The sequence below is a fragment of the Frieseomelitta varia genome, unplaced genomic scaffold (genome assembly GCF_011392965.1).
Source record: "Frieseomelitta varia isolate USP_RPSP 00005682 unplaced genomic scaffold, Fvar_1.2 scaffold_948, whole genome shotgun sequence".
NCBI classification, from domain to species: Eukaryota; Metazoa; Arthropoda; class Insecta; order Hymenoptera; family Apidae; genus Frieseomelitta; species Frieseomelitta varia.
The window spans coordinates 1-62,438 of NW_025110754.1; the positions used below are offsets into that span (position 1 = coordinate 1).

The 62,438-nt window shown below is 40.3% G+C and overlaps 1 protein-coding gene and 2 long non-coding RNA genes across 3 annotated transcripts; 1 reads left to right on the top strand and 2 right to left on the bottom strand.

Annotated features, from left to right (window-relative positions):
* Positions 1-197: 197 nt before the first annotated feature.
* Positions 198-20,614, bottom strand: LOC122538010 (ecdysone receptor-like). Its single transcript, XM_043671727.1, has 2 exons — positions 19,279-20,614; positions 198-688 (listed from the first exon to the last, which is right to left on the bottom strand). Exons 1-2 carry the CDS (start codon positions 19,595-19,597, stop codon positions 231-233), a joined length of 777 nt encoding a protein of 258 aa, XP_043527662.1. The 5' UTR covers positions 19,598-20,614; the 3' UTR covers positions 198-230.
* Positions 20,615-20,874: 260 nt separating this feature from the next.
* Positions 20,875-40,039, top strand: LOC122538011. Its single transcript, XR_006308762.1, has 3 exons — positions 20,875-21,004; positions 37,133-37,136; positions 40,029-40,039. It is a non-coding gene; the product is annotated as an uncharacterized LOC122538011 (long non-coding RNA).
* Positions 36,568-55,870, bottom strand: LOC122538012. Its single transcript, XR_006308763.1, has 2 exons — positions 55,573-55,870; positions 36,568-36,824 (listed from the first exon to the last, which is right to left on the bottom strand). It is a non-coding gene; the product is annotated as an uncharacterized LOC122538012 (long non-coding RNA).
* Positions 55,871-62,438: the final 6,568 nt, after the last annotated feature.

The window sequence follows — 62,438 nt, forward strand, 5'->3', positions numbered from 1 at the left end:
AAAAAATGAAGAAGAGACTTTTAACTTTAAATTTCTAAAATTAAAAAAAAAAAAAAAAAAATGAAATAAAAATGTCGAGCTAATGATACTTCGATCTAACTAACTAAATATGCGTGTGAAAGATCGTAGAATTTCTCAGAAGAGAAAGAAAAAAAAATCTCTAAAAATATACTTGTCAACACGAGATAATAGAAATATCTCCTTTATGGCCGTTTCATCAACGACGATTTTTAATGTAACGTTCGACGACAAACTGTCCAACAGCCTACCTTCTGCGCTTTCTTCTCCTTGCGCTTGACAGCACACTGGTACTCCGGCACGACGCACTCAGGCCTCATGCCCACTGTCAGACACTTCTTCAGCCTACATTCCTGGCACTTGCGCCGCATGTACATGTCAATCTCGCAATTGTTCCCGTATTTACACTGGTACACCGCGTTCTTCGTGATGCTGCGCCGGAAGAAGCCCTTGCAACCCTCGCAGGTCAACGCGTTGTAGTGGTACCCGGAGGCACGGTCACCGCAAACCAGGCACAGCTCCTCCTGCTGCCTCGGGGTCGGCCCTTTTTTCTTCCTGGCGTCACAGCCGTCGCTGCCACCACCGCCGCCGCCTCCTCCGCCTCCTCCACCTCCGCCTCCGCCGCTTCCATAGCCGTTCAAAGAGCCAGGCTGCGACAGCTCGTCCCTACCTGCACGCACAAATTTAAAGAAAAAAAAAAAAAAAAGAAACGTATTAGAAACGAGTCTTTAACTTTAATTAACGAAAATTTCGATTTCTCGGTGAGATTCTTTTCAGTTTTCTTTGTAAAATTTATTGCGAGGATTATCGTGACAATACTTTCGAGGTCTAAGAGCCCAATTGTCACGAGTTGCCACACGTGAAAATTCTGGTCCTATGGTTTCTATGCAAGTTGCACAGAGTCTGAGGTTTTATCTGAACGTGTGTTATATATTGGCTTAAACATATTTGGATACCGGGGGCGATATGATGCCCTAAATTCCATCAGTAACCCGATCCTCCTTCCGTTCCAGAAATAAGTGAGTTTCCCAGTTTCAATGAACTTGGACATTGTTTCTATTTCCTGGGAATCTTCTCATTTTTGATTCCCTCAGCAAACTTAGCGAAAAGAGAGAAGCACATAATTGCCAAATACTATTTTACCAATGCCTTTAAATTCCTGATCATTAAAAAAAGAATATCATTCATCATTCACAGAGAAGCAAACCCAAATCAATCTATCCAGATCCGTAGAATCCAAGAAGATTAGAAGTGATTAGAACATTTTCATCCCTCTAAGAAACATCACCTTTTCCCACTTATCGTTCCATCCCAAAAATTCCAAGAACCTTAGATCTGTAGGAAACAGAAATGATGAAGGTTCTGACCAAGTTGATGAAGACGTTTGCAGCGAAGCGATTCGACTCGACTCGTCGTCGACGAGTTGCTCGCGAGGTTTCCGGTGATTACTCGGCGCGTTACGCGTGTAACGCCTGCGACTCGCTGCGGCCGCGAGGCAAGCGGGCTCCAGTAACCTACGTGGCGACATCGCCTCTATTACCCCCTTTATCCGTGAAACTCGTCGAATGGAACGCCGCGCGGTAGAAGTCACGGTCGGTGAAAGTACGCGGCGCAGCTTTGCACGCGTGCGCCATCCTCCAGCGAGGCGGAATCGAGCGCCGCGTGGCTTCTGTTCTCAACGGGAACACGGGGCTCGCGGCAGTCCCTTTTATCAGAGTTATATTTTTACACTTAACGTAAATATAAATGTATCATCCACAGAATTACAGTGTAACGTTCAGCGGATGGATAAAATTATCATATAAAAATAATAATATTATTGTTAGTAATTTACATTATTATAAATAAATAATAGTATTACTTTTCATTTAAAAATGAAATAATAATAATAATATTAATAATAAATATATAAATAATAAAATTAATATATAATAATAATAAAAATAATAATATTGTTGTTAGTAATTTACATTATTATAAATAAAAAATAATATTACTTTTCATTTAAAAATGAAAGCTCCCTTTCGTTTAAAAATTAAAGTTCCCGTTTCGTTTATTCTCAGGTGAGCAAACATTTGAGCGGTTGGAAGATCGAGTAGATTCCTATTTTTGATCTGGATAATTTCGGTAAAAGTAACTCAATCCCGCTTTGAAATATTGCCTGCTACCGGACTTGATTATAGTTCATTCCATGTTGCAATTCTCCGTTAAGAAATTTACGTAAATTCTTTTATTAAGAAAGACTAATTCTTTTCTTAATTATTACGTTACATAAAATAGTATGATGTTTCAAGTAAATGTCTTTAAAGTATCTCATCGTTTGACAATTATTTGAGGACTTGAATTAATTTCTTGGATTTTCCATCGATCGAGAGGCCCGAGAAAGGAAATGATCGCGTCGATTTTCTCCTGCTGCGAGAAAAGCGAACGTGGTCTCTCTCCTTCCAGGCGATTCCGCGAAGAGATGCTCGGCGACGGATTCCTCGGATCACCCGGAAGTACTGATCACCGTGAAAACATCCGCCTGGAACACTGAGACACTGACCGGGCTAGGTGGTCACTCGGTTATTACCCCTTCTTCATCGTCCTCCTCTTCGCTCAACTCGCAATCTTTTCACCTCCTCGATACATTCTCCTCTTCCTTTCATCTTTTTTCTTTCCTCCAAACTTTCCTCCTCTTCTCGCCAATTTCCGTAGCCATCTGAACGAACCTCTGCCTCGACGAATTATTTTCTAGAGAATTTCCTCTAGAACGATGACATTTCTTGTCATCTGAAAGAGGTGCGTATCTTTCGAACAAAAAACGTTACCAGATCTCGTATCTACGCATCAATTACACTTTCCAAATATATTAGAATCCATTAAAAATCTGCTTTCGCTGGAATTTCATTGCAAACATTCGCCACAAATCGACGAACTTTGTCTTCATTTGTTCCATGCTGGGAACATACCGCTACGTCGTTTGTAACATTTCAGAAAACACGACTGAATGACGAAACTGATCATTGATCAAATGCAACAATGTTCGTCTTTTAAAGGTCTGCGTCTTTATCGTCAGGTTGAGATCCGTCTCCTGTAGTTTGTACAACGTCTGAGAGATGACTTGCCGGTAATAAATTGGCAAAACTTATGCGAGAGTACGAGATCGAGAGATCTTGGCGCACGGGTGAAACTGAAGGCTAATAAATTACTGGTATGACCTGACACTGGCACAAAACTTGATACCTGAACGTCTGGTTTTGCGCACACATTAGCAAGTAGCACATAGCGATTCTATGTAGAGCGAGCAGACTTCTCGTTTCAGTGCCTCAAACAGGTTTCTTCGCTGCTTAACGCCGTTGCTGGTATTCCCTGATAGTTTCTCCCTTCATAATGTTGTCGAAACACTTCTATACTTCAACGTTCGTTCAGTTTTCATCAATCATAACTTAAGATTTAGCGCGTAACCAGACGTTTCACCCCCAACTCTAGGGGAAATTCTTGTCGGCAAGATTTAATCCGATGCTTGATACACGATTAATCGAGAGTAGAAAATTATTGGAGAAGATTTGACGAGGAGTGAAGGAATTTAAAAAAACTCGAACGTTCAACTTTTCTAGACACTAGGACAAATTTTTGAGTGAGTCTTTTTAGTAAATTTTATCTGCAAGTTTCGTTCCTCCAGATTTTAGGGAGTTTCTCGAAATTAAAATTTTCGATTAATATACTTCTGAATCTCACCTCCAGGCCATTAATAAAAATCATCTAATAAAAAAACAAAAGGAAGAACTGTAGTTCAAAGTGAAAGATCCATCATTTCATTCGCGCTGCTTTTTAGGTTAGGATTACATAAAAACATCGGTCACCGAGCAATGAAATAGATCAAGACTGAGAAAAAATTCATTGTGTGTTCGACGAAAATCTCTCAACGAGTATCTTCATAGCAAGGCAGCTTTCTTGCTGCTGACCTTGACATTGACTTCTTTCCACCCAAGCCTGTGTATTTATAGAGTGCAAGATGGAGATTCACAGACTGAGCAAAAGTCTGGGATCTCTCAGTGCGACTAAACAGATTAAAAATCACGCGGCAATAGCTTCTTTTTCATCGTTTTCCACACAGACGCGAAGAATGGTCTCCTATTTAAAATTCTCCAGGCTTCCAAAATTTTCTAGCCTTCGGAATTTCGACGAACACGAAGGTACCGAATGCAAAGTAGCTGGAAGCTCGTTTAGAATTTGAATGACGAGCAAAATGTGATGAGATTCAAACGTTTCGTTTATTTGGCAATGCCAAACGTTCTAGATTCATCGCTGAAATTCTTAAACAGAGTTGCCGAGGACCCTAGATCTCAAACATGCCACGACGACTTGTTCACACACGACGATGGCACAGTGAACTCGCCGAGAAGTTTATTTCAAACTTGTAACACGAAATTGCTTTCCGGCATTCTTCCCGTTTACCAGACGAAGATTGGATCTCGTGTTTGCTGTATAAAATTCCCCTAGAATTTTGGGACAATAACCAGGACTACAATCGATGTAATATTGGGTTTGTTGTCACTGTTATATGAAACAAGTTGTAACAGCATTTATTTACGTATTATAAAATTATGAAAATTTTAGAAACTCTAACATTTATTGTTTCTCCATTAGTAACAATTTAGATAAAATTAAATTACTATCAGCTGATATTACGATGTGAATTGTAATTTTTATTTATTACTATTGTTAAACATTTCAGTGTTTCTTTCATCATTCGAATTAAAATTAAAATCAGATTATTTTTCGAAAATAGCTTTCAAGTAAAAGTTAAAAGATCTGAAGCATTGGAAATCGCTTTCATACGAAGCGTATGATGTACTAGAAATTACACAGTCTACAATGAAATAGGTTTCACCTTCATGTTCACGTTAGAACGCAAATATACCTTCTACGTGTTACATCAGCTTTGAGGACATCCTGGCTGACAGAAAGTTAGCTTGGAAGTTACAAAACAGGCAAGCAATTGAAAACATTACCAATCAATCTTAAAAAACTGAAGAAGATTCCAAGATCTTAATTGAACAGAGAGAGAGAGAGTACCAATGGGACTTTCATTGACAGTACCAGTAGTGTGTATCTCCTGATTTGGTCCAAGCAGGTCTAAAAATCTAAAAGATCAAAAAACCTCAAATCTCAACATTTGACTAGAGGTCCTCGTAAAGCCAAATCTACGTGAACAAATGAACCCTGTGATAAATCCTACAAATCCAAATCGCCACTAATCCCAATTCTATCGCCTGGTCTGCCTAGAACCCTATACGGACACGCAGAGATCCGGTGGAAATGGGAAACGGGAAAGGAAACACTGTGTTTTGGTCTGACCAGACTCGAGAAGCAGCCAAGAGTCCCAGGACGCTGTGGGTCGTTCTCGTTTCCTCGTGGCTGGCAGGCGGAGGAAGCGAGGCACAGCCGCGAGGAGCAGTGCTCACTGGCCCGTTTTAGCTTTCCTCTGTTGGCAAGAGCGACAGCGCGGATCGGCAGAGACGCGGACAGGCGAAAGGAGAGACGAGAGGGAAACGAGAAGGAGGAGTTGACAAGGAAGAGAGGGAAGAGCGAGCTGGCTGAGTGAACGAGAGGGAGAGAGAGGTAGAGACTCGCTGTCTATTAAAGGCAAGAGCCAGCAGGATCGAGAAGGACGCGTGCAAAGGAACGTGCGCGCGTGTAAAAGAGGTACCTGCGCGGCTACACAGCCAGGCATTCAGCCAGAGTCAAGGCCGCTCACTGCTCCGCCGTGAGAGAGCTACTAACCAGCACGGAAACCTTGCTGCGTAGAGTATAGGAGGCAGGCCACGTCGTATAGCGGCTAACATCGAAGCGCCTAGTACACTTGCTAGCTAGCTCCCCTAAATTCTGCAGAAACACAGCACGATCGGGTTTTCCTTCGTCAATTTACTTGCCTGGTGTTTGCTTGGGTTTGGGTTTTCCCCCTATGGTTTTCCGAAGACAGTTTTTTAAGCAGAGTCTTTCTTTTATTTGACCAGTTGTTGGTGTCCATTAGCTTTTCGAGACGTGATCGAGTTTGGGTTTAGGTTATTTCTAAGCAGATTTTATTTTCACGAGAGGCAAGCTTGATTTTGTTCTAGACGAATTGGTGCAATTTTTTATTCGCACAGATCCACGTGAAACAGAATTTAAGTTGGAAGTGATATTTTCTTCCTTCCACGTTTCAGAAACAAGTACATACAGCTCTCGGATGACGATAACCGTGTCAGAATATTCCTCTGTTCATTGGATCTCTCATGAATTATTGATCTTCGTCGAAGAAAGAAATTAACTTTTTCCACAACGCTTGAAGCTCAGTCTTCCGTTCGATTTAAATTACATTATCGCGTCTTAAAACGTTTCAAAGTTCCATCCTCCGAGCTAACCGAGCCAAACTAGCCAAATCAATTGCAGAATTACCAAGAACGGTATGCACACTCGTAATTTTATTGTAATTCTACAACCATTAACTCTTGGCCTGGTGATCGATCATCGCTAATCTTCATCAATTAGACATTGTAAACCTGGTAAGAAAATCGTCGTTGGGACGAGGAAGTTAATTAGAATAACTGTTTCGTAAAGTGAAATTTTTTGTCAGTTTGTCAAGTCGGTATGTAGCGAAGAGTTTTGCGTAGAGAAGTGTGTTGTACAGGAAGATCGGGGGGGGGGGGACGAAGTGGCTACGAGGCTGGGACAAGATGGACGACTAGCGGCACATCGCTCTAACGCCGCTGACTATCATTCAGGTCTCCGTGAAACCGACCGTAACACGCGAACGTAGGCTTCTCTTTCATTCTCGTCACATTTCACGGGGGCTGCGTGTCTTTTTCACGTTAAAATTCATCGCTCGCGCGCGCGCGCACTCAGGGGAACACGATTTCAACATCCTAGGGAATTTTATGGCTAATAATATCTGGAGAATTATGAAACTTACTTTAGAGCAAGAATTATTATATTCTCACTCTGTTAGGATTATTATATTTTCTTGAAATATTACACGGCCGAATTTTACTCACTTTGTAAACGTTCACTTTTATTTTATTTCTACGTTATAACTACGTTGGAGAGAAAGAACGTTCTATATCAATATAATTTTTAGCTTTTTTTTTCTTTTCTTCCATCTTTAAAGACAATCCATAGTACGAATTCATACATTTAATTTTAATTGTTCTTCTCGTTTTTCGTTATTTCGTTATACGAGAAGAGTATTCATATTACGTCATGTGCCATAATTTGTATTATTATATTATAGGTATTGAGAGAAAGAAAAAAAATTGTCTCGAGAGGGTTAGGAAGGACGGTACGAGCCACTCCTAACCTGACACGTTGCAAAACCAGCAGAAACAAGAGTGCACGCGACCTTGCCCTACCCTCATGTCCCTTTAAATGGCGGCACCCATCTCTGTTTCCATTCTGCACGACACACACACACGCGTACGTAACTAATGGATGTCATATCCGGTCACGGTATACAATCTGATAAGATCTGGGAACAAAAGGAAAAGATGAGGCCAACACGCGACGGCCATCCTTGCAATCATAAGATAAACATAGGTGCAGTAGCATGGAAAAATAAAAAAAAGAAAAAAAAAAACATAATCTACTCGTCGCTACGCTATCGTCAAAATCATTTCATCACGTGGCCCATTCATAACGCTGTCACTGATTAATTAAAAGGGACGAAGAAAGATTTACAAGTAAAAATAGTGGTCAAAAGTTACAAATTTGTAATTTGGAGTTCATAATTTTTGGTTGTCAAATATGGAGAGGCCGAAAGTTCGTTACGCTGATTTTGACTTTGACGAAAATAAAGTATAAATCTAGAAGGTCAAAGTATTTGGGTTAGAAGCCGCTGTTTGTTCTGCGTGGATAGAGAAAAAAGAAATCGGGAGGTGGAAGACCAGAGAGACAACAGCCGAGGGACGAAAACGCGGACAGGAAATCCATGAATCACTGACGACGAATTTATTTTCGTTGGAACGATCCTACGCAACCGCGGACGACTTCGAAAGACCTCGAAAACTCATTTCATATTCCCGGTGGGCCGCTCACCGTATGTTGAAACCTTCGGTTGCGGGATTTTAATCCGCCCCGTCTTTCCAAATTCTGTCGAAATTTCATCTGTTTTCCACGCAGGATTCACGATGATTCAAGCTAAATCTCTCGATACCGTTCGCTTAGCGACCTCGAATTAAATTTAAAGTTTACATAACATTTTTACGCGACGTGAGAAACGAACTCGAAAAGTGAGAAATGAGTTTCTCTCGCACGAGGTGCGGCTATCGAGGAAATCGAAATTTTAAAAGTGTCTGGTCTTACGATCTTCAGAACCGTCTTCCTCCGAAATGAGACACGCTAGAGAAAAATGTCATTCCACATTTCCTCGCCAGTTTTTCATCCCGAGTTTTTCATCTCCAATTGGTTTTATTCCGATTCATCGTGTTTGGAACAAACAACAGCGCGCAACTTAACGTTGAAATGAATCGAACCAATTTCGAGGCTGCGGCAAGAAACCACGATAAAAATATCCATTCGGCTCTCACCAGGAGAGTCAACGGATCCAGAAAACAACCGACGCTGACAAAAAGGATCGTTTTCTCAGCAGTATTCATCGACTGCGATGGAAGTTAATGGAACAGGATGATTCCCAACGTTTCCATTGCAACCACCGATCCAGCTGAGCGTGACATTGGCCGTCACAGTACCGGATAAGATTTATCCTTGAACCGGAGTAGCCACGGGTCTTCACCGGCTCTCGCAAGAAACTCGAGGAAGACTGAATGACATAACAGAGATTATCTAGCAATAAAAATTTTCATTTGGCTTACGAATAATTGCCGATTAGAAATTTCAAATTCTCAATATGTCTTTAGAACAGACCAGAAATCAGTTTTTACTTTGAAATTGATAATTTATTAAAATTTAAAGAACATTCTGGTTTGGGTTAGGTTCTAATGTCCATTTCAATGTATATTACTCGAATTAAGCGACAATTAGTTGAAAACCTAACCTAAATATCTCTTCTCGGCGCGGCGAAAAGTGAAAATTCTCGACGGGAACCGGCACGATCGTCGCGAGTCATCAGTTTCAATAGAAAAAAAAAAAAAAAAGAGCTCGACGGTTGGAAAGCTTCCACGTCAGTCACGCGTCTTGATTTTTGTTATCACGTTGGTCAAGGACAAGATGGCGAAGCCGCATAGAGTTAGGTTAGTCCGTTTACAATAGACACGGCCGAAAAATTATTGGTTATAGAGACTGTTATGCTGGCCGTTTACACCTATTCTGATTTACAGGTTGGATATCGTGGGGGCGCTCTGTTACGCGAAAGTCGCCACGCGGACGTACCGGATACGGTACTTTTACCGGAGGGAATACCACCTTCGTGCCAGCACAGAGAAAACGTGCATACCGTCCATCCATCGCGCCAGGGTTTCCCAACCTCGAGTCTCTCTGGGAGGTTTTTCTCCAGACTCCCCACGTTTTAGAAAGAAACAAATCAAAATTTTACTTCGTAGTAAATTCCTCTCTGCGTATAATGATCGTCAACTACACTGACGCCATCGTAATTCACAAACTTTTCTTCCCACGCTTTCCTTTCACACTCGATTAGAAATGTTTTCAGAAGTTTCCTTCGTACATTCTGATCTTATGCGTAGTAACATACCGAGAACAGGTTTCGGATTAGATTACTGTATCACCATACTTGGTATACAGTTGCACATAACCTAAAATCTGGATTTGATCTGCCAGCGCTCACTCTGGTGGCAAAATGTCAAAAGTCACCGAATTTTTGTCATCATCGCGTCGAACGAAGCGGAATGGTGGTATCCTATCGATTCTCGAGTTGAACAAACTGCACGAAACGTGCGTGGTACTACGTCGTTAACCGTGAAAGTAATAAATGTGACGAGGATCGTACGGATTAATCACTCCGGCTTCTATGCGCTTGCGAAACGTCTATTGGTAACTGGATCTGTTAAGTTGGTACGGCGCCAACATCGACTGACTCATTTTCCAGGTGAAACTGAAACTTTTTTTTTCTCCACACCGCGTAATCGTCACGACGAAACAATAAAAATCCTTTATCGTCTGTCGTACTCGATGACTAACAAGAAGTGTGTGTTTGTAATCGTCTAGACACGTGCTAGCATAGAATGTAATCACTCGACAGATTAGGCACGATGTCGGTGGAATAATTAAAATGACGTACTTCCCAAAATTTATTTGTTCAATAATAGTAGATAAACACAAAATAGCAATAACCAAGAATCCAGGGATTTTATTTTTGATCCGGTCTAAACTCTCAATTATCGCAACATTTAGGAAATGATAACTATTAATCGTTAACGAGCGGAAAATTCATTCAATTAATGTCGGAATAAATGGTGGAAATTGCAATTGCAAATAGACGCTCACAGAAGACGCACGTGTTGCATTGTGTTCGACGATGTCTGTTAAAGGAAACAATATGCAAATCCAATTGGCGCAGAATGGTATTTGAGAGATGCAACGAGAACGTTCTGAATATAGACCCGGTGTATTTTAACCCTAGCTACTCTAATTACTAGCCGCTTGATGGCCAGCCAATTCCGACTTATTTTCACCGTCATTTTGTTGCAAGTAGCTTTTAACGTCACTTTTTCTCCTCTTAACCTCAACTCGTCTATCGTTCCACTTGAAGCGTCGGATTAATCAAATCCCCCGTCCTCCAACGGATCAATTTATCCTTTAACGATCGCAATCCACCTCGCAGTCACCCAGACGCCATCAATTTCAAGTCCCTGCGTGTCTCTTTCGTCCAAAATTTCATCCAACATGTGACACCAACGAATTTAATTCGAACGAATTGCAATAAACTCGAATATCAAACAATTCCTCGATCTACCCCTGTCCAGAATTATTCAATGATGTTTCTCTCGAGGAAGAAAATAAAACCTGCACCAGCCAATAACTGATTCGTTTAAAGAGCAACACGACTGCTCTGAACGACGCTTCTGGGAATGTTCAAGGTTCCCGACAACACGATAGAGGCTACAAACGCCAACTGTTTCCCCGAAACAAACGAACAAACACACAACTATCATCCGAAACCCAAAGTTGTTCCCTCCGATAGCCAACGATGCTCGTAGATGCCCCCGAGAGATGCTTGTAAAACAAGATTGTTCAAGGTTGAGAGCCACTGTCCCGCGAGTTTCTGATATCGTTTCCCGTGTACGTGGCTCGTTACCATTCCACGCACGGCTCACCGACACACAGAGGCAGACAGTACTACACACGCTCCTCACACGATACACCACCACTCGACGATCACTGACGACCCACTTCTCCTGTCTGGCCGGTCGTTTTGTTGGTCGACGCTTAATCCTAAGTAGTTTTCCCGCATCGGGGAAAAGTTGCCACGAATTCAGCTCGGCTCGGGCTATCGAGGAAACGTTCCCTTCGTGGGAGACGACGAGTTTAAAGCTGCCTAGATTGTGCAAACCGGTGGAAACTGTGAATCTGGTTTCACGCGCGACGAAGATTTCAACGTTTCTACGCGGCTCGGCTTTAATAAACGCCAGAAACCCACCAAAAGTACGGGAGCCCGTTGTTTCAGCAAATATTTGTTTATTCAAATTTTCAAGAAGGGAAGTGGAACAAATGTCCCCACTGTGCGTTCTAAAGCTGTGGACTTTGAAGTTTCTCATGCGTTTTACGACTCGTGTGTTTCACCTTGTGTTTGAACATACCTTCCGTGATAAAAAAAGGTGAGATTACTAAAAAAAAAAAAGGTGATTTAAAATCAAAAGTTCCCTAGACAGAATCTCTTCGTCCTGCAGCTCAAGCACAGACCAGTGTGTCGATTCGATAAACGAAATTTCGTTCGCGGGACCCGGAAACAAATCGAGTTCGAATCACGCTGAGTTGTCGGAGTTAAACTCAACTTTGGACGATGAGAGAGGTCGTAGAAATTCAAATCGGAGATTAACCTGTTACGCCATGCTTAACCTGCGAGCGAGAGCTGCTGCACGTGGACGTTCATCAGGTGACAGGCCTCGATTTTAGAACAAACTGGCTCAGCCCGTTTGAAGAAACAACCTGATACACCGTCGGATTATCTAGATTGCCTAGACGTTTCCTTCCACACGATCGAGTCTCCTCCTCTCTTTCTCGAGTGAGAGTGACCTACTGACCTCTTCCTGCCTCTTTCTCTTTCCCTCTTTATCCCCACTCTTGATCAGTTTGGCCCTTTCTCATCCCCTAGCCTTTTAATAACATCACGTTCGAGCGTCGAATGGAGGATACACGTGGAACAAAACGGGCTGGTGACTCGATGGACAAATATTTCTGACGTGGAAACGATCTTTCGTGACGGTTAGGGATTACGCCGAGTCTCGTGAAACAGAGAATTGTTCTAACAAGAATATCAACGCTAGAACTACCGATTGGTCTTTAAAAATTTCGTAGTAATAGAATATTTTTATATTTATTGATTTATTACTCTCTTACAAAGGAATTCCATGTTATGCAGTACATTTTTTGGTATTGATTAATTTTTCTAATCTGGGACCATGATCCCTAAATGAGGGTCGACACATTTTATCACTCACGTATCAATAACAACAATAAGTATAATAAAGAATATATATACTTTGGTAACAAGAAAATTTCCATTTTAAAGTCAAGTTATTCTTGTAGCATAAAGCAAATTATTAGGTATGAAAAATTATAGTCACTACAGTTATGTTACAAACGTAACTTTTCTTCAGAGTGCACTTTCCGCATACATATTTTTTTACAGGAATTACAAATGGTGGTAGTCGTAGTATTATTGCAATACTTTATCTGACACCATTTGCGTGAATAAAGTGAGCTCTCTTTGAAGTTCTTTGGACATTAGCTTCTCGTGATTCCATCCCTGGTTTTACATTTTCAGTGGCAAGTTCATCTGCTGAAGTTGAAACATAAAATCTTTTCTGGATATCTTTTCAACTGTTATTTTCTTACATAAGATCCAGGCATTTATGCCAGCTAAATCTAAAACGTTGGTACATCTTCTTGATCCTGTTTTGACGTTATATTTCTTTGCCATTTTCTCTGCAATGTCTACGCCAAATTTGGTCGGTTATGCGTCATGCAGTTTACGAACCCTTTCGTACTTTGACAGGTACCGATCTCATTTTGACTGATGTGGCTTGTTCTAGTGTTAATAATGATTTGAACGCGAGTGTATCGATGAAAAAAAAATTAAAGAAAATTCTGATACAAGCGTCAGGATACGATGAAAAGGAAAGAACTAGAAAATCCCTAGACGAATGAAACCGATTCATCAAGTGGGAGAATATCGAGCACGAGATTGAGTCAAGTTGAGTCGTGCGCGATTAAAAAATCAATGAGAAGGAAAAAGGAAGAAAAAAAAAAAGGAAACAATGTGTTTGCACGTGTACAACTCCGTTTGCATTCTCGCGGATGAAGTCGTCTCGTTTTAAAAATTCACTTTCTAACAATTTGCGACGAACGACGGCCAGAAACGGCGCGAAACATGCAAATTAAATCTAAATATTTCCTTTCCAGCGTCTGGTAATTACAGTGGAAGAAGTGAAACGAATTTAGCGGGGAACGCGACGTCGCATTACGAGCCCGTGTAATTATGCATACTCGCGGGGTGCAATTTGCGTGTAATTAACATCATTGAAATCTTCGTTGATACCACTGATACCGGTTATTACGCGTTTTCATTCGAACCAGTATCATTGAGAGACGTTTGTTTCCTTCGCGAACATCCTATTGTTACGTAAATCATGTGGGAGGAAAAAAAAAGAAGAGAGGGAAAAATGCTTAAAGAAAATGATCCTACGAAGAAACCGTGTTACGAACGAAATTTCGCAGAAGAATTTAAAAGCGCGCGCTTTTTGTTAATTTTCAAATCGGAAATTACGCGGGGAAAAAGTGAAATATTAAAAATTCCTAAGAATACTCAAGTTCTCTTGTATATACATCGGAATTCATGTGACAACGAAGGCAAAATACTGATAATTTAATTTCGATTACTAAATCGAACAATTCGCCCTCGATAAAATTGAGTTAGTCGCGTGTAATGATTTTAAATTAATTGACTTCGTTTCGTATATATATATATCGGCGCGATAACGACCATAAAATGATACTTATAATCCTGGACCGCGACAACGTGGCTGAAATTGAGTGGATTAATAAGAAGAACTTGAAATGTGACGATTTAAATTCGACTTTAATTCGAATAATCTAATTAAAAATGTGAGAGACTCGTGGCGATTTAATAAAACCCCGAAAGGCACGAAAATTTAATTCAAGACACTATAATAACGTAATTAAATCCAAGAGTACACGAAAACTCAAACCGCAGGAAATTTATCCACGAAATACATTAAAAATTTAAAAGATTAATTTGAACGAGCTGGAAGGAACAAGAAAACTTAATTAAAAAAATTTATTTGCTCGCAAGACAATGAAACTTCAATTAAAATTCAACAGACAAGGAAATTGAAAGTTTGGCGATGTGATTGGTCGGTATAAAAATTATTTTTACCGGCCTTAAATGTTTTTTTTTTTTTCTTTTGTTGCAAAAATTAACGAACGAAGGGGGAAGGTGAAATCTGACGAAAAGGCGGAAGGTTAATCGATCAAGGTTTACCAAGGAATGTTTCGACGATATTTCCGAGATATATATATATATTGTCACGGTTCATTCCCCTCGAGTGTGGCAGACGTGCGAATTGACCGAGCAAAGCTTCAGAAATTAATGAGGCCTCCGCGTGGTGGATACGTGCGAAAAATTCGTAAAGGCGGCTGGCCTCGTCCTTTCACGTGCCTACCTAATATTCTCCGTAACTTTCGTCATCACTTGCAAAGTATTACGCGAATCTAAATCATTCGAAGTCTCCAACTTTTCAAATCTGGATTGTTAACTCTCAATTCTCGAAATTTAGATTTCCTTCATTCTTGAGTGTTGGTAACAATTGTTTTCTGATCAGTTGTGCGAAGCATGCGATTCGGTAAAAATAAAAAAAAAAAAATAAAAAAAATAAAACCAAACCAAAGGCAATTCAAAGATTATTATTTTGCGTTACAGTAAAATATAGATTATTTTTCTCTTTAATGTTATGTCGATATTTTAATTAAAGGCGTATTACAAACTTTTCATTGAACAATCATTCTCCACCACGCGCAAACACAACACCTCCAACATTGAGCCTAAAATCTTCCAAATTTCTCCTTTGAAAATCCTTCTCCGATCTTTAACATTTTTCAAACTTCGAATTTTCAATTTCCATCGATCACTGCCCACACACCCCCCTCTGGAAAAGTGACAAAGTCGCTCAAGTAGAAAAGAAAAGCGAAATAAAAGAAGAAAAAAAAATTCTCTCGGGCTACACCTCCATCGAGTTTCTTGTTGCGAGAGTTTACGAACGGTGTGAAATTTTACGAGGCGGTCAGGAACAAGTTTTTCGAGTAGTTTCTTTTCGGCCGGTGTCCGGCCAGAATTTCTACGCGGATACGCGTCTAACGGTGCCCGATCGCCGAAACTACAAGTGTGTCGGTCGCAGACGAATAATTACGAATACTGGCGCGTATCTACCACGTTCGAGGAGCTTCGGTGCCCCGCGTGGCGATATTTGGTATTTAACCGATCGTTTCCCTTGGAATTCGATGACCCATTTCGAGAAGAACGACCCATCACCACGTCCACTTCGCCCCCTGACTATTGCCATCTCAATTACACCGTCGTGAAACGATCCGCCACGTGCACTCCGATTGCATTCGAAGAACGTTTACGCTAGGGAGAAACCAAAGGGTAGAAACGCTCTCATCTCGATTATCGTCGATTAAACCAGGGGACAGAGGACGATACCTGGACACCTCTGCGCGCTGGTCGATATCCTCAAGATCATGCCAGAGTGGTTTATAATTCACGATTTTTTTCCACGGGGATAATTTTTTAAGTGGGGACAATGTCAGAACTACTGGTAAATCAGTAATCCAGGATTCAAATCACGGCCTTCCTCAAGTCTCTCAAGGGAAATTTCCCATTAGAATAATCCCAATGGAAAAACCATCCTCCATTTCCAGAGTCGAAGACGCTTTCTCTAATCAAAGAGCACAATAGAAGTTCTTTGTTAAAGAAGAAATAAAAGAAGAACATTCACTGGCAAATTTTCCAGTAATATCACCGAATAAAGATTACATCTTTGACAACCGCGAACTGTAATCGATCGTAGGTAAAAATTCCCTAGAATATCCAAAGATAGAACGAGGCGCACGCGTTTGATAAAAGCGTCCCGCAGAGAGGCGTGTGCGTGATATAAAAGAAGAAAAATACATCGCGGAGATAAGAGGAGAGCAACCTGTCTACAAAGCAGTGAATCATTGGCGGGGAGAGGAAAAAAGGCCGGGGGACCGTGACCTAGTTTCCGGGTCATCGGTACCGCGGCTGCAAACGAAAACACAATGGTTCACCGCGTACATCGCACCGACATATACGTGACGCATCGTGTTATTTAAAGCCGATGTACGTACCTGTGTTGGACAGACGTCACACGATGCAATAAACTCGTGGAGAGAGTGCAAGGATGAAAATAACGCGGCCGTGTGAAACAACGAGGAGGGGTGGAGGAAAGATAGAGGAACACCGATCGAACTTTCTTCGTCGGCGGAGGATATTTCTCCAAATTCCTAATTTTCGAAGAATTTTCGTTTTTCAAATAGAACTCCAACTTGTTTCAATGACATTTCTTTGAACAGAATTTGCCGACGTCGTTGTACTCGAAGAGTGTATGTTGCGCTTATTGAAACAAAATTCGCAAACTGTGAAATTTGTGAAAAAAACAATGTGTGAATAGTCAACGTTGAGAATTAACACACGTATATATATATATATATATATATATACTTTGATGTGTAGTTGAAGAATCATCACATCGTTTCTTCACGATATTTCTCGTAGGATTCGCGTTGTAAGAAATTCAAGGAGGCAAGTATATAATTAACATTCTAAATCAATCGAAGTTTAACAACAGCAAGACAAGCTCAATTGGAATTGTTCCGATGGAAAGATGTCTGGTCCGCCATAAAGAGCTTTACGACGGAGGATCACGCAATAAAGATAGTTTCGAATAACACAGACGTCACTGTGCACGTCATGCCTCAAATGCAATGATCCGCGGTAATTAAATAACGAGGTCACGGGGGTCGACAATTAAACAACCCGGGAATAACTCGCTACGCCGTAATTGCATGTTTCGTGCGGATCTGATTTCATGCGTGCACGGAGCGAACAAGAGGAACCTTCACCGTGGCACGTTCCCTCGCTCAAGGATAGGCCATTATCCGGGGAGTACACTTCTCAATTATCGAGGAACAGCGTTGCATGTGTACATTGTTAACAAGATTCTTCTCCAGTTACAAAATTCGCTCGATTTCTTTACTTTATTTCGCTGGTTTCAGTCACTAAGCAGTGATTAACATTCGGTCATACACTATGTTCTTACGTAACCACGTGAAGTTTCATTAAAAAATGTTTCTTTTCATCGAAGAAATACTCTGTGACAATTCTTTTCTAACACACTACTGCTTTCCACATGCTAAACGCAATGCAAAATGAAATTCAAATCAATTGGTGAAATTGAAGTTAGTTCCCGAAAATTAATAACAATAAAAAAAAAAAAAAAAAACAATCGTCGACTGGGAACCCCAACCGAGAGAACTGAATCGTCGAAAGAGAAGCTGACTGCAGAAAGTCCCAGGAGATTCGCATCGAGGCCACCGGTTGCAACAAGTCGCGGAACGCGAGTTGATAACGCGTCGAAACAGGAAAAAAAAAAACGATAAAGCCACCGAGTAGATTGAAAACGCTACGGGGCAACGGCAAACGATAAATAAAAATCACGAGCAGGAGAGAAACTGGCATAAAACAAGCGCGTGAAAAATAGTGAAATTGCGCAATGGGCACCAGGTATGGTGCAACGTGTCGCAATCGATGACGAACCGAACGGGGTCCTATGAGGTCGTCGATTCTCACTGTTGGTCCGGCTCGGTCGGCCTCGACCCGATTTCACAGAGAAGAAAAAAAAAAAAAAAAAAAAAAAGATAGGTACGCGCCTGGTATTTCGAAGAAGAAAGAAAAAACACTCGCTTTCTAACGAAATGGATTTGCTACGCGTGGGTCGATTACCTTAAGGTCGTTTATTGGCTTCTCTCCACTTTCGAAGGATCAAGAAATCTTTTCAGCTCTCTCGAGGAATTTTTTATCCCCGTGTGAAATGCATTTCAATTTTTAAATTCGATCATATTTTACTCCATTAGGGAGGATCGACATTGTTCATTAAGGGCTAACACCTTGGATAGTACACCAATCCAGAAATATACTTTTTGTCTTCTAAATAATTTTCTCGGTAAAATATGCAAGTCTCTTTTATGAAACATCTCTCTTTGTAAATATTCAATAATTATACACGTAAAAACCAGCTTGGTTCATTGGTCCAAAATGAAGCAGAAATTGAAAATTTTTCCAAGTTAATTCGAATTACCAAATTCTGTTCTTTTTTTTTTTTTTTTTTAAACACAGTGACATGTGCAAATTCAATATATTATGCGAACATAAAGATAATAGAATAATTATTATATTTTCTGAATGTTACATTTGAAAAAAAAAGTTCTTTTTAAATTGAGACAATGTGAGAATAGTTAATTATAATACACAATCATTTGCAAGGCGGAGAGAAAAGTTCGAAGAAAGTTAAAGTCAAAGCTTTTGACAGAGATTTCCCAACTTTTTCCTTCCTCCTCCTCTTTCTCTTTCTTTCTCCAGTTTTGCACGCAGGAATAATTTCAACTAATTAGTAGTTTGTCAACTAGAAGACGGGGCAAATGAATATTTTCGGGGGCTCGACAAAACAAAGTAGCTTCCCATCGCTATTAAAAAGAACGGTAACCGTTTGGAAAAGCGCTTACCGCTTTAACTTTTCAAAATTGTTCCGATATAATATGATAAAATAACAATACTCGCAAACATTGGTGGTTTCGTGAAAAAATTACCAAGTTTGTAAAACCCCCGCTGCGCTTAAGAAACGAATCAAATCCCGAGCCAGAAAGCACGCGTGACTCTCTCCCTCTTGAAGAAGAAACTCTCCTCTGGCGCCACCTGGAACGGTCCTGGCACGCGGTAAACGGCGTGCAACTGGTACTCGGTGTGCGCTTACGTAACGCGACAGATAAGAAAAGTACGTGTCGGGCACAAACCTTCGACGGGGGTGGTGAACGGTGAGGCAGGATCGGTGACGATTGTTGGCAGCACTGTGGTGGTCGTGGTGGCGGTGATGGTGGCCCGATAATGATCACCGTTGGCCTGCAGACCCCGATGAAGGTCCAGATCCCACAGCTGAAGCTCCTCGTTCTTCACAGCTGCGCTCTCCGGCGTGGAGGGTTGGAAACTTGGCGACGGTGACAGCACACCGCTGCTCGACACTTCCGGGCTCGACTCCTGCAGACTTCCGGTGTGCCTGTTGCCCCATCGTCGCCTGACGCCGGCGACAGGCACACGCGGTACAGCCTGCAGCATCTCGCCAGCCTGCTCCACCTTCTGTACCACCACCGTTTGCTGTTCCTTCGGCTCCACCGTCTCAATTTTCCTCGTCACTTCCGCTGAAGAAATAATCCCGGCCACCTTTCACGTTTCTCCTCGCAAACACCGACACTCCTAACGTAATGTAATGGGCCCCTAACGGGCCTAACGACGATTCGTGTCTCTTCACTGGAATGGAGGAAAGTAGCGTAGTTTTTCCTTCGCGCGCGTCTCGCGGTGGGCACACACACACACCACACTGTTTACAAGAGGTACCGAGGCTAGGCACGCTAGTCGTTGACCTCGATAATTCGTTCGTCGACCGAAATTGCGGCAGCAAGGAATACGAGGTCAGGGCAGCGCGAGCGAATCGATTCACTGTCAAGAGTCCATGGTCCCCGACAGCTCTCACGCATCGTCCGTCTCGCTTGGCCGCCTTGCTTTTCCTCGTGCCCCTCTCTTCCTCTCTCTACGCGGCAGTGCCACTGAACGTATATAGAATGGGTCTGTACCAAGCGAGCCTGCGTGTATGCCCGCCTGGCTGCCTGCCTGTGTGTACGGAGAAGTAGACGGCAGACCTACCACGATCGTCTTCGTTTCGCCTCGGTTGCTCTCGTTTCTCTTTCTCTCTCCCCTGCTCTCGGCTCCTCTAATGGCGGCCAAGCAGCCGCGGAGTGTCGGTCATCGAAGAAACGGGGTCACGATCGCGCAAAAGGGAACGCAGCAGGCGCGTGAGTGGGGGAGTTGGACGAAGGGGCGGGAGGGAGAGAGAGAAAGAGAGGACGCACAGAGTCAGTCAGCCAGCCAGCTAGCCAGCCAGCCAGCCAGCTAGCTATCTCTCTCCCTGTGTGTGTCTGTGTTGTGTGCGTGTGCGTGTGTGTGTGTGTGTATGTACCTCGCCAGACACACCGCGGACCAAGTTTACTTTGGTGAACGTCAACCAGCCGAGTAGCCGTGGTAGAAATGCATGATTTTCACTGGCGAAATTTCTCGTTTGTCTGAGGCTGCGCGCAAACGATCGACAACGAGACACCGACACACAGCCAGATGAGTGTACACAGTCGCGTTGTATCGAGGTCACCAGAGGAACGTGTACACGTTCGTTCGAGCGAGTCTCTTTCTTGTTCGCTCCACTTTTCCGTCACGCTGATATGCCGCGGCCGACTCTCCTCTCTCTCTCTCTCTCTCTCTTTTGCTCTTTCTTTCTCTTTCTTCTCGTTTTCCTCCCGGTCGATCGTCCTGCTCGCTCTTATCGGCGGCGACCGAGTTTCTCGCCGTGTCCTTTTCTCTTTCTACTTTCTCGTTTTCTCTTCGGCACGCGGAGGATACGGCCTCGGCATCGGTCGTTCCGGAGCAGATGAAGAGAACTGGCGACGTGTTCGCGGGCCTTCACACGGCTGCTCCGTGCCGCGCAATCATCGTCCTCCCGATGCGCACGTGTGCATCGCCGGACAAACGTACGAGAGCCGCGGCCACGCACAAACAAAACACTACGGCTGCAGCATTACGTCACACTCCGGGGCAACACACGCAACAAACATACACACGCGTGCACATGAATTTCAATTTGCCAGTCCTCGGCTATCTGCAACACGAACCGATCGGATCTGCACACATTAACCACACGTACGCACGGTGCACCGAAACGTATTTCTCTCTTTTGAAGACGCGTTGTTTCTCTCTCTCTCTCACACTCTCTCTCTGTTTGATCGTGTGTGTGATCCCGCGTCGAGGTGATTAAGTCTAAGGAGAATACGTGCGGATAACAGGCTGCGTGTTAACGCACGCGCGTACGCGACACCGAACAATGTTGTCGCGTCTACGATCCGCCAGTAACTGAAGGCGTACGAGCTGACCGTGCAGGCACGAGGGTGTCTGCCAGGCTCCGACGTACCTCGGCCGAACGTCCGCCAATCAGCGCTCGACTTCTCGCTACTTTCACTGTCGCGGGTACCCTGCACCGTAGGGTGCCCCGTACCTGCGCTGCGCAAACGCATTCCGAACGCTGCGCTACGCGCGGCCCCGACGTTTTCCACCTACTATGCATTTCCATTTTCCCTCCCCCACGCGACGTGTATCCCTCTCTCGGTTTACACTGTGGCCGCTCTCGGCGTTTACTTTTCCTACAGGGCAGAATACTTGCGATATACTATGTAATTTCTCGTAACGCGTGTGATTTCCAGCCTCGGGAAGACGAATTCAAGCGTGACAGGGACAAGGCTTTTTTACTCGGCGAGGGAGAGGGGGGGGGAGGGGGGAAGGTTTCCTGTTCTTGGAAAAATGGAGGCTGTCAGGTTTTCGAAATACGTGTGAGCTCTCGCAAAGGTAAAGACTCAGATCGACGAATTTTATTATATATATATTTATATTTCTGACTCGCCTCTAGAGTTTCATCAAGAGTTTGTTTCAAGTTCAACTTTTTTTTCTCTTCGGCTCGTTTCAACCCTCTTGGGAAAACTGAGATTGACAAGTTTTTGAAATACGCGTTCTCGAAAACAAAAATTCAGATGGAACGAATTTTGTTCTATGCTTTTCACTCGTCTCTAGAATTTTGTTAGTTATCAGTTCGTTTCTCTCTTCGTTTTAACAATTATCCATGCAGAACATGGTCTTATCTACATTTTCAATCCCCCCTTCCTCCCAAACATTCTATCAACAAAGAATCGTGGTTTTCACAAATTTACATTGAATATCGAATTAAACAACTTTCGATATCTTTCTCTCCTTTCAAATCAGAATATCTATGAGACAATTTTGAGATTTTGAGATGATTCATTATTTACAAGCTCCAAGTTGAGAAGTACATGCACGACAGATAGTGCTGTAGTTTTCCCAACAACGTATCGAAATCTAATGACATAACGAGTTTTTAATGTCTCTCGCGGGAGCAGCAATCTCCGTTCCGCGGAGACGTAATTAATTCGGAAGTTTCTCGAATATTTATTGCTCGCTTCTTTCGAGAAAAGACAGAAACGTTCTTCGCAAGCGAAAACACGAGAGACCACTCGTGTGACAGTGCGTTTCGCCGAGTAGAATGTACGGGAGATTTTCTGAAAAGCGAACGCCTACGAAATCCATTTGATGCAGATCCTGACCTTTGCGATCCAAGAAAATAGATGTCTCTGCAGTTAGAATTTCAATCTACTCGACCTCGAGTTGTTTTCCAGTGGATTTTAATTAAAAAAAGACAAATCTGACGAAAAATAATCTCTTGGCACTGACCTTAGAGACCAAGATCTAAGGATTAAAACAATTAATTAAAGTAATTTTGCTATTTCTTAAAATAACACTTCTGGACGCTAGGATGATTTCAGAAAGAGCCAAGAAATGTCGTCACTTTTGAAACGACACTACAATCTAAAATGTCACGACGACAATTGTTTTTACTCCAAAAAATAATTCTTCACTCCTCGAACGCTGGAATAATTTCGAGAAGTAAGAGAATCTCTTGGGATCTTGAGAAAAATTCGACCTCCGAATGCTTCTCGTTTTCCGCCGAGTTATCTTCCAACGATTCTTAGTCACCGACCTGACCTTTGACCACCACCTCCCGCCTTTTGTTATTCTCATTTTTATCGCGAACTTGGCCGTGTGTTCGTGAGATCGAGCCTCGGTTCAAGTGGCTCAGTTATCCCCCTCCTGCCGCACGATAATCCGGAAAAACAGAATAATCGAGCGGAGGCACGGGCGGAGCTCGCCGAGTCGGAAAATCGGAGCCCTCGAAAATCGATAACGAGACAGGAGGATTCTCTTCTCTTAATTGGCTACAATTTTTGCTACGCTCGTTTCAGCGTAATCGAACTTGATGCGTTGTTCTTGGAATCCGATTGGACGCGCCATTGAGACGAGGAGAATGAAAAAGAAAAAAAAAAAAAACGAAGCGAATCGCCCGTTTTCCTACGGCTAATCGATCGGACTAATTACAAATTGAATTGACGAACGGTGAATGACGATCAACTCGAACTCCGCAATTCTTCTTTTATACTCTTGGCAGAGAATTTTCGATGGGATGCTTTTTCTTAGAATAAAATTAACAATTTTAGAATATACTCTAACTAGGATCGCGAAATTTCTGTCAAAAGCCAACAGCAAATTATGATCCCAGATGATGATGATGATGATGATTCTTTTACACTTCTCTTGGACTTGCGAAATTTTTTGTTTTTATTACAAATATACCGTAAGTTTAAATATATCGGCACGCATTGGCAGTTTCCCTCGGGTTGAAACAATCTGATCATCGAGGTGAAGCTTCACGGTTTGCTTTTAATGAGCTCAAAGTAGACGTCGGCGCCCAGTGAAATTGATTATTTTTGAGGAAGCCAGCTCAACCTTCAGGGTTAAGCAAAGAATCGACTTCCAGGAAGGATTCTCTGATTTACCACGATGAAACACAGCGTCGTGTTTTCGACCGATGGCTACCGAAAACAAACGAAAACGCGAATTTAAACACGTCGCGTTTAACGTTTCATTAACTATCCAGCGTGGCTCATTAGAGACTGTCAGAGTCAGTCGTTTTTACAACTTTTAATTTGATCTCACTCTATGATCGTGAATGCAATGTGAAACACAAAATAAAATTAACATCTCAATTTGGATTATAGTACCAGAAGTTACTAATACTATATCACGCATAATAATTAATCATATAGAACTAAATTAAGAATTCTAGAATTAAATATTTCAATTTGAAATTCTTACGGTCCCAGCGGTAACACGTGACTGTGAATTATTGACAATTATTAATTTACTATTAATTAAGAACTGAATATCTCTCTTACTCCAGAATTCAGAAACTCACACCCCTCCGTCAAGGTCTAACTGGCACACAACAACGTCAAGAATATTAAATGTCACGGGCATAAAAATGCCACGGATAAAACGTAAGAAGGCGTGTATACTGAACTGCAGGGCCTGTGCCTGTCCCTGCGAACTGTATAAATAGGAACCAAGTCCTAAGTCGTGGAACGAGAGGTCGACGGAGGGAGGCACCCTTTTACCAGTTTGGTGGAAAGGGGTGCTCTCTGCCACCCTGGCCCGTGACGTCATCCACCTGTTACACCCTGAATAAATACACACTGACGCATGCGCTCGTACACCTACACGCCTGGAACTACACACAGACAAACGCCCGCTAGACATCACCCAGGGCCAGTTCACAACACCAGGTATATAGGTAGGGATCTCGCCGGGAAACACGGTGAATGCCGCGGATCAGTGATGCACAACCTGTGGCCCGTGATCCGTTTTTCAATGGAGCTTACCCACCAGCCACCTCCGCCGCCGCCAGTCTTTCGTCTTTTCATTAATTCACAAATTCGCGAACGCCGTACTACAACGAGAAGATGATCTTCCCTTTGACCTTTTTTCTCTCTCTCCCTCTTCCCTCCCTCGGGGAATTCTTGTGAACTTCAAGGGGCGATGGTTTCGGTGCTGTCTGCACACAATATGTATCGGTTCGGGCTTTGAAATGAAGAAAATGAATTTACAGAAACGAAGTCTCATGAATATCTACAAGTTAATCACACTACACGCTCATATAATTGAAAAAAAAAAAGAAAAAACAGATCACGAATATTTGTCTAAATTTGAAATAATCTAGAAAATGCTTTAAATTTAAAAAATATTAAAAATTAAATAAATAAATGAAATGAGTATTTTAAATAAATTAAAAATACTTCAAATTTCTAGTATTAAAAAGATATACATATATATCACAGGATACTAATCACACTATGTATTATAACCTCTTGCGCACGTCGAGAACTCTTTGTCCCAAAAATTGCAATATTCCCTCAGTTTTAAGTATATTTCTGTGTTTTTAAATATAACCCAGGCAAAACAAATAATAAATCTGTTACTTCTCAATAATTTCTATCCAGTGATATTATACCGACGAGTTCAAAAAAAAAAAAAAAAAAAAAAAAAAAAGAAAGCGACGAGTTATTGCGTACAGTTTGGTCACTCGTTACGGTCCGCAATCCAGTTGCCAGCGGCCATTGGTTCCAAAAATTCCAAAAAATGAATGCATTGTTAAAATTGTTAAAAAATTCCAGAAGAACGTGTGCAATTAAACATTATCACTGTATCGCGTGTCAAATTCCGTTTGAAATTCCCTCCCCCCCAAAAGATTTGATAAATATATTGTTACGTCCACGCATCGGTGTTTGAAAAAGAACATTGTGAGCCACTGGCACAGTTTCCACAGGATGGACGAAGGATCCGAAGGTTGCACGCGTGTGGGTGTCGCTTCATTCCGCCAGGGCTGTCGGGGGTGGGTCACGGCCAGAGAGAAATAAGGGCAGCCCTCGGCGCAAGCCAACGAGTCTCAAAGGCTAGCTGAATTCCTAAATCAACCGAAACCGTTCCCTGAAAATATCCATCCCGGGTCAGCTGTACGGGGCTATTATGTTCAAGAATTTCTCCCTTTAAAAATAGCGATTTAAGAAGGGAAGGTTGGAGCCTGGACGGCGCAGGGTTCAACGACAGAAAAATATTCCTTTCGCAGAGAGAAACCGAAATTCCGACAAACGTGTTGTCTGCCTATCGTCCATGGACATTTCTTTTTCTCGATAAATCGAACATTTACGACTGCTTTTAAATTTCACCGATCCTTTTCTCTTTTCCGAGCCGACCGTTTGACTTGAACACATGGAATTCTGATTGTATCATTAAGATATAGCTATCAAACGTAATTCTTTACTTTGTTATATAATTGTTACACCGTAAAGAGTAACTATATTTTGAATTTTGTGAATTAAATAAAGAAATCGGAACAACGATCAGTGCAACGATATATTTCATATAAATACATATATATTTCATAATAATATATTTCATATATATGTGAATATTTCACATATATATTCACATATATATTTCATATAAATTTACATAACCATTGCTACTACCACAGACACACAGACGTAGTAATGTACCCATGCTATTTTGTTCTATTTATTAAAGAAACAAAAAAAATAAATAAATAAATAAATAAATAAAAGCAAAAACGAACACACGAGACTGACAGCGTTATTAGAACGCGATTTATCACAGCGAACCGCAGCCACTCCACCGCAACGGAAAAATCGGCGCGAAACGCGAGTTATATACGGGGTATTTGTACCTCGCAGGAACGGAAGAAGCCGAGAAGCGAACGCCTATTATAGGTAGTACGCGATGCGTGACTAATGGGCAGTAGCCGTAAGAAAGAATCATGCGAGATGCTAGGAATTCATTCAGAGAAGTCGAACGCGTCTAACGTTTGCGATATAGCACTCTATAACAACAGTGAGGCATATGTCCAAGGTCGAGATTCAATCCGTCAATTTTTATTTGATTTTTCCATTGGCTTTCATCGCTTCTGTTCATTCATAATTGTATTTGTTATATTTTATTTTTTTTTTTTTTTTTTTACCTAGAATACTGCTATATTAATTACAACGCGACCGTTAATTAATTATTTGCTACGATTTACGTGTAACACGAAGGAACCGATCGATAACTACGAAATCCCGAAACGAAGTCTCACAAACAAACTAAAGTCGTTGCAGCACAGTTTTCGACTGAAAATCGACATCGCCATGACGTCACAACAACGCCATCGATTATCAGCGATGATGACGTTACTGTTACGGTAACGTCACCGTCACGACGATCGTTACAGCGTCGATAATATAACGATATTATACGTATTAAATATAACGAAATTATATTATTATAATTTTACCGATATTTCTGAATATTTATACGTTTGTACATTTATACTGATATGTTTGATTTATACATTCTCTTCGTCTTTCTTCTTCAAAGTCGGAATCGAATTCAGAAGTTGCGTCTGACGAGGTCCGCGTGTGCGACAAAGAATGTCGTGGCAAAGACAGAGAAGTCTATCCTTCGAAAATTACGAACAACGAAACATTGATTATCTATGTACACAACGGAGTTATCTACATTGAATTTCTACTAAATCCACATCTGCAGCAAAAAAAGAAAAAAAAAAAGAAAAAAATCTGTGTGTCTATTATCTAATCTATATACGTGTCTGTAATCTGGAAAAAGGAAAAGAAACGGTACGAATCTAAAGTACACAGAAAAAATTCAGAATACCGGTGGTCTTATCGTTGAATTTAGATTATAATAGACAATTTAATATACAATTATAATAATATAATATACAATTAATAAATATAAATATAAAATTATAATAAATATAATATAGAATTTAAATTATAATTCTTGGATTTTAAATTATAATAGATATCTCTGTGGTATTTCAAGCAAGGAAATTTTAATCTATGAACTCCGATCTGTCCGAGAAGTTCCATTTTCTCAATTTTTCAATCTCTGAAAATTTTAAATTCCTCAAAGATTCGACCAACTTTTAAAAATTTTGAAAGTCTCTGAATAGCTGAATGTTCCGAGAGCTCACCAGTTTCTCAAAACTTTTATATCCGAGTATTTAATTTCGAGCGATTCTGATCTCTGAAAAATCCTTGAGAGTTATTCAGCTGGTGAATTTTAAGTCGACCGTAATTGAAGCTAATCGAGCAGATCGCGCGATCGATGTTTGGACAAGTTTTATTGCAAAATGACAGATTGTATATCAGAATGAATCATGGATCAAAATCGATATCAAGTTCGTCTAACTGAGAACGCTTTCCTTACGAGTTTAAACCGGTGAGGCCAGTGGCATTAACGCAGCTTTCAGAGAAACATAATAAATGAAAGCTGCTAGTGTGAAAAGCTTGGACCAGTAAATTCGAACGACTAGAAACGAGCCACATGGCTGATCGAGAAAAGTTATCAGCAGTGTTTGATCGAAGACTTCAAATCGAGTCTAATGCATCACGCCACAGCGTACGAGACGAATTAGGTGTGCATTATGCAATCCAACGTTTCTCGTCGTCTGTAATAATACAAGCTACAGAAAATATTAACCCTTTGATAAACATTTTTTTGTATCATCCATCAGTAATTTATTTGCGAAGCGTCGTTTCAAATAGCAATAATTAACGTAGCAATAATTAATTATAATAATTATTCATTTAATGCAAAATATTTGTTAATCATATCTTTCTAACATGTGATATCGTTTAAATTTAAAGCAATCGTCAACGTGCATCGCACGTTTGCTAAAGTAAGTATAATATGCAAGAGTTAACGACACAATAGTTTCAATCTCTGGAAAAAATGATATCCCTCGCCATTTTCTAAACTTTCGTAAAAAGCGGTAAGTTTGAGTCTAGTTTGCGTGAATTATTCCGAATTATGTGAACTGTCGAGTGTCAATTGACTCAGAAGTTTCTTCTTCTGAAATTCATTTGTTCTTCTTACGTTATTATTATAGGTTTTACTCTAGAATCTGTATTATACATCGTATCACGCAACACTAAATGTACACGTTCATTATAATTATTGGCAAATTATAAAAAGAGGAAGTCCAATATCCTTTCAAAAGGGACAGTCGAGTGCAAAGGGTAAAAAGCTCGGATAAATGGGTTGTTCATGATCTATCGGATAGTTGGAGATGGAAAACAGAATAATTTCGTTCAAAATTGAAATTTCAATCTCTCTCGAAATTCGAATTTTTTTTTCCCCCCCTCGAAACAGTAGTTTCCCGATTTCCATCGCTCAACGACATTTCAATTTTGTCGAAATTTCAACTCCCCTCCGAGCCTCAGTTTCCGGGGATTTCAATTTCTGGAAATTTCAATCTCCACGGATATTTCAATTTTTCGAAATTACAGCCCTTCGACTCTAATCCGGGGGGGGGGAGTTCGATTTTCAAAAGCGAAATTTTAATCTCCCCGAAATTTCAATCCTCGTGGAACATTCAATCTCGCGAAACTTCCAAATTTTCACGCTCCCCCCCCCCCCGATCAAAATTTCGATCTTTGGAAATTTCTATTTTTTTCAGATCCCAATTTCTCGAAATGTCAATTTTTCTCGAAGCTACAACCTTCCCATTTCACTGTCTCGAATCTGTTCTCATCTCCGGAACTTTAATCTCTCATATCGAGAGAGTGCACCGACCTACGAACTTCACATACGTTCGATCTAACAAAACTCGAGCTAACTCGACAGACCGACGGATGCACGAGATTAATAAAGAAAAAAAAAAAAGAAAAATTGAAAAAAAATGAAAAAAAGATCGAGTTGACAGAGCGATGTGTTCCAATGATTAAAGATAAAATCGATGACGTCGAATCGGCAGTGTGACGACTCGCGGCGGCTCGTAAACAGAGGCACGAGGTCACCGTGATTAAACCTCGCTCGTGAACGATGCTAAACGATCCAACGAGGTCGGGCACAGGCGTTGCGGCTTGTTCGTTTCCTCGTCGCTCGGCACGAGCAGAGATCTTTGACCAGCCGTTTGCACGTATCACCGACCTCTGGTCTTGTTTCTGGGCCAGACGCCTCGGACTTCCTCGTTTCGTCTTGAAAATATTAATTCACCTTATGCAACAGCGCCGGCAGATTTTGATCCACGAACTTTCCAAATTTTTCTTTCTCCTTTTTCTCTCTTTCTTGTAATTTCACCAGTCCCTGGACCTTCAAGAATTCTTTTTCTTCGACGAAGGGAAGATTCGTTTTAATCTCTAAATTTTGGAACTTTATGTATCTGAATATTCCAAATTTTGGAATTTCTAATTTTAGAGAGGTGAGGATTTCTTGCTAAATTTTGAAACTTTACATCTAACCATTCCAAACTTTGGAATTTCTAACTTTAGGAAGGTAAGAAATTTTGTAACTCTATATCTAACTATTCCAAATTTTTAAATTTCTAACTTTAGAGAGGTAAGAATCTCTTGCTAAATTTTGAAACTTTATATTTAACTATTCCAAATTTTGAAATTTCTAACTTTAGAGAGGTAAAAATCTCTTGCCAATTTTGGAACTATATCTAACTATTCTAAACTTTGGAATTTCTAAATTTAGAGAGGTAAGAATCTCTTGCTAATTTTGGAACTATATACATAACTATTCCAAATTTTGGAATTTCTAACTTTAGAGAGGTAAAAATCTTTTTAGAGAGTAAGAATCTCTTCCTAATTTTTGGAACTTTATATCTAACTATTCCAAACTTTGGAATTTCTAACTTTAGAAAGGTAAGACTCACTTGCTAATTTTGGAACTATATATATAACTATTCCAAATTTTGGAATTTCTAACTTTAGAGAAGTAAGAATCTCTTGCTAAATTTTGTAACTCTATATTTAACTATTCCAAATTTTGGAATTTCTAACTTTAGAGAGGTAAAAATCTCTTGCTAATTTTGGAACTATATCTAACTATTCTAATCTTTGGAATTTCTAAATTTAGAGAGGCAAGAATCTCTTGCTAATTTTGGAACTATATACATAACCATTCCAAATTTTGGAATTTCTAAATTTAGAGAGGTAAAAATCTTTTTAGAGAGTAAGAATCTCTTCCTAATTTTTGGAACTTTATATCTAACTATTCCAAACTTTGGAATTTCTAACTTTAGAAAGGTAAGACTCACTTGCTAATTTTGGAACTATATATATAACTATTCCAAATTTTGAAATTTCTAACTTTAGAGAAGTAAGAATCTCTTGCTAAATTTTGTAACTCTATATTTAACTATTCCAAATTTTGGAATTTCTAACTTTAGAGAGGTAAGAAACTCTTGCTAAATTTTGGAATTCTATATTTAACTATTCCAAATTTTGGAATTTCTAACTTTAGAGAGGTAAGAAATTCTTGCTAAATTTTGGAATTCTATATCTAACTATTCCAAATTTTGGAATTTCTAGCTTTAGAGGGGTAAGGACCTCTTGCTAAATTTGGAAACTTTTTTAACGACAGAATTGAATGAAAATTTGAAACTTAACTCGACGAAATAAAAAAAATTTCGCTCTTTCGGATTTTTCAAACTTTCAAGTCTCGAATGTATAAATTCGTCGGTCAATTTTTCAAGTTGTACGAACTTGAAGATCGCGTACAGAAGACCAGAGAAGATTCTCCTCCGTCTGGCGTGCATGTGCCCGTTGCTCGTAGGGTTACAAATAAACAACAGGCGTGAAAGTGGTGAAAGTGGTTTAAATAATTCGAGACAAGGGACGAGCCAGAATACTCACGGTTTAAACTTTTGCTTCATAGACCCATATTACGATCCCATTGCCCTGCCGATCGTGGATCCGCGAATGCAAACGCGATTGAATCGTTCGTTCGAACGTAATTAGCGGGGACAGAATGCGAAATAATGCGACGTTCTCACGCTCGGGAAGCTAGAACGACAGGATAAAGCAAGGTGAAAACGCGCGGCCGCGAAACGAGGCGAATTGTGCAATAATTGCGGAGAGGTGACCGGGTGTCAAGAGCAACGGAGACGTTCTTCTTTTTTCTTTTTTTTTTTTTTTTCTCTTCTTTTTCCTCGTCACGACGCATGTACATATAAATGTACAGACACCCAGAGGTCTCGTTAGCGACATTATCGGTGACTAACGATCGCGATCGCCAAGGTCTCTCGTTCTGCTCGGCTGATGCATCGCTCCGCTCCGCTGTCGCAGACTGTTGTCTCTTTTTGCGTCGAGGCTTTCGATCCAGCTTCGATTATGTCATCGTCCACGCTCTGCCTCCGCACCCAGCAATAAAAAGCTATCCGGTTCTCTGTGACGAATCGACGTCACGATATTTCTCATTTTTTTTTTTTTTTTTTTTTTTTTTTCGGGAGATACGAAAAGTATGTACATGGCAAAAATTAACTTGTTACTAAAGTAAATATCCTTTATATAATATAACTAAATAATTTTTAAAACACAGTGAGAAAGAATCACGTTTGAACGATTAAATTTAACTTAAAATTGATAGAATTAATTTTTTTCTATCTTGTATTTCGTAATTTCTCCATTCTATGTTTTTTTTTAAAAAGAAAAAAAAAATACGTGGGAAGAAACTTTTGATCCATTCTGTTGTTTGCGATACATAATTCATGCGAACTGAATAACACGTAGATACAATACGTAGCATGATCAAATTTTGCTCACAAATGAGAAATATACAAAGGAAACGGACGCATTGTAAATATTCAAAGCGCAATATGAAAATTAATAATGCAGTGTGTGAGTTTAAAATTATTATATGTTACTGTAGAAAATACTGGATTTACGATCGGCTGAATTGCTCGAGTTTACCGTACTGCTAACGATGGAATATTCCCGAGTCGAAGAACGTAGAGACACGCATATTATACACGTGGAATTTTTTTTTTCTTTTTTTGTCAAACGGACGAAGCCTTCAATGTTACCTGGATTCATTTACAATTACACAATCTAGCGTTTCAACCTACTCGATTGACTTTCATTTTGTGCTCGTTGGGGATTAGATGCTGGATTATTGATCGCATCGAGAGTGAATTGTCGTTATTTGATGTAAATGCATAATGATGCGTGATGCTGAATATATTTGAGGAAATTGACGAGATTGAACGTAACCAAGCGTGTATAACGAAAGACTGGATGAATACGAGAATCGATTGAACTGGATATATTTGACGATCGTTCGAATTGAAACGTATAATCGATGAGAATATGTGGGAATGCCGATTGCATTTGAGAACTGATGAAATTGAACACAACGGAGGATGTATAACAACGAATAGGTTCAAGAATATATAAAGAATGAAAGACTATAAGAGTAATGCTATATTCTATACGATAATTCTGTAATAAAAGGAAAAGAAAACGAGATTATATAAAATTAATCAATAGGTATCAATTATAATAAAAAAAAGAAAAAGAAACAGACAACTCCATTTCTCCTCCTACCAGGTCCATTTCGTGTTCAAACTTCGACCTACTCGAATCCCACGGGCATAGCTAAAAATTCGCACGAAGGAAAAAAAAAAAAAAAAAAGAACCACAGTGAGTTCTGGGCCATCGAGTCACAACTTTGTGGACAGTCGCAACTTTCGATTGAACGTCGAGCCTCGAGTAGGATGCACATCACCGAGAGAAAACAAGCCAGCTATTCCAGCGTTCCGTGCCCCAGTGTCAGAGCCTTGAACTTGAACCTGAACCGGTGGGCAGATCGTCCCCAGCTCGGTTTCTAGGTTGATCCGGGTCAGGTGTGCCTCGCCACGGGCCTTCGGATCGAGGTTAGGGCTGGATTTCTCTCTGACCGACCCGGTCTCTCTACCTGTGAACCTTCGACGAATCGCCACTTGGGATGACCCCCCCGCGAGCTACCGCGCACGCGCCCCATCGCTATTCTGAAAACGGGACAGCTGCCGTACCGCTTCCTTTCCCGCTCCCCTCATCGTCCCTTCTCGTCGTTGTAACCCCGTATCGACCTTGGCCCGTCTTCAGGTAGCTCGCAGAGCCTGGAGGAACGTAGCCACGCTTTTGCCCCCCCCCCCCTCACCTCCTCACCTCCCCCCACGCTCCACGGTGTCCTAACGACACTCTTTTCTTTCTTTTCTCTATTCATTTTGGGGAAAAAAAAGTTTGAAGGTGTTACAGCTCAGTGAGAATGAGTTTCGTGACGATATTATCGGAAGCTAGGACCAGAGGCTGTGGCTTGGCGCTGGTCTTGACGATGGTTCACTTGATTACTTCTACTACCGTGGAATATCAATTTTAATTTCGAGGTTCGAGCAGCTTCAGAACTTTTTTTTAGGTTAGGTTTAACCTCTTGCGCTGTCGTGAACTTTTTGCCCCAAAATTGCAATATTTCCGCAGTTCTAAGTATATTTAAGTGTAACTCGAGGCAAAACAAACGATAAATTTATCATTACATCTCGACAATTTCTATATAGGTGATATCGTACCGACGAGTATCGAAAAGAAAGCGACGAATTATTGTATTATACGGGGTTTGGTCACTCGTTACGGTTCGCAATCCAGTTGCCAGCGCCAGTGGTTAATGGATTTTTCGAATTTGTTTGTTTGGAGAATTCGGTGAATCTCTTCGCAGAGATTCTGATACTTGAACTTGGATGGCTTAAGTTCAAATTGTGCTCGAGTGTTTTCTATTTCGAGCCTATATAAGCGACAGAGAGGCAAAAGGCCAACGAACACGAGATATCTCTCTCTCTCTCTCTCTCTCTCTCTCTCTCTCAAGCAAAGAGCGGCGTTCCGGGAAAAGGAAATCCAGGAAGAACGACATCTGTTCCGGAGTCCCTGACCGCTGGGACACACCACATCCTCGCAATTACGCAGCAGTGTGCCTCTCGCAGTGTGTTGAGGTTTCCAAGCTGACAGTCTCATTTCTACCATCCTTTGTTCGTCGATCCTTCGAAGACGCGGCCGAAGAAATTTTTATTTCGCTCGAAGCTCCGTTTCGATAAATCGATAAAAAGAAAACGACAAATTCTTTTCAACAGGTATCTGTAGGTATCTGTAAGTTTCTTTGAACTCGAAGAGTCAGACTGTATGCATTACTTTTACGTATACCAAAATTTCTCATTCTTTCATATTATTTCTTGGTTTTGTAATATTTCATTTTACGGTTTAGCCGCACATTACCGTTTTATCAAGAGCAAATTAATTTTTACCAAGAGCAAAACTCACAAATGGAACGGATCGTCCTACGTAAAAAAAGAAAAAAGAAAACGTAACTCGACGACCGATGGCTGCGACGACGAAACTAATTGCGTGTGTCCACGCGTGCACGTACAGCGAGTATCTTCGCGTGCGCGAGCGTAATCTGTTTCCGCTTCTCTCTCCGGAGGGAGAGGCGATCCGAATCGCAAAACACGCGAGAACGACGTCGAGCCACGAGTCGCGATGACTGGTAAAAATACCGGTCGAGTGAGTAATTCCGTGGAAGAGCTTGCCGGCAGCGGCACTGCGAAAGAAGAGGGGTACACAAACGGTGACAAAAGAAAACGTGAGTCGATCGGTTGCACATGCACCGAACGGCCTTGAACAATCGCTTCGCCACGAAACCGACCGCTCCTCTTCTTGCGTGCCGCTCTCCCGCCACTTCCACTTCTTTGTCCCGTGCTCTCTCTCTCTCTCTCTCTCTCTCTTTCTCTCTCTGTGTCCTTTCTATGGTCGCACGACTCACGAATCCTGAATTTTGCGCGCGCGCGCCTTGTCCAGGTGCAAAATTTCCTTTCGAGTGTAATTCTATTCGTCCTTTAGACACGATGCAAGTTGACAAATTGTTAACTGGTTTAGTCGAAACGTTGTCATTTCATTGGCACGATTTTTCATGCAAGAATAAGGAGATTTCGCGGGACAGAATTCTTTCTTTTTTCCCCCGGGAAAGTTTAAAAGTTGGCGGGGCGCGCGGCGAACTTTAAATGTCAGCGCGCGGCTAACTTCAAACGTCGATAATTTCGAGGTGAAGTATATTTCTTTTATCCGATGCGTGTGGCTTCTTTTTTTCTTCAATTGAACTATCTTTTTGTAAGTAACTTGTACTTTAGAAATGATAGATCTGTTTTAAAGAATTCCGAGAGTCTCTTAGTTTCACAGACACCTCGAGGAGAAGCGAGGAAAAAAAGTCTAAAGAGAGAAAAATTAAAATCAAAGTTAAAAGGAATTCTTTTTAATCTCATCTCTCTCTCTCTCTCTCTTTCGTTACAAATCCCAACGTCCCATAGCCAACTTTCTTTTCAATTTAAAGTTTTAACAAACGAATCTTTTCCCATGTCTCTCGAAAAAAGTTTCAAAAAACGCAGAACTGGCAGCAGCCTGTACTTTTTTTACTAATTATTCCTTTTCTTATCGAATTAGTGCGTAAAATAGCGCTGCCTCGCTGTTACCATTATTATTTCCTACAATCGGCGCTTCTAATCGCGAGTTGTCGGTGTCTCTGATGTTAACCAGCAACGCAGAGGAAACCGGACATGATTACGGAGTCGCTTGAAGCTTCGTTGAGCATCGCGAGGTCTCCGCCACGCATCAGAGCCTCTCTTTCGCTATTCCCCTCGCGCTTTATCGCCACCCTTGCTCTAATGTGCCTCGGTTTTTTTTTTTTTTTTTGTTTTTTTCTCCATTGTTTCTTGCGTTAAACCCACACTCGCATCTCCCCTCCCTCCCCGCCATTTAATTCGTATGTTTACTCTTTTAACGAGCTACAACAACGGATTCGCAAGTCACTCAATTGCGAGAAACGAGAAAAATTTTAGGACCAGAATTTTTCAACCACGAACAGAGAAAAATATGTATTCAATGGTAGAACTCACCGAGCTCGTGTTCTTTAAACTAGTGGAATTGGTAATTTCCATTTGAACGAGAATGGTACTCACCTGAAACAGAAGAAAATAAAGTTAATAATTAAATTAGTAATTAATTGTTAGAGCAAGTCTTACACGTACGTGATATTTTTTTAACATCTTCTGTGAAAGGAATTTTGTAACTGTTAAACATTCGTAACGATTAAACGTTCGAATATATTAATTACTAAAAAATTATTAAACATCAAATGGAGGGGTCACTTTTGTTCTTAAATTGTTAAAAGTATATCCCATCACCTGAAATAAAAATTTTGAGAATATTCTTCTACGTGTCATCGAAGAACATCTCGTTAATAAAAAAATTCAACAAAAAAAAAAAGGATCGTATCAAAATACTGCCCCTCGAGCATCAAGGGAAATTTCCTGAGTTAAAAATTTGGTTTCGATGTCAAATTTGGAGATTTTCTTGGTAATTTCGAGAACGCGATTACTAATTAAACCACCGTGAGAGGGGTGGTATGAATTTTCTGAAATTTATTTCCATGGCTACATCGAGGGTGACGCGTTCAGCCACCTGTTGTTCCTCTTCCAACCCCTTGACCACCTAATTGCCACGGTTACACTGGCTTTGAAGCTCTTTGATCTCGATCCACCGGCCAATTCTGCCCGTGGAAATCTCTGTACACACGACACCACGTGTAAACACGTCTCCCACTTTTCCACGAGCTATAAATCTCGAAAATTTATGCAATAACGTTGACACGTACGTAATTATCGGCGTATTAACGAACTTGAAAGTGACGCGGAGTTTATTATTAAAAAAAAAAAAAAAAAAACCGTCTAACGACGAGCGAGAGTGCAAGTGAAAACTTTAAATTTAGAACGCAGGTGTGAAGTAATTGTTCTCTAATAAAAATCCATCGCTCTGGACGAGAAAAACGCGTGAAAACGCGACGAACAATTTTATTATCGTCAATATTTCTATTTAATTCCAAACGTCAAAATATATACTCCAGAAACAGGATGTTGAAAATGAATTTCCAGAACAATCCTCTGAAAATAAACTGCCAAGACGAATCCTAATAACAAAATGTAACTCTAAATGAGAAATGTGAGCTGAAAATTCCATTTCTATCTAAAAAAAAAAAAAAGAAACGATACAATTTTCAAAACACCCATCTTCCAAACGTCAAACGGAGTTCGAAGCGAACTGAAAATTCGACCTTTGCAACTTAAAACAAAGTCATCGATTTTATCGTGGAAACATGCGAGCAAACAGATTCAACGCCGCCCTTCGAAAAATTTCCACCCCGAAAGAGAGAAAGAGAAAAAGTGGCGACTGTTGCCAAACGAAAACAAAGATCCCGAGCGGGCTCGTGCAAAAAAGCAGCCCGGTTGGCTGATCGATTATTTCTTTTTTTTTTTTTTTTCTTTTTTTGTCCCCTGGGCTGTCGGCGATTCGATTCGTCGAATCTGGTGTACCTGTTCGCGTGCAGCTGGCTTTCCTTCCGCGCGAAATGCTCGCGCGGAGCAGAGAGGAGACACGTTTTGTCGACCACGTGAAGCCAAGTACAGAAGAGAGCAGCTTCTCGATCGTCGTCGTCGTCATCATCGTCTCAGCGTTCTCCGAGTCGTTGCAGGCAATCAGAACATTTTGTTATGGTAATTTCCGAGACGAACACGGCCGGACGCCGGCAGAGAGAAAGAGAGAGAGAGAGACTGTTTCACAAAGGACGCAACGCCGCGTTATTTGCATTTTTCGCGAGCCGGGCCGAGTCCGTGAGAAGTTTTTCGTTTGCCGCTCGGCGTGAATTGTCCGGCTCAATTCACACGTGCAATTCACACCGAGAGGAGCCGCCGCGATCGTCCGTTCGATCTTCTGAATAGGCTGCTCTTTCTTCTTTTCTCTCTCTGTGTGTGTGTGTGTGTGTGTTTTGTTAATTGGCGTGCTTCGACGTAAATGATAACAATATACCGCGCGTTCCTCCGTTCAGTTTATTTAAATAATTGCTACAGATTGGCAATTGAAATTAAAAAGCGACGAAGTTTTATCGTGCAACTGTCTGCATTATTATCTTAAACAGCCGTTTGCTTGAATAATTCAACTTCACGGAGCTGCTATATCGTTGAAATTATTACTTACAAGTTTTTATTATTTGTTAGTTAGCGATAGGTTGATAGGTGGTAGATAACAGCTCAAGTAATTTATTTGGCATTTAATTCACTGGTCGTTGCTTGAAATTGTTCATTTACCACAATGTAATAATAATTCAATTCGTTTCAACTGCAATTTACAAAGTTATAGGAAAGAAAATAAAGAGAAAATAAATTCGAAAAGTTGCCACGCTCTGCTTACTGTAACTCTATAAAACCTAACCCAATCAAATTTCGATTATCTGCCGAGGCAACGATACTTCAACGAGTTGAGTTTTACTTCAACATCGAAATGTATCCGACTTGAACAACAACCATCGCTCAACGAAAGATTGGTATTTCTGGTCGAAAGGATACGGAATTTCAACGATCACCGTTCTATAAACAGAATTCATCGTGCCTCAGAATCAGCATTCGCCGCGGTTCTGCGCATTATTCCCGAGCGTGAAACTCGCCAGTTACTCGCAGCAACGAATCATCCTCATTCATGAATTTCCAAGAGGCAAACGAACCGCGCCTCTTTTCCCTCTCGCGGGTATACAGTGTACAGAAGAAACAGAAGCAGCTTTAATTGGCCGTCACGGAAGGTTAATTGGTAATTTCTCTCACGCTCGCGAACCGTCTCACGCGGATTTCTGCTTTGTCAGTCATCCCCCTTTCTACGTCTGCCCGCTTTGGTCAGAAAAGAATCTTTCTCTCTCTGTCGCCTTTTCCACGTGACCGAGAAACAGAGAGAGAGAGAAAGAACTTCTACGTATGTACATCTCCCCTCGGTCGAGAGCTTAAATTTAAAATAATCTCGTTTGGACGAGAATTTTTCCAGAGACGAAAGCATTTTTGGGGAGGGAGGGTTTGGTGATGGAAATTTAAATCTTGAACATATATTTTATAGAATGAGAATAATTGCGTTGCATTGAGTTTAGAATTATTATGTTTATTATTTCGGAATGATAAACAATAAATTTCTTAAAATCATAAAATTAAATAAATAAATTACACATATTAATTTATAATTATATATATATATATATAAAATTAAATGACGAATTTAAAAATTTTATCTTCCGATGACCAAATTCATAATTTATTCTAATTGTTAAGTGTTTTAACAGTGATACAGAGTGAAGAGCACAGCTGTACCAATGAAAAATTGTCGATAATTTAAACTAATATGAAAGAACGATTTTTTGTACCGACAAAATTAAATGACGACAAAAGTTCGTCATTTAATCCTAGTAGGATTTTATCTTTAATTGTAATTCTCCTGTCAAAAACATACGGCATAATGTAATTAAATTAAACGAGAATTGTTAACAATATCTTCACATTGAAAAAGACAATTTCTTTTTCAACATAGTTCTGTACTGAGTTGTACAGAATTCGTGCACGTGAAGTTACGATTATATACGATTGTATACCTGAGGAAAGATGGACAACCGTGACATTCCAGCAGAGATTAGATTAACTCGCACCCTTCCACGGGATCGAAGCGGTTCTACAAAAAAAAGCTGAATCGAGCCACACAAAGTCTACACTGTTCACCGACAAAGAGTTCTTTCTTCGCTGCAAATTTTCCACTACACCGTACGTTCCAGATTCCTCTATCTTCCAACTTTCCCTCCCTTTGCTGCGACAATAGCTGCGAAACTCAAACTCTAAAATATCGTGTAGCTGTTACGAAAATTCGTCGCGAGATTTTATTTAAAAAAAATCGTCGGACATTCATCAGGATAGTTTTGACAAAAATTCTCAGCGAATAGTTTTATTCTTTGGAGAATTGTATTCTCGTAGAGCTAACGGCCAAGTATCACGATAAACTGAAATATATTTCTCTAAATTTACGATTTCAGGGAGATATATTTTTGTTATGGAGAAACTCTCTCTTTCTCTCTCTCTACCTGCATCTCCCCGGTAACAGTTTCCAATATCCACAAATGAAGAATGACACGGACGCCCCTCGAAAATGGAACTGAAATGGAACCCTCCCCTAAACTGAACCGTAATAACCGTCCCTCTATTCACCATGAAATGAGAAATAAAAGACGAATTGTATTATTCTGCCTTCGGTTTTTTTATTCTACCCACATAGTTCGGACCTGTGTTATCGCCGTGATAACCGATAAAAATCTCTGAATAACCTCACTGAATCGATCAAGACGGCACTAGGCCCTGGAAATGGTGGAAAAAAAAAATGCCACCGGTGAAATCGAAGAAAGGGAAGATGCAGCGAGGTAACGGTACGACCGGTAGAGATATATATCGGTGGAAAGCCGGTTTTAACATCGACCAGTTTCCTTCATAAATACCAGGAAAGCCTTAGGAAACGATCTTCCCGTGAATTTACCTACTTCGCCGCGTTTACTTTCAACCCTTTACACCCGCGCACCTGTTGACACACATCGCCTACCGTGCAAACAGGACACTTTATGTGCAGCGTAGATCCTAAACGGATCTACCACAAATAGAAGAACGTGCAATTACCGTAATTATTCGTGACGACGAATTACTGCTGAAGAAAGTGCTCGGAGGTTTGTCTTGAGAATTAATTGTCAGACGGCATGAATCAGATTTGATCGGTTTTCTTCTTTTCATCTCGATTTAGTCTTGGTCCTTATTAAATTTATTCAAATTTGTTCTAACAAATTCGTAGTTAGTGCTTGGACGAAAAACTGACGTAAATTGATTTATGAGTGCAAAAAAAAAGGTCAATAAATAACTATTCTACGATACGCATCTGTCAAGTATATTGATTTATTCACAACGATATGTCGATAAATCAGCACTAAAAAAGATTAAGATCATTCTACGACGTATAGAAATTTATTCCACTAAGCAACTCTCTATTTCGTCTGCTACATATTAAAAAAAAAAAAGAACACACCACTTTGAATATTTTTTGTATTTTTACATATTCATGAGCCTTTCCCAAAAAAATTTTCCCAACCGAGTGAAATCCTACAAATTTCAGTCGTTTCAATTTCGAGACGTTCTCGACTGTTACGTATATATGTGCTAACTGGCTACTCCAATAAAATGGCGCACCTCCTTCCAGCGGAATTCCAAATCCTACGTAACAGAGATCTCATGAAAATATCATGAGTGGATATTAATCTGCCCGATTCGAATCGTCACGGACGTAGATAGATGGTGGAGGCTGGATGAACGATGAGATTCGACGTTTCCCCGGGGGTTTTCGCGATCGAACCAGCGAACGAGATAGCAGCGCGAAGAGGGGCACGTGTCCCTCTGTGGAGCGAGGATTCACGCTGCCACGACCTGCATTCCGCGTTTAGCATTCCTTCCTTGACATCTCGTCGCTACCTCCTCATCCCTCCGTTTCTCACAGAGAGCGCTTCAAGGCCGGGAGTGGGCGCGGAAGGCACACCCGAGCATGCTAATACACGACCCTGATCGTCGATCGACGGCGATGACGTTGCTCGTTAAGCTGGTTAATACGGGGTGTGCGGGAAGTTACCGAGCGATTATGAAGAAAATGCTAATGGGACGGCGAGAAGGAGGAACGCCGGAACAAACGTAGAAAATGATAAAATTGCAGACAGTACAAGTAATAAATAGGACAGTACGATGATAATAAATGAACATTACGACAAAGTTTAGTCGTTAATGATAATCAATAATAAATGACTAATATAGAGAGTAGTACATATGATATTTCCTTGCGTTTCATATCATTTTATTATTAGTCATCATTATATAATATTTTTAGACTCGGAATAAAAAGAAAGAACAAATTCTATCCATTTTTTTTTTTTTTTTTTTATTCCATTTTAATAACTTACAATTTTTACGCCACTAATTTTTTTCTGTTCTTCGTTTATTTTCAGCACATCTTAACAGGATTTTCTTTTTTCTTCTGTTCTTTAATATTCTAGTTTCTCACGGTCCCCCCCGACTGTCACGTTACACTGTTAATAAAATTATATTCGACGCGAAACTGCAATTAGATTAGAACGCTCTGTGCGTAAAATAACAATTAAACGGTTCATCGTGGCAATCCCCGTTTAAGCTACTCAAATTGTTATTCAAAATGGTGAATGCTTTCAGGCAAGAGTTTTATATATATATATATATACGTGCAGCAATTTCGGGTTTCGCTTTATTAATTGCGCGGAGCCTGTTCATTAAGCGGCAGTAATTAGAAAAACCGCCTTCACGTCGACGCCAATGGTCGACAGAATGAATTCTGCACCGTTGCATTGCCTCGAAGGTCGAATGTGGGCGCTCAAGATGACGGATGCCACAGGCACATAGGATGATGAATTCAGCTTGTACAATTTTTACATTACACAGGCCTCCAAAAATACTTGGAAAGTCTCACTCGTTTCTTCTCGATCGAGTGAATCTTTTTCTGTTAAATTCCCTCTTTCTCTTCCTCAGTCAATCATTTCATCCTCTTGCTATCTTAAATCAAGAATTAATTTAACCAAGATTTAATTTAATTTAATATCGCTGTTCGTTTCTCCAAGATTTCGGACAACTGTCAATTATTCATTTTACGATCACTTCAAATTTTGTACAATTCCTATATAGCGTGTGCTTCGATAACCTCAAATTTTTGTGGCGAGGAGACCTTCCAATTAGAACCTTGAATCGTCAGAAGCAATTCCCAATTTCCAGTGATAATCGACGCGAAAAAATTCAAGGCTGATCGCGTGGACACGCACTTTGGTTGACCACTTTCAATGTTCGACCGATGAAATTTTTATCGTGTCCCAACTGCGTTTTATTTTTAACGTGGCCGTTTCTTCGCGATTGTTGTATCACGAACGATAAATAATTATCGCGCAACCGAACACGCTGTTCTCATGCAGAGAAATGTTGCAAGAAATTGCAGTCAAACTTCGAAATTCAAGATCTTCAGGGACTGTACATAAATATCTCACATACCCATAAACTTTTAAAAAAAGAGACGCTATTTTTATGAAAAAAAAAAAAAAATACTTTTTGTCAGTTTCAAATTTTGATAAAAGAAAAACTATTTTTCTACTTTATAGAAAAAGTAAATTGCATTCGTTCTATATTTTTGAAGTAGTCTATATATAAAGCGCAGCCATGACAACAGTCAGCGCCACCACAAAGCTCTCACAATCTCGAATGAACTAACGATATCAATCGCAAGTGGTTACACGAGCACGGTAATAAAGAAGTAATAGTTACGGCAGTTGCTTCCTGAAGAGAGTGTCTTTCTTCTTCATTCTGTTTACTATTCTTCTTTCTTCTTTCTTCGAGAGGAAAAACCACAATCTGTTTTCTAACGAAACCACTCGATGACAATTTCGGTGTTTCTCGCTAATTGTTTCCTTATGAGGCTCGTTTTATTAGTATGACTGGTTCGAGGAAGATTACACGGATAATTTCCATGGAGTTGCTTCGTTCTCATCATTGTTGAATTTTTATAGAATTATCAAGGGAAATTTGACAGGCGAAAAGAGAAAAAGATCCTTCATATTCAAGAAGAGAATGCGAATTTTCGCGAAAATTCTCCTTGCTGTTAAATTTAATTTAGTTTAAATTTTTTTCCCTTCTGATACAATTTTTTACCTTTTATCTTCTTTTCTACGTTTAAATACTGTTGGCGAATTTTTCTCACAAAGGTGCTTTAACCGAAGAGACAAATACAGAAGAAAAGAGGCACTGACCTGTGCTACGAAGATAAGACAGCTAGAACAGCTGTCAAAAGTGATCAAGTCGGGCTAGGTCATTGGCCCTACAAATATTACCTCAAGCTCAAAGAAAGAGTTAGTTAAATATCAATCTGATTTCTCCAATAAATGTTACTTCTTTCTCAATATTTTCTACCAATGCCAAAATTAAATCGACTCATATACTTCTTTTATCCAAACATTCGAATCCCAATGAAAAATTAAAAAAAGAAGAAAAAAAAAAGAGGTTTCGATTCCACTACCTCAATCTCCAAGGTTACAATTCAATCCGTCTCAAAGAGATTGCGAACGGATTAATGGTTTCTCGCTGGAAAGATAGGCAAAAACGAAGCAAAGAGATCGAGAGAGAGAAAGAATGAAGTTAGAAGGAGAAAGGGGAAAGAGAAGCTGGGGCGTTAGAAGCATCACTGACCTAACACGTCACGCGTAAAGGCCAGCCGTGACGCGTGCAGATCGCGCGCGCCAGATCGGGTCAAGGTTGCATACTTTACAACAGCGAGGCAGTTTCCACCGGAGGAAAATAGGGCACCGGTGACGAAAGCAACACGTTAATACTCCGGCCGTGATGATAGCGAAAGGACGACGTGTCTGTCGGGTCACTTGCAACCCGACCTAACCTCAACGCTTCGGGCCAAACTTCCTGAACCCTGGAACTTTCTAACTACGCCCCTTCCAACATCCAGCCGGACATCTTCGCCGTTTTATCGATGGTCAACCCGGGATAATTCTGACACAAAGACGGAATAAACGGGCACTCGGAGCCTTGAATGTTTAATTTTGCTATTTGACGAGTTATGTTTCGATACATCGTTATAGATGATAGTTAACGTAGCAGGCTAAAGATGACCAAGATATTCTGGTCACGACCTTTTAATTCAAGAAACAACGTAGCCAGTTAACTAGGCTAAAAAGAAAAAAAAAGGATCGACTTTAACCACTTGCGCTGGCAACTGATTGCGGACCATAACGAGCGACCAAATCGTACACGATAATTCGTCTGGATAGAAATTATTGAGAAGTAATAAATTTATTATTTGCTCGCCCTACTTTGTTTTACTTAAGTATACTTAAAACTCAGAAAATATCGCAATTTTGGAACAAAAAAAAAAAAATTCTCGACGTGCGCGGCAAAGAGGTTAAAGGTCAGTTATTATTTGTCTACCTAGATTAAAAACCTAGGTATCCATAGGGAATTCTAGTTAGAAAACGACAATAGTGATATCAAACTCTGAGAAACTGATTAAAGGAAATTTTAACATTTTTTAAAAATCGTATCATCTCTGTTGATAACTAGGGATTGAATAGCTAGAGAATTGCAGTTCCAAAGTGGAGCAACGCTGAATGACGACAATAATTAAACAATAATAAGTTGCGCAACAACGGCGAGAAGTATCGAGTTAAGGGTTGAAAACAAAGAGAGGTGGCCATGAGCAATTAATCACGGCATGAAAATGCAAGGGACGATGTCAATCGAGCCACTGTCCTAACCGGTCACGTGTAAAGGCCACTCGTGACGCGTGTCGGTGATCCCAGACACACGTCTCTTCTATAAAGGTTGTACATTTTACAACATTCGTGTGTACGTCGAACAGAAAAAAAAAAGAGAGAGAGAGAAAGACACGAACTACGTCAGAGGGGAGCATCTCTGACGAAAGCAGTTATTGAAATGCCAGCGGAATGCGAAGTGACGAGAAAGAAACAATGAACCACTATATGCTTCCTCTGTAATTTTAGCAATACTTTACGAGATTAAAAAAAAAAAAAAAAGAACCTTGACCGTGAGAAACATGAAATAAAAAATTAATCTTTACTGCGCTTATTAATAACCAATATTTTCTGACAAATTCTTTAAATAATCATTTTCTCAAGAATCTCAACGAAGCGACCAAAGTAATTAAAAATTTGCAGAATAATTCTACGGTATTTTATATAACCTTTAACAATAATAAATAACAAATTTTGCGGGCAACGATACAACAATTCACATATGTATCTGGATCGTTTCGTCAATCTTTTCCCAAGAAATCACCAGGAAACTCGACACTTTGGATACACTTCTAGATCCAATTACACGTTACAACAGACGGATAAAGCCGATCGATGAAGGAGAAAACAAATTCCTCTGGTGAAAATTCACGTCAGGTGATCCGGGCCATTCTCGTTATCGAAAGGAGATCCATCGTCGATAAATTTCGTGGCCTTCGACAAAGCGAAGGATACGTACGAATCGAATTCTCAAGGGAGTAGTGGACCAGGATAGGAGGGTCGAGAATAACCACAGGCGTGGTGGGAAGCTGAAAGGCGCGGGGCAGGGAAATATGTCGATATCTGGCTACGACCTAGATATCCCAGTTTCCCGGGAAAGTGGCGGCGCGACGCCCAGACGTACCAAAGAAACAACGTTCCATGGTGATTTCGAGAGCTGTGTCAACAACCTTCTCACGACATTATTTTCGTCCGAATCTCCTCCCCTCGTTGAGAAAATTTTCACAATTTAATGATCACTTTAATGGTCATTAATTGTCAAGAATTTCCTAGATATCCCTAGATAGACATTTAGCTTAGTTGTTACCAGAATTTTCTAGAAATCCACAGTCCAATTTACTGTCGCTTGTTAAAAGAATTTATTCATGAAGGTGGAATTTTGCTATGGTCAATGTTATTTGTAATTTCCAAATATCACCACCGCGTATCGTTTTAAACTCGCGAAAAACCAATTTTCGTGAAAAGCTCCGGCGTACGGTTGTGTTCCATTAACAGATATCGGCCCGCCCGTTTATTACGCCATTTCGCGGATTTTATAATCCTGCACGACGGTTTATGGAGTGGATTGGGGTGTACATCGGTAACCCAATTTTCGGCAGAGACTGCACACACGGGAAATCGAGATTCACGACCCTGACCCGACAACACTCGGTAGTTTCGCGGAAAACGCGACCGTGTCCGGAAAACGAACTTCGCGAGTGACACACTGGCTATTCTTTTTTTCTTTTTTTTTTTTTTTTTTCAGCTGAGGGCACGGCAATTCATCACTTTCCGCGGAAACAAAAGGTGCTCTCTCCGCTCTCCGCGCTTTATAGCGATTTATAGTGACTTCCAATAAAATTTAATAGAATTTTTACTCGTTTTACTGGACAAGAAATAATAATAAAACCTACCTCCCACTGACAGTGGCGTCGTGTGATTTTTATTACCTAACAATAACGTATGTGATTTTCTACGTTTAGCGACATCTTCAGCATAAATATCTACAATCGCAATTTCTTTTTTCCAATACTGTCCCCAAAAATACATACACAATGAAAATCCCTGCGCCGCAGAATCTGGAATATCTCGGTTCCAAGAAATCTGGCAACGAGGTTAGAGAAAACTCGACTCGTGTCGTCGACTCCGGAGAAAACTGCTATTGCACTCTATAGAAGTGAACGTGCGTGGCGAACCAGTACACGATGTACGTGCCACGTAACTACGATGGGGTAGACAATTCTGCACGGTAACTGGAAAGGAGAGAAACGCCTCCCAGCAGGCCAGTTAGACCGGCGGAAAAAGGAGGAACGAGGTTGCAGCTAGAAGAGAAGGTTGAGGTCTGAGTTCGAGGCCAGCTTCCTCACTTTCCCACACTCGCCGCCTGTGTTACGTGGTTCGCGTAACGCGCGCTCTCCTGCAACTCACAGGCTCACCTACATTCTTCGCTTTGGCGCAGCGTAAACGAGACACCTACACCAAGCAACACGTTGGTTGCAACTGCCGTTTCTCTGACGCCATGCCTCGCCAATGACGACCAACATGATCATCACTTTTCTCTGGTTTGTTGTTATTTTTGCCATGATGCATTTGGAGTTTAAAATTTGTCCAGCTTCCACCATCCGTGCAGAGAGACGTAAGGTAATAGTAGGACTGGGAAGTTATTTTTAAACAGATTTTTCTAGCCTACGTGCTTCCTTTCATTACCACGTGGCGTATTTTTAGACTGTAGACGTCGTCGCTCGTCGTAGCGCAGACTTAAAAATTTTATTTTAAATGTACTTTATCTAAGCCGCTATCTCTGTTTGCGTATTCTTGGATCATCGATCCTTGTCCTCATTTTTATTTTCTTTACAAAATGGTGAAGCAGTTTAAAGTCGTAGAGTGCAACGACGATAAGTATAGCAACATTGGCATCGTTAGATGATGTACAAAGTATCATTCGATAATTCTGGACAATTCGATCGAGTTTGCCACCCAATGAGAAGGTGTCCCGATATTTACGAGAAATTCGATACAACGCGACTGTAGTTTTCTCACAGATGCAGAAAACGATAGCAACCGTCTGGAGATTTCTCGACGGAGGGGCGGACCTCGATTGCATTTATCCAGACGCCGGTGTAGAAACAGACGTAGCCGAGCACCATTTTGCCATTGTGCGCGGAGGCGCGTGAGAAAACGGCCGCGAACGAACGAGGCTTGAATTCAACGAATTCCAAAGATTCGCACGATAAATGTCGTAGCCCCCCGTGATACCGTACCGCGGCGAGAATCGGCCGTCAGGATTTTCTTCGCAGAGCGAAGCGGGCAACGCGCTCCGACGGTTGGTCGTGTGAAAACCCGCGATTTCTCGCCTATCGAGAAAAACCGAGATCGAATCGCAATCGGGATCGGGGCAATCCTAACCTGAAACGTGTTTCTAAGATAAGACGCGTTTCTTAGGTTTCCGCGTCTACAGTTTCTTCCACTGGCAGGGATGGTCCTCTCACACTTTCGCGAAACTTGGCCTCTCAGAGCTGCGAAAGTTACGGAGAATTTTAGATTCCAGGCTCGTCGAGACTCTGGAGGCTGAAATTTTAAATTCTCAGTCGTCGCGAAACGTTGGTAAGTTGGTGAATTTTGTATCTTGAAGGCTCGAAGACAAGATTCGACAGCTCGAGACTCGACGGTTTATCAGGATTTCACGAAATCACAAATCTTCGCACAATTTTTTTTTTTTTTTTCTCCTCGTATCCACAGAAATAACGAGCTTGCGCAAACATCCACCATCTCTTCCAAACTTGTTATTACCAACTGCAAATCAAGTGCCCACTCGTCTCATCACGACAGGACAATTTACATTTTGCATGCAATGGCGCGCAATTTTACAATTAAAGCCTTAACAACTAAGTTCATTTTTATTTACAATTTAGTGTTCGCTGCTACGTTCCACTGGCAGATTTGGAAGACCGTAGAAAAACGTATAAAAAAAATAATCGATCACGCTGTTACGTTCCTCTCTGACTCGAAAGAAATAATCGCCGACAGCTCTTGAATAACCCGCCAGCAGCAGAGGCTCGTATATCGCCTCGATACTGACTCACCGGCCGTTACATAAACGTCGGAACGACACTTCTATTATAGAGTTCGCGAATCGTTCGGCGAATCCTGTTGGCCAACGGTCAATGTCAGGAAACGTGTTCGAGCATCAACGTAAAGAAGAAGAAATTGCCGGGGACAATGTTCCACCTCAAGGATATCTACTCTACACGGTAAGAGACGAGGAGACGATGAAACAAAGAGAAACAACAAGAGCTGTCAGACTCTGACCAAATAAATAGAGAAAGAGACAGACTCGAATTTCGTAGAGTTATCTGTTGGATTGGCTTCGTTAATCATACACGAAGACTGCAACTTGTATCGTAACTTTTCACTGTTCGCGATTGTTACAAGGTTTATCTTAAACAAACGAAGTTAAAAATAAAACGAAGGAATTTCAGAGAAACGTTTCGCTCAAGATTCCGCCAACTGTTGCAGTCGCGTTAAACGTTTAGCGAACTTTTGTAATTGTATAATTAAAAATAGAAATTCTTGTAACCGTTGCAACTTCGTTGCATAATAATTGAATCGATGCATAGGTTAAATTCTAACAGAGTTGTTCATTGAAACACCATTTACATGAACTATGTTTGTTTCGACGAAATTTCAGTTAATGCCCAATTAAACGAACTGCTGCCGATCAAATTCACTCGTGCGAGTATGAACTTACCGTATATATGTAGGTATGGACGGGGGGAAGGGGGATCAGTGAACTTTCAGTTGCACAAATTATAATTTAACAAACTGTTTGTTGCCTGACAAGTTCACATAAATGGAGTTCTAGCTGTATAATAATGAATCACCCAAATAATTAACAAGCTCAACTTGTTAATGTTAATGGAAATTAGAATATAGATAAATTTATCATGAATACCTTGTGCAAAATATCGTTTGTGTAGAATTATATTTTCTGCTTAGTGTATTAATATTGAAGATGATATTGAGAATTCACTGCTGAAGTGCAAGGGCCTGATATTACAATTCTTTCGATAAAAACGTAAAATTGTTAAAAAAAAATCTTCGGTCTAACAACCTTTGCAACAAAGCTAATCCGTCACACGTAACGATAATTATCGTAAAAACTACAAGTGACAATGCTCTTCCCACTATTGCTTGCACGTAATTTTAAACTCCGAGGGAACTGGTGCTCATCATGCAGCCGAAGAAAAACGCAATTAGCTGCTCTTGCACCACGACCAAGTTTCTCTTCTTCTGTTGTTTGTTTCTGCCACGCCAACGTGTTCGTACGCGACAGCAGACTGTTTCGTAAGAATGGATCTCGAAGAAACTAGCTTTAAAGCATTTTCCTTTCACGACATCTTTGCACCAACTGCTACCCAGCTAGTTTCAAGACGTCTCTTTGGCTTTTCATTAAAAGCACCTAAGCAGAGAGGCAGATACTTCCTTAATACTTCTTCGTCCGAGTGTACCTCTGCTCCAGCTTATGTAATTATGTCTAATTATACGTTCCTCGCTAGAATCATTTTTTTCCTTCTTTCCTTGTTATCCGCGAGGACACCTCGAGAAGGAAAAAAAAAAAAAAAAAAAAAGAAAAAAGAAATACAATGGCAAGGAAATATAAATCTCGTTACTCGAAGACCGAATACAATAGTGTGATGGTAATATATTTGCGAAATGAGTTGGTTTGCTGTTGTAAATGATCCTAGATTTGGCGATATTTTAGATAGGACGATTCACATTGTTGTTCCACACTTGAAATTCTTCTTTAGGAAGGTTGGATTTTTATTAACTTCCTTTATTATTTAGCCGCTTTCAATTTTTTATCCACTGTGGGTCTTGGGAAATAAAAAATAAATTTTCATTCAATTTCAATCTCCCGAAACTCCTAAATCTAAAGCTTCGATCTTTCGAGCTTCAATCTCTCGACTTGATCTCTTTAATTTCACAAGATAACGCCAAATCCCATCCGAAAGAAGAAACACAGCCGTGTCTTGCGTCTCCTCGTGTCTGTCAAGTTCAGCAGAACTTCTGCGTCGCTGTCCAGTGGCAGGGAAGAAAAAGCTGCCGAGTAGTCGGGCGGATTTTGCAGACGAGCGAATTCGCGATGGTGAATGTCAGACGATGAGTCGATCGTCAGCACGTAGAGAGGAAAAAAGAAGACGGAAGTGCTCAAGGACCACGGTGATCGTCGAGTGGCTCCCATCGGACAATCACGAGGGGGAGTACACCGCGATCTCTGCCGGTGTGTAGATAATCGGCCCAGGATCGAGCCACGCGACTGTCGGCCGATTTCGTAACCCCGCTTTTCGAATTTCCTCCTCCAGGTCGCTTTCGTAACGATCCCCACGTACAGCCAGCAGTATCTAATTTCGCAATACCGCTTGTAACTCATTGTCGAAACTGCGGGCCCCTCGTTTCTGGCAAGATTTCTCTAGTAACTTTACTAGGCCAATTCATATTCATTGGGTGACTGCGTGTTTCTTGTCGTAAACAAATTGTTTCTTGTTATAAATTAATGTAACCCGATGCTGATCCCTGTTGAATCATAGAGAATTCCGAGCAAGTTTCTTGTTTCTTCACTTGACTATGTTTGTTAGACCATCTTTGCTTTACTGTGCTTGCTCTTTGAAGATGTGAATTTCATTTTCTTCCCTCTCGAGAGAACTCTGTTTCAAATTCTGAACCAAAGTAAATTAATGTTTAATGATGTTTTGTTACTTAACATGGTAATATGTAAGATCACATCCAAATATTTATGTATAAGCCTATAAACTCATTCTTGGTTCAATATATATTTATGATCAGCCGAATGTTATTTTCACACGTACGATATTATGCAATCTACCTGTTCAGAACGTTTGTCAATCATCGTGATTGCAGCAGGATCGAATTCCTTTATTAGCGTGCTCACTTATTTGTCATCAATAAATTCCTTAGCCACACTTCCTTGTTTTATTGTTCTCCGTACGATAAATATGAAAATTTACTTTTATTCCGTTAATTTACGCCGGAGCTCTCAGTGACACATAACAGCGACGTTAAAAAAATAATGATCTTTTCTTCCTTACTTACAATTAGTGGTCTTTTCCATATTTATCTTCTTTCTGTTTCTTTTTCAATGGTTCTTTACCGCTTTATTCAACTGTTTGCTTTACCTTTACATTTTTAACTTTGTTACTCAATTGGAAAACTTTTTTTTTAAATATTGCCTTTGAAGTGTTTTCACATTTTTAGATCATTTTAAAATCACTTTGATATTGCTAAAAGTGAAGTCTTTAGTTGTATCGATCATTTCCCGGAGTTTTTAAATTAATAAATTCAACGTTTTTACTGATGGTCACTCATTGAAGAAATTATTCCCTGATTATTTTCAAAAATTACTTAGTTTTCATTATTCCAATCATTTCTCTTGAAATAAAATTTCCACTTTCAGATCTTCAAATAAAAGTTGTAAATTCTATTGTCGTAGATGTGTAATGGTAAGCCGTATTTCCTCGGTGGAAAATATTCTCCAGCGTGTAAAGTTGTAGTGTTAACATACTTTCCAAGTTTTACACCGGTCGAGAGGAAAAGTATGCCTTTTATGGGCTCTTAGACAATGCGCCGATCGGTTCTTACTACAAGCTGCCATTTCCTTTCGTCGATTTCCATTATGAAAAAGTGAAACTGTTTCATAACTTTATGTTTTGTTACTTTCCTCTGACCAATGATGTAGCTTGTTTTTGAGTTTCTTGAAATATTCTTCGTAAAACTAGTTTTAGTTAGTCTCTACTTTTGTTAATAATGCTAAATACTACAAAAAACTAAAATGACTAAATAGAACTTCGAATTTAGTGTTAAATTTGTAAAAAAAAAAATACTCCAAGTTAAAATAAACAAAATCTACCCATAATAAATTTAACATCTGGAATTCAGACATTTTATTATTTTACTTAAAATAATGAACTAACAATTAATTACTTTTTACTAAAATTAACACAATCAACTACCTCAAATATAAAGCTAATATTCTGTGACTTTAATTAATTAGGGCATTTGATACTAGAATGAATACAAAAATTATTTGCACACATCTGCATTTTCTAATTAAATACTTTTTAATCACGTTTTGCATCTTATTTCCATAGTAGCAACTTTTTATTATCAAAGCATTTATTATGCATTTTTATGTTTCAGGTTGTATGTTCACAATTTGATGAATGGTCATCAGCTATAGCAATTGCAACGATGGGCAAATAGTTTTTATATCATACGTATGATATTATATCACAGAGGTTCAGATACTTTTTTGTATCTCTAGTGACCTGCATTTTTATAATAGCACAACATATTATCTGAATATTAGAATATTAAATAACAGTATATAATATTTGACATTAAGCTGAACAACAAAATCTTGAATAAAACTAAGACTATTAAGAATTATTTGTGAGAATTCTACCTACAAGTATTAATAATTAGTGCTTGAAAGTTTGTGTATCCATATTATTACCACTGATTCCATTACTGTGACTAATATCTTACAATATTACTAATATAATCTACCTATGTTTATGTTAAATTATAAAGCATCAAATATTACACACACACACACAAGAAAACTATATCTACAATTACCATTAAGAATCTCAAAATTTTGTTTCATTGTAATACTATAATCTATTTAATATACATAATTCTGCATTGCAGACAAATTTAAAAACATAAAAATACACAGAGAACACACAGTATACAAAAATGTATACAAAATATCTAAAACATTACATTTGTTATAATTTGTACCAGATAAAGCAGACTCTCATTTAAATTATACTTACTGTATTCAGAAAAATATAAATTACATAATAAATCACAATGTAACCAAATATACGAATCACTACCAATATCTTACGTCAATGAAGCGTCTACTATTAGAAAATCCAAGCACAAAAAAATATAAAGTTGCACAGAAGTATTCTAAAGCTTTCCACACTGTGTTTCATCAAACTGGAATAAATAATTTCCCCCAGAAAACGGAGTTTTTTAAATAATTGTCCAAGGGAAAGGAATGTATAACATAATGATACGTTCATTCTACAAATAGAAGCCAACTTTGCCAGTCTAAAAGTTGAATTTCTACATCTCGACCACGATATAGTTGAACTGCTGCTGAATCTGCGAAGGGGGACTTACGCGGACAGTAAAAACTGGTCGAGCGAGTGCGCCAAGTAAACGCCATTCCTTCCTAGCATTCTCGTGTCCTCGTGAACCGAGGACGCCTCATCCCGTTTCTAACCATCTAACGTTCCAACATCTTTTTAACATTAGAAATTGAAATCGAATCGTACTCTTCTAATAGCAAGAAATAAAAGAAACACGTTCCATTTACTACCACGAACGTCTAAATTTTTTCCATAACCACGCGCGCCATTAAAATTCACGAGCATAAAAATTCAAATTTTGCAATCTTTGTTATGAACTTACGGGGAAATAACAATTAACGTTACTGGAAACGATATGTGAAGCGTATTTCCGACCGTATTTACTCGTTGTTCAACGCGTGAATGTTTAACTGATACTGAAATGTACAAATGTTGTGAGACGACACGCGGCGGTAATGTGTATAGGTTAGAAAATTTCGCGTGAATGGCATGTACATTAAGAGGTCAATGATCCTTGCTAAATATTGCATGCAAACGTCGATCAAGCGTGTTTCCTACCTCGTCTCGTCGTAGAATATCGTTGACAGACGACTAATGAACACTCGCAACAAGCTGTCGTTAATTGTTCACCACCTTTTCGCAATTTTTCGCGAAATTACGCCGCGCCAGTTTCGATTTTTCAACGGGCGCCAAGCGAAACTGTGCTGCCATCTGCCGGTCAAATTGCGCAGTACGAGTAATTCCCTAGTCTGGCAGATGGCGCGACAGGACTTTTTTGAGCGCCACTTTACAAAATGGTTTTCGAGACGTTCAAAAATCTCTCTCGTTTTAATCGATAATTTGCGAACAGTTAAACGACGTATAGGCAGCATAGAATATTTCTAAAGAAAATGAAAGAAATATGAAAAAATATAACAAAATGTAATAAACATGATAAAATAAGAGAAACATAAACGAGGATTTTCAAATTGTAGAACATCGTACACGAGCATATGTGTTTTGATATGTGAAATGTTGATCTCTAAGAATTAAACGAAGAGTATAAAATACTGTAAATTAAAATATGACAGGCATAACTTACAAAATAAAATTTTGATATAAAATTCTGGATATGCACAAAGATATTTACGATATATGTAAAAGATATTGAAAAAATACTTTCGAGAAGTAAAGGAAACAAAATAAAAAAACCTGGCACGCCAGGGGAGAAACAAAAATATGATAACCTTCGATCGGAGTAATCGTTTCGCTCGTAACAGTCGTCGCCAATATAAATAGCAGGGAAATTTCGCACATATTAAAACATCCCCGTCGAAGTAGAATCAAATTTTTACACAAAATTTTTCTCTCGCTCGAAAATTAGTTTCGAAAATGGAAAAACTTTTATTCGACAAATCGACAACTTTTTTCAATCAACTTTCAAAATGTTTTTTTTTTTTTTTAATTCCTCTTTCCCATTTTCCCGCGTGTATCCGAGAATCGGTTTTGAAAAATGGAAAAACTTTCATTCAATAAATCGACAAGTTTTTTCAATCAGCCAACGAAAACTCTTTTCTCTCTTTTTTTTTAAATTTCTCGTGCACTTTTTACGTCGTCGGGAAATTGATTTCAGAGATGGCGAACAAGAGTTTCGTTTCCGTTTCGGCGAAAACGGCTGAAACGACTCGCTAAATTCGAAATTGCTGGCCAACGAAAATTGCAAGTTGCACGACGGCGTAATCGGTTACCTGGCGGTCGAGTTGCGAGCACGAGGTGCCCTTATCTGACCGTGATAACACGGATCGCGATAAGCTAAGGTAAAGTACGTCCTGGTGCCCGCACCTCGGCACCAGCCCGATATCGTGCGACCTAAATTCGCCAACCTCGCGTTGGTCATCGACTTCTATCCTCTATCGATGAACACTTGTTTCCCTCCTAGTTTTGAGAAATTGTTCCTAAAACTCTGTGAATATTCCAAGTATTTTCTAATAATAATAATAATTACTATATTGCTTCGCTGTGTGTACTTTTCGGCAATTGAAACTATCTAAAATAGAGTAATTACAGTCGTGTTATCGCATCAATTTCGTTCACTCAAATAAAGTATAAGATTGCATGTACATAGAATTGCAATTTACTCGCCAGAGTGTTAATTTCGATAGAAATTTGATAAAATTTCGTTGCACGGAGGGCGATACCGGCTCGCAACAGGAACACGATCTATCATGAAATCCAAAGTACCTGCTTCCGTAAGCAACGGGTCTCGCGTGTTTCCACGTAAACGGGCTAGGAAATGGGCCGATCCTCCATCGGTGAAGCTTGCCGATGATGGGCGGAGGGAAAAAGCTCGTTTAATTTCTTCAGGCATCGATCAGGTAACAATCGCGATTCGCGAGGAAAATACCAATTTAACGAAACCAGGCATTCGAGAGCCTCCGAAATACGACGAGGTTTCACCGTTTGAGACCTCCTTTAGAAAATTGGCAGTTTGCTTCGAAAGTACAACTTGCATCCTCACTAAACTGGAAATGAAATTCAACGCGGAGGAAGAAATATATTTAACAACGGGGAAAGAAACTTTGCAAGGGTGACGAATTGAAACGAACTGTTGCATACAAGCCTGCGTTACAAATCGAAAGGAAAACTGAAATTTCCAGCTAAAGCCAATTGGTTTATCGGTCAAAGCAGATAAGAAAGAATTCCGCAAGAAGCACGCGTGCTACGTGAATCATCGTGAAAATTCGAAGCAGTGTTCATTCGGTTTCGATTCGCAAACTGATGTGGGTCAGGCATGGCCCGCACAGATGATACGCCGATAGTGTTTCTGATAAGCGAAGCGACTGACTGATTACGCACCGACGACCTGCATCAACGCCACACGTACGTATATACAAGCTTGTTTCGACATTTCTCGACGATAACTACTTTACTTTTTTTTCTTTTTCTTTTCTTTTTTTTCAATTCTTTGGATCTTCGTTTTTCTTTCAGAAAAAGCATTAGATAAGGACGAGAGGCGGATAAGATTATGTTGCCAGTCAGATTTTTACTCTTTCTTTTGGGTTATTTTAATTATTTTAATATTAATAGATCATGACCGATTCAATCATAACTAAGTTCTGTTCAGTATTTTGTGTAATATGTAATTCGTTGACTGGTAAGAATGGACTTCAAGGAAGTGTCAAAATATACAATCTTATCAGTTCACCAAATTAATGAAATTAATGAAAATTAAAAACTCAATATATTGTATCCAATGAATATGTATATAAATCACATTTATAAGATTGTTCGTAAAGTTTTTTTCACTGAAACTACCTCTGTTTTAAATAACAAAGTGACACAACCCACTAATTTCTTCAATTGTTCAATAAACATTTTTACAAAAAAGAAGTTAACATTCAAACTACTCCATGAAATGAAAAGCATCTACAAAACGTACAGGGATATTCTAAGAGCGCTTCTGCTCAAAATCTCCAAGATTCTCCGCGTTTGCATCAACTGATCGTCAAAAGCTGTGCAAACGCGACGACACACCGTCTTCGAGGAAAAGGGAGAGGTAAGAAGGAGAAAAAGAAACAGACCGAGAGGAGCACAGTGTGCAACGCAGATTTGAGATTACGTAAGAGAACGGAGAGAAAGAGAGAGAGAGAGAGAGAGAGAGAAAATAAAAAATACACGGTGGAGAAACGAGCGGAGGAGACGAGGAGGAGGAGAGAAAGCGAGGCAATGTTTGCCAGAGCGCAACGAGACGAGTCGCCTCCTCCGGTTGTCTCGCTGATAAGCGGGTGATAAGTGAACTGCTGGTAAATATAGAACATCCCGATGCTCTCTCCTCGGTCACGTTGCGTATCGACGAGATACGTCTGCCTGACGGTGTGCGAACATGTCAACGCGATACATGCATGTTCTCCTACATGCTCCTATCGAGCATTGAAATTGCGCTACCGACAGACACAGCCGCGTTATCACTTAATCTCTGCTACTACCGCTCCCGACTCTCCCATTCTTTTCCCCCATTGAAGAATTTTTTCCACATCCGTCGCCGAACTCAAAAATTCAAAGCAAAAAATTCGGAACGCCGTCATCCTGTGATTAAAAAATTTAAGACTTGGCTAGATACGAACTTCTGGTCAAAAGTTCAACATTTGGATTTGGAATTTGACGTTCAATCGTTATAATTACATGATACTCGGTCTTTGTTAAAAAGCGTCATCGATTCTGTCGCTCTTTCTTTTTTCTTTTTTTTTTTTTTTTTTTTTATTATTAAGAACGAGCGTGCACGACGGTTCAAAAAATGTTTCACTTTGAAACAGAGTGGATATTTCTGGAAGGTTCGGGAAAGCGATTTTAATTGAATATTTGGTCTTTGTTGGAGCCTACCGTCGAGAAACATTGTCACGAATGACTTGGACCCGGTCCAGAAAATTGATTGACTTTTTTTTCCCTGCAAAGGCTTCCCATTTCACTAATTCGCAATAAAAAAATCATATCGCTCGTCGATTATTGTTCCTTTTAAATATTTCGCGCCGAGTCGATCGACGTTTCTCAAGAGCAAGTGAAATAAATCGTGGAGGTCCGGTGGATGGACTTTTTTATTCGCGCGATCCCCGGCTGCAACGCTGCGCCAAAGCTTTCGCGAAGCGGCCACCTCCAGCGTGACTTCCGGTTCTCTGAACCGGAGGCGGATACGGACCGGAAGTGCCGACGGAAGGTCACCGGAAGCGTCATCGAAGGACATTGTGCAACCGCCCTCAAGACCGCGATTTTTGCTCAACAGCCAATCAGATTTTCTTCCCTCCTCTTCTCCTCCATTTCCCGAATAAAAATAGAATTTTCCTTGAACAATACAATGTTCGTTGGCATCGGGGAACCAACCATGTTTCCAACGTCGTTCGATAAAAAACGAACGACACGATACGATATTTACGAGAGCGAGCAACGAAGATGATCTCCATCTGAAGACAGTGGTTTCGTCGTCAATCTACGATCACTACGACATTCGTGGAATCACGACGATCCAAATTACATTTATAATCCCGGAGCAGAGCGAAAAAGTTCTCCAAAATTTCAGGATAAAACGCGTGGACGTAACCCGTGTTATTATCTCCAGAGAATTATTTCCAACTTAAAAGTCCATCTACTCGGGGAAGATCTGACGAAAAATGAAGAACGCATCAGTGGCCCACTCGCTCGAGTGGGCAAAAAGTCGCGGAGCCGGCCTAAGCAAGGAGGAGAGGTGGGGAAGCGTTGTGAAAAGAAAGACACGAGGAGATAAACAGCGCGAAATAACCGGATACCGGGAGCAGACCTTTCCGCGCAAAAACGACGACTCGTTCAACGATGGAAAATTAAATGGTTGGCCAGGCGTGTGTGTGTGTGTGTGTGTGTGCGTGTGCGTGCGTGTCTGCTGCACGAGTCAGAATAATAATTATATGGGCCAGTGCAGTCGATGCGTGGGAGGAACCGTGGCAGCTCGACATATTGTCATTAACCTCGTCCCATCAGCGCCGTTTTACGCTCACGTAGGCACACCTACAGCGTGTTTAAAAAAATATGGCCGACAAATATGTGAGAATCAGCGAAAAGTACAACGAGCTCACTTCTGACTAATTTTATCTAATTTTCGTGCTACTTGGTGGTTGGAAGAAAGGAATGTCACTCGGTATTGAGAATCGTATAATACACGTATACAGGGATCTGTCTGGGATGAAAAAGTAAGTGGTCATTTTCTTCTCGTTCATGAATAAATTAATAGTGAATATTCATCGTGGCGCGCGTTCATTTGCATATTGTGTATATACAAATTGGTTCATGTAATAACGTCCAGGTTATAACTTCGTTATCACTGCGGAGGAAAAGACATGTCAAAGGAGAAGTATGAATAATTCAAGGAGACGAATAGCTCAAAGGGAATCACATTTGCGGGGCCATAGTCGTTTTTATGAATATAGAATTTTTTTACACGAAGATGCATATTTTTCGTATGGATCGAGTAGCTCGAAAGAACGATTTGTTTTTCTTTTTATTTTGACGTCTTACAAGTACTGTTCGTCTCTTTTTCTTTTTTTTTAACACTCTGTATATGAATAGAGGCAGAGGCACAGTGCTTTTACGTAACTGTTGTACTAATCTGCTGCATGAATCGATATCACGCGACGATCGGTGATCGTGCCTCTCAGGTATCGATGCGTGAAGGTTGAAAACCAAAGGCAAGCACTCGCGAACTTTGGGATTATTGCAAAAGTTCCTCGCAACAGGAATCCCCGAGCTTAATCTAAAATGATGTCCAATCCAATCGCGAGTTTCTCAATTGCACAGACGTTCAAGTGAAGAAAAATGTTTACGTGTAATAAAAAAAAAATCACGAGGAATTTCCCTAGTCGAACCTAGAAGGCAGCTAGAAACTTTTTACTTAAAAATTTAACCTGAATCCAATTCGATTTCAAATTTAACATAAAATCGTCTCTCGTTTACTCCACCACCTCAAATTGGAACGGAAATCGGAAGCTTCCCTCGCCAAAACAAACATCCGTGTCATTGATTGTGACAATCAGCGACGAATCCATTTCAACGTTCAAATCAATTTGCGATGTGCTTGAGCCCATCACTAGGTTTCACTCACACGCGTACCAAACTAGCAGCGCGGGTCGTGTTGACGAGCCTGCATGCACATGTGCACACGTTGCAGGCGAGGTTAATACTACCAGATAGAGTAACCGTGTATACTGCGCGTTATTTAGAGCTTATGCGTTCTCCGAGACGTCAGAGTCGGGGATCGGCTGGGAAATTGACGCTTGCCTGGCCCCCTTTCGCTCTTTCTTTAGGAGACATCCGTCCCGACGCTTGTTTTGAGAATTGTCCTGTCACGAAGTCTGCCGAAAGAAAGATTTAAGGATACAGGTTATGTTGTTTCGCAAGTAACAAGTCCATCTTTCGTATATCTCGAAATTCAAAAATTGCACAGAATGCTCGAAATGGAGAAAGTATCCGAGGCGTGGTGACTTTTCTAACGCGTAGTGGAATTTTATAAGAAATTCTGAGGGATTTGAAAATGCAAAGTTGCGAGAGATTCTGCAGTATTTAGTACGTAAAATCATTTTTCTTTTTTTTTTTTTTTTTTTTTTGCAAAATTCTATCGTAAGTTTGTAAATATATATCCGTCAATCTATCGCTCGAGATTTATAAAGCGAATCCAGGATTTGCAAGTTCATATTGAACTTGATCCCATCACTAGTGGAGCCCTCTACGCGCGTTGCTCACGCAAACCGTGTGCACTGCGCACGCACACGTTCGTGCATCGCCAGTCAAGGCCGTATCTGCATCCTGCTGCAATTCACACAACACCACCCGCTATTAGCCGTTGGAAAATCCGATGTTGGTTCTCAGACGCGATCCGAGGCCGTGGAAAAAAAAAAAAAAAAAGAAAAAGAAAAAGGAAAAAACTG

What these genes read in the sequence shown, in the direction of transcription:
- LOC122538010 (XM_043671727.1), bottom strand. Translation starts at nt 19,597, where the DNA reads ATGCTGCAGGCTGTACCGCGTGTGCCTGTCGCCGGCGTCAGGCGACGA. An exon ending in GTTCACCACCCCCGTCGAAG is followed by an intron (nt 689 to 19,278) that starts GTTTGTGCCCGA and finishes TTGTGCGTGCAG; the next exon opens with GTAGGGACGAGCTGTCGCAG.